Raw genomic sequence first — 72,089 nt, forward strand, 5'->3', positions numbered from 1 at the left:
AGCAGAGAAGTTCATCATCTCTGAAACCACGACCGCAGTGTAAACTCGAATGCAGATGACAGTCAGTACGTTCGAACAGTGAGGTGCTCCGTCGTGACAAATCTTTTATTTTGATGTAAAAGAGTGCCAAGACTTTTTTAAAGCATCTCTTCTAAGTTGGGAGTCAATAAGATGCGTCCTTAGAAGCCGGCTCCTAAAGCCTTTGCTGCATAACCTAATATGAGGGTTTGCTGGAGGCATATATTAATGGCTTTAAAATGAACTTTCAGCAAACGGTGCCTTGGGAGCACCCCTTTAGCCTGTACTTCAGAAACATTTTGAAATTAAATATAGTGAAACAGACAGCTAGAAAAACAGACCCCATTAATACTAATAAAAACCCCTAATAGACAACAGACTGCAAGGCCATTAAAATTCTAGTCATGGCTGGGAGAGCAGACTGCAAACTTTGGAGACAACAATGGAGAATAAGCAACTAACAGCAATTTTGAAGAGAATCTGACATGATTGTAAGAGCATCAGCTGGTTCTGCCTTGGCTGTTGTTAATAGACTCCGTTGCGACCCCCTGCACAGCAGAAATATAACATAATGAAAGAGAAGGCATATAAATCAGCAATCAACTTCTTCTTCTCGACACATTAGTAACAGCTAAATCAAATGAAGATCTGGGACGCTCCCCTGAGCTAGTTCTGCACCATTTAAATTGCACCCTAATCTGCTATATTTATAATGCAAGCAACTTCGATGGATTACGTTCTTTGAAATTCAGTGTAATTTTGTAAAACAAAGTAATTACGAAGCTAGTACTTTCAAAAGGGCTATTAAGGCCACAACTTACTACAGTGACAAAAGCATCTGATTCCACGGAAGTTTGAATAGCAGTATCACTACATCATAAATACATTTTTCCCTCATTCTGACTGTGGGTACCAACACACTGCTTTTTGATCTTAAATCTTTTTTAATACATTGTATCTATTGCTCTGTTCTGTACAAAATGCTTGTGGCATGGGCAAAAAAACTGCAATAAATTATGAAAATTCCAGTATTTTAGGTAGAAATAGCCGTCCTGATATTTTTGTGTATTTTTTACCTCATTATGCACTTCAGATACCTCCAGAGGTGTTCATTATATAGATCACCAAAGGACAGCTTAAAACAGCATTTCAGCAGGATCCTGCCAGCGGCGAATGAGACAAAGAAAATCTAGCTAGAACTTCTGATTCTTGAATATAATACTTTGTGAAAACTGACAGCGCACGGTGAAAAAAACATGTGATACTGCAATAATGCAGCCAGAAAATTCCACTACAAAACAATGAAGGATAGGAATTAGTGCTCTCTCACCACTGCCAAAGCCACAGTGGGTTGGTGAGGTGCTTGTTGATGGGTACCTGCTCCATTTTCATCCTCACCACTGCCTCAGGGCAATGACTTTTGTATGGAAGAGAGCTGGTGAAGAGTTGGGAATCGCAAGGCAAAAGAATGCCTTTTTCAGGGTCTGACCTGCTGGGATTCAGACTTTGCTTTGCTAACTGGGATGACAGTGCTTGACCTACAGCAGCCAAAAAGTCTTGAAGCTGAGACCGTCCCAGTGCTGGCACGCCCGTCTATCAAGACAGCCATGTAAGGGTTAACCTTATGTCTTCCACCTACTTTTATCCCGTTTCTCTTTACCCTAATCAGTTTGGCACTTAGACAATAAACTACTTCCAGCTCCAGCTGATGATTCTCTTTTTGGGGGCATCAAGAGAGTTATAAAGTACAAAGAACAAAAACAAGCAGAGTTCAAATGCATCACAATGTCAAAAAGTATGTTCTGCTTCATTCAGCAGCACGAGAGCTCACACCTGCCTGCACGGGAAAGCCGGTGCAATTATCTGTTTGAGTCATTCTCTGACTTCTTTGACTCAGGCTTTTCACAAAGGAAAAATAAAAGCATATACAGCTGATAACAAACTTCTACATCTGGAAGGAGAGGGGGTCTTTATTGCCCATCAAGATATTTTTGGTGAACCACTGTGAAAACGCACCTTCATGTACTGTGTCAGAGACAATATTATTTGGGATTTTTGAGCAGAAGCAGCTCATTGACTTGTTTAGGAAGATGGAGAAGGAACAATACAATCTGCAGGAACTTGCATGGCCAACACGGACAGGATTTAAACTTCTCACATACTGCCTGTGGATTTCAGCTCCTGGCTTTCTCTCCCACCAATCGTCGGCTGGTTTGCATGGTAGTTCCCTGCTCACAGAAGCAGCAGCCAGATTTCCTACTCTACACACATTTGTTCAGCAAAACAGTGCCTGATCCAACTTAGAGCAAGCCAAAAGTTGATTTAACCTGCAGCTGCTTCTAATAACTCCAAGCAGTCAAAGAGCAGAGGTCACACACAGGTGGTAGGTGCTGACAGATGCATTCAAAGGATCCATATGGCATCTTTGCTGGAGAGCCACCACAGTAGCAGCTACTTAAAAAAAAATGCTTGTTCATATTTTACTATCATAAAACAACTTGTTTCCAGCTTACTATAATGCTTTAAGAACTAGTTTCAGTCCTTGATTATGTCCATCTTTCTTAGATGCATTTTGAATGATTTCTCTCTTGCTTTTTGACCAGTTCATTTTTTTTTGTCTTCTATTTTTGTCTTTCTCATTTGCAATAGCCTGGATGAGATATTGCTCCTGGGAACAGAAGTAGCATCCCAGCTCAACACTGGAAATCAATATAATTAGAAGATGGTATAAATCTAGTTTTCCCTGAAAAGTGGAGGGTGTATTTTGAGTTCTAAATCTGCAAAACCTTCCCACATTTTGTAAAGCAGGTGAAGCCACATCTGAAAGTACTTTCCAAGATACCAGAGTTTGTATCCTTGGCTCATGGAAAAGACAAATGAACACATGTCAAAAACAGGAGAAATACAGACGTTGAAGGACAACTATATGTCAGTCTTGATTCTTCTAATAAATAAAAACAGAGCTAGCATTACCTTTTAGAATCCCCTAATCAAACAAATTAACTAGCACAGAACATAATCAAATAATATACCAAGATTTGTCACCAGCCTATTAGTAGATTCAAACAGATTAAAAATAGCACCGTGAGCTTTCCTCTCCTAGATTTTCCTTCTTTATTTCTACTGGGCTTGGATTTCCTGGCTCATTTTATGTGTTATAGACCTAATGTTCACATCGACATTAGCAGTGACAGCTGGTAATAATGCCATTGTCATTTGATGTTGACTCCCTGCAGTCTCGAGAGTGCTCATAAATGGTTGCCTGATCCAAGCCCAGCAATATCAATGCAAAGGATTCCTGTCGCCTTCCGTGGCTCAGTTGTTCACTTTCCCAGTTTAAAGTTGAATTAAGAGGTGACTATTGCAAATAACACAAACATCACCTGGGCTTGCTCAAATGTCAGCTTTTATTTTGGGCTGTGTAACTCAAGGTGGGAGCCTCGAGGAACCCTGACTCTGAAGGCAACCTTTTCTTATATAATCTGCTAGATGCTCTTATTTAAATAATGGCTCCTCAGGAAAACAACTTGCTGTCACAGGACGTTCCCTAGGGGAAAGAAGACACACAAAAGAGAAAATCAGTCTTCTGCAAATGCAGCTACTTAAAGGGTTCTTAATTCCAGATTTCTAACAGGTAACAAGTTTTTTTTCAGCCAAACTCCCCCCATTTGACATGAAGTCTTTATCAACAATCAAGCAGGACAAACCTAACTGGTTACAAGTTAATGAACAATCCTATAACTGTTTGGCAAAATAAAGTGTAATGCAAAAAAAAATCTGAAACTTGAGTAAAACTCATATCAAAAAATGCTCTTGTTACTGAACCAGACATAAAGATTTTCAGTGTTTGAATATGAATTTTCACACCTGCCTTCCCTTTGTCTCACTTCTGATTCAGGCAGGACTTCACACCACAGCCCATTGATCTTCATAAACCAGCAGAGCTTGGCGTTGATGCCAAAATTCTCCCCTTTATTTGCTCCTGCTCTGCCCCTCTCCATGCCAGCAGCACTAGAGTGACCATAACCTGGGAACTACATCAAGTTAAATACATCTAACAAAAAGCCCTACCCAAACAAAACATTCCCCAAACCCAAGTGCAGTTTTAACCAGGTCAGTTTTCTGCTGGCAGAGAACTAACTCTTGCCGGCCACAACAAAAGATCTAGAGACAGAGATCTAAATCAAGACACAGCCCAATTTTTCCCCTTTTTCGACCATCCAAATGAATACGGTTTGCAAATCATACGTTCTTTATATCCAGTAGCGTATCAGCATCTTCTTGCAATGTAAGGCTGAGCTTTAGGTACCTAAGCCGCTCTGTGGGAAAAACTTTCATCCAGTTCACTTGGTGCCAAATCACACACCTGAGGGTAAGTGGTGGCTTTCAGTGTCAAAATCACAGTTCTTCAGTAAACTCTGTTTCTGGCCTTAAAAACATTGACTGGATAGAACATAATATCTGAGTCTGTGTAAACCCATTTGGGAGGGTTTTAGGATTTTAGTTGTCAGCTCTAAGAATCAGGCTCGTGTTAACAGATATATTGTGTTTTTCTTGCTAGTAGGTCAGTTGGACAGGTGTACAGGTAAGCAGGAGACTGAAAAGAAAAGATATTCTTACACATTAGCGACCCATGCAGTGTCAGCCCGAGCACCCTGTTCTTCCACAAATGAAGACACTGCTTCAACAGAGACCACCGAGCAAATAAAGAAATAAAACAAAGGAAATCAGAGAGCGTCAAATCTTCTCAGATAATTAAACTCCAATTAAGCATTCTGTTCTCACTTTGAAACACAGATCACACAATTCAAGCAATTTTCCACAAGGATTTGACAGTCACATGTGTCAAAGGAAAAGCAACTTTCAATTGATTTTGTTTCACTCTGCAAGCAAGTAAATTGAATAACACATGGGATAAACAAATGCTAGAAATAACAGGTCCTCCTCAAATAAAGCTAAATGGAATTTTTATTTTATATATTACTGCTCTACGTGGACCCTGGCCTTACATCGATCCCTATTGGCTTACTGCAAAAGGTCAGCAAAGGTCTACCACAGAAGCACTTTTTCTTGCAAATATTCGCTACCTTTCTGGATTAAAGAGAAGGATAGACTGCCCTAGAGACCTACCATGGCTTTCAGGAAGGAAAATGACTCAAGCCCTCTTAGAAGTATGCATTCTGCTTTTTCTTTGGTTTGATACTGAAAATGCCTTGGGGAAAAATTCCAAATGTCTCAAGAAGTAAAGGCAGAAAGCAGTAAGAATCAGCCCAGGTCAAAGCATGTCTCTTGACAGTATTTCCAGTAAAGCATCTCTGCCTGGGTATTGGGCCAAATCCATCTTCTTTCCCAACCACATGAATGCTGTTTGTGTCTTGGAGGGACCAACCATGAGTGCAAGTCCAGACCATTCCCCACTGATGGATGTCCTTGGATAAAAGAGAGGGGGAGGTTTTTTTCCTCAAGAATTTCTGTATTCAAAGAGAAATCAGGTACCTCAGTTACCCTTACAGCCCCACTTCAAGGACCGGTGGTCCTCTCTTGGGAAGGATTGGCCTCTGCTGGGGTCCTCTCTTGGGACCGCCAGGTCCTCTTATCTTGTGGCGTGAGCTGCCAGATCTGCACGAGAGAGACGACAGCTGGAGGCGCTGGGCAGTAACGGACTGTGGGGAGATGGTCCAAGCCAAGCAAGTCACTGCGACTCATCTCCATAAGGGAGGGCTGTGCAACACCATTGCTTTGCAAGGTGCGGGGGCATCTGGAGAGACAACAGACTTTTTTCCAATTCACCTCTTCTTTTGGCTTAAGAAAGAGTACCATTTTGCTGGGGCTTTAAATGGACATCACTCCATCATATCCACTCTTTGCTTCTCCTCGCTGCCTACGTCCAGGGGCACTCAAGTATCCGAATATGTAAAAGTTCCTTTAAACCTACCCCTCCCCTGTACGTGGAAGTCTGGCCTGGTCTTTATTGTAGGACAACCAGATGAAGAGCAGGACAGGTTACTCAAGGGCACCAAGGAGACACCAGAGCGGAGCTCCCGAGCGACTCTCGCTGTAATAGGTCCCACCAACTCTTTATAGCTCCTCTGCCAGCTCTGAAAGATAAGCCTAATTTTCCTCCCTTTTCCCTTCCTACACTGCAGAACAACAATTCTGTGTTTCATTTATGCTAAATGTAGCTACACTTTCATTGTACTAAACGTGCAAAAAATAGAGATCGTACATCATCAATTCTATCTGGCTTTGAGCTGAGTCATTATAAGTTTATGGAGAAATAAGTATTTATGCAACTATTTCCTTCAGTTTTATGGACAATATATTCCAAAAGGATGCACTGCCTTCAGCACAAAGGGTTTTCTGTATTATTTGGTCTGTATACAGTTTATCTCATTATGTAAAATCAAGCACTCTTTGTTCCATCAAAAAGATACAATAAATTATATTAGCAAGTGAATCGCTATTATTCATTTCTCTTAGTCATTTTGTAATGCCTTTTATCCGCTGATCTCACACTACAGACAATATCTGATTAGCAGCTGTAATTCCGTACAAGCATGATTTCATACACCACATGTAAATAGCGTGCCCACCTCTGCAGTGGAGTACGCCAGGTATTTTTAAGTTTAAAGCAGGACACAAAAGTATAGGACAAGAGGCCAGGGAAAGTCAACCTGGAACATTAAGAGACAAAATTCAGGCAGTTGCTAGAGTTTAAGTGCGGCGAGGGTGCAATTCACTTTAAAAAACGAAACCCACAAGCATCTTAATGAGCACAGGTATTTAGAGTCTCTTTTTTATGCATCTTTTAAGATATAATTTGTCTGATAGGACTGGAGGGCCTCCACACACTCCTTTATGTGGTCCTTATTGTATCGTTTCTAAAAATGGTAGGACTCTTACTACACATTTATCCTGGGCACTATTGCCTGCAGACATGTCATTCCCATTTTTAAGACGGGGGAAATAAGCAGGAATCCCAGGTTGTATCGAAAACGGAGCCCAAGCCAAAAACTAAGCCCATCTAGGCATTGCTAGTTTCCTCACCTGAGGATATAAAGCTCTTCGCTTAGGTTGTGACCTGTAGCAGAAATGCAAGGGCAGGATAAATCATCTGCATCCCCCACGTTCTCTGCTCAGCTGAGATGAATCGGCTCAGGAGTGCGCTGCTCCTTTCGCTAAGAGGCAGCTTTCCAGGATCATTAAAGACAGCCGGCTGCAGTTGGGTGACTGTGACCTAAAGGAAGGATCTAGAATAATTTAATAAAAAAATAAGCAGCTGTACGGTTGTGCCGCACTGTGCCGGCTCAGGTACCTTTGGTGAGATGCGGCAGGACCCGAAAGCAGAGGGTCAGGCTTTGGTTTCTCAAATCGATGAAAGAGGCAACAGAAATCTGTGCAAATCCAGGTCGCCAGCTACATCTACCACTTCTCCTTTCCTTGCGCAAAACCCACTGAGGGATTCGTCTGTGCTGCTGCAGCAGCTCCTCCAGGCCAGCAGCAAACCCCCAGCAGTGGCTCCCACAGCTGCCCCTCAACCCTCTCCATCCGATGCCAAAGCGGCACCAGGAGCACACAGGAAAGCATTTTTCCCCAGATATTTATTGCTTTTGCAAAGAGAACCTACAGTTCTCCAAAACATTTACCATTCTGTTGTGCTCCTGTAAAGTTTAGCCACAGAGATACCTTTTAAAACAACTCAAATGTAAGGACGTAAGGAGGAATTTCTTCACCATGAGAGTGAAGAAATTCCAGGTTGCCCAGGGAAGCTGTGGAGGTGTTCAAGGCCAGGTTGGATGGGCCTTGGGCAGCCCGATCCAGAGGGATGTCCCTGCCCATGGCAGGGGTTGGAACTGGATGATCTTTAAGGTCCCTTCCACCCTGAACCATTCTCTGATTCTATTGATACGCGCACAAGGGAAGAGACGCAGCGCGCAGGCTTGGTACGGAGGCAACGGCGGAAGGCGACACAAGGACAGAAAAAGGAAAAAACAAAGAAGTGTGAGCTATTTTTACATTATTGGCTTTAAAGCTCCGTTTCGAGGGAGACAGAGCCAAGCAGGGGAGGAAAGGCAGGCAGCTCCTTTTGCAGGAGCAAGGCTGGCACCCGGCGGCCGCAGCGCAGACCGCACCGCATCGCGGCGAGCGCCCAACAGACGCACCCCAAGATGGACTGCGTTATTGGGTTATCCCTTTCTATACCTTCTCACAGCCGCATGGCTGGAAGATCAGGAATTCCTTTTATCAGAGAGGCTCTAACTTCTTTTTAGAGTGAGACGAACACCTCACACCTTTATGTCTAACATTTCCAGAGTATTTAAAAGACAGATAACTGGGAAAATACTCACCTACAAACCCAACCATCTTGAACGTCTCAGCACCTAATTCCCTTTTTTTAGGCTTATCAAGAAACAGAACAACCCGTAGGGTAACTACTAAAGAGAAAGCCGCTACAATAATATTTTTCCTGGCAAGTTTATCTGCTGGCATTTGTAAATCCACTGCGAAAGCGTAGTGCAATCAATACAGCTGAGGCCCAGGTTCTAATTAGAGCCTTCTGTTTGAAAACAGCTCTTCTTTAAACACTACGTGGCTAGTGGTAGTGATAGAATATTCCCTAAAAATAAGAGAAGGGTTCATTAGTGTTCATGGAAACAGAGGATCAATCTGCCTTTGTGAAAGTTAATGAATACACAGAAATATCACACCACGACCCCTGATCTCAATGCCTGAGGCAGCAGTATCATCATGCACTCACCAGAATTGCTCAGCAACAGGGCATAGATACAACTCTTATTGCATTAATTTTATCTACGTGATTATTTAAATTAATGACCTTCTGGCTGCAACTCACAAACCTCAAGAGATGTTCATCTGCTTAAATATTAATGATGCATTCCTGCTCTAACGTGTAAGGGAGGGAAAGCAGAACAAAATACTAACAATTTTAAAAAATAAATATTAATAACAATACAGGCATGAAAAATAAATATGTTTCATTCAAAAAATACCGAAACCGCCCACTTAAAGCAATACTCTCCCTCCCTCAAGGATTTCCGAAATCTTGGTCAGGCAAAAAAATGTAAGATCATCTGTATTAAACAAACAAAAGTTTTGAAGTATGGTGAAAATACCTTGTGGTCCTGATGGACTTTTGGCAAGTCCTTAACTCCATCTCCCTCTATAAAATAGAAATGGAGAGGACGTCAGCCACCCCACTTCTTTCAGCGGCACAATGATATATGTTACTTACTCTGCCCTCTATGCTATTTCAGATAATGGCATTTGCATTCTGTTACCTGTAATAAGAACACCTAAGAAAGTAATTTGAAGTCTTGATACCATGATTTTTTTTCACGTAATGTACTTGATTCCTAGATTAGCCTTTTAAGACCATTACCCGCCGAGTACTGCTGCAGTCTGGACTGTCTCCATCTACCCACCGTGCTATAACCAGTTTGCTGGTTCATTCCTGTGCAAAATATAGAAAAACTTTTCTTAGCACGTATTTGAAAAGTGAGGTAAGCAGCTCTATCCTTTCTCTTCTGATCCTTTCTTCTGTTACCCCTGAAACAAATTCTTCCATCTCCACAATTATGACTTGCAGGTTGACCACCGATCTTTTGTGGGATAAAAAGCACCAGAGGGTATGGCATTTTCTGTCCAGTCTTTGAGAAGCAGCTGTCTGAGAAATCACACAGCATTACTTAAAGCCGTATGAATGGGAGAGGTTACAGAGAGCCAAAGACCTGCACATTTGGATGACTTTGCAGAACGCTTTTGTGCCTTTGAAAAAGTTATCCAGGAAGATCTGTGAACATTTGAGAAAGAACAAGGTTGAAGCATATAAAAGGTCGAGCTGGAATCTGGTGGAAGAATTGAAACTAGTCCACAAAATTGTAATCACACTTTTTGCATACAAGACAAGACCAAAAAAAAAAAAAAACCAAACCTTGTGAAGTTGCATTAATGGGAAAGGCTCGTGTGTACGGCAGAGATTGGAGAAAAACAGTTCTCAAGGATTAGTCGCGCACTTATCCTTGAATCCCAGGATAACCCTGAGCCCCACAGCTCTACAAATGTATTTGTAGCACATTTTCTGAAGTACATCTCATCAAACAGAGCGTAGCTCAGGTAAGCAAAGGATTTCCACTGCAGTTCTGCATCTGTCTTCACCAGTGTATCAGGTACCACTGGGACCCAAATGGCACACATGATGGTGTCATCATATTGGAGCCTGCTGTACAGTGTAAACACCCCAGCTCTAAATCCAGTTAAGACTTCTGCCTTGCCGTAAAGCCAGTAACAGTGTGAGTAGCAAACCCTCTCACTTTCTTCAGCTAATGACCTTGCTCACTGAGAGAGTGAACAATGATCCAAAGATTAAGTGACTTAATCTGTTGGTACCATGGATGAAAACAAAGCAACTTCTTGATATTGTGTCATAGAAACAAACTAAATCAATGCAAAGTTACTTTTAGGCCTCTTCTATACCCTTTGCAGATAGTTCCACTAGAAAGAATATCGGAGCTAGTTGATTTAATGACCCTTCATTTAAAGGACAAGGTTAGAGTGGCTCCTTTTGTCTTCATTGTAATTGGATTGTTCTACCACAGACAGTCTTACTACATCAGTCATTACATGAGTGAAAGGTGAATAAAATCATTTACTGAATTGTCATATCCATGATAAAACAACAGATGCTGTCAGCTCTAAAGGGAATACATTAGCAGAAGTAAACCTGAAAGATAAAGACCTATTAGTCATAACATGCCATTCAATCACTTATTTATGTTAGCAGCTCAGCTTTGAAATAGTGAACATAATCCTTATTTACCATAAATTGAGCTTATCTTTGCATTATGGTGTATCTTAAACTATGATGGCATATTGATTTTTTTTCTTCAGAAACACATCTACCTTTGCCACACTCATCAATTTGCTTCCCTGAAAGTCTCTATCACCTCCAGTTATGTTATACAGCGCTTTTGGAAGCAGAAACCCAATATCTTATACTTTCACAGTGTTTTATTTCACAATCAACAAAGCATTTATTAAACCGATGTAAACATCCTAAGCCCAAACCAGTTAAAAGGATCTCACTGGCCTGACTGGTAACTGGCACTGTAACAAACAGAAAGGCTGAGCTGACTTGGAAACATCTGCTCCTGGAGAGAAAGTCTGTTCAACAAAGGAAGGTAAAGACATTATACAACGGAGAGTGCAATTCAAGAGCTGAACTATCCCAACGCGCCAGCACTGTAACAGGGCACGGCTATTTGTAGTAGCTGAGCACATCAGTTTGGGATCAGCCACCACGCCGGACTCCAGCTGAGGCTCTGCCAGCCTTAAGCAGAGCAGAAGGATTACTTCAGCTGTCTTGAAAGCTAAATGCTTTTACATTCCCTTATGACATTTAGCTGTCTTGCAGCCACATGGCCTCGTTGCCTCATGTTCCCGTTGTAATCTACTATAACCCTTGCATCCCTTTCTAAAGAGCTGCTGTCTTGCTCCTCTTCCCATTATATATTTGCATAGTCAATTAGCCTTGCTAGACAAGCTTAAGATATTTTCTGTTTTCACTCTTGGACCATTAGGTCTGTCACGCGAATTAACACAGCCTGTGTTAATTCATTCTCCAAGCTACATGAGCTCTCTCATGAGCTGCACAAACAAACACAGCTTGTTCTCTACAAACCTACTGCAGCCATTGCATCCTTTTAGTTTTCTTCCGGGAAATCTGCTGAAAAGGTAGCTGCTAACATTATAGAGGCCTAGAGATAAATGCAATTATCATTAGACATGTATCCCATATTTTTTTTTCAATTAAAAATATGCAGACACCATATTCCTGGTGCAATCAAAATAAGATTCAGTCTTTCAGGTTCTGAAGTGAGCAGGAATTACATGGTTAGAGATGACCAGTCTGACTTGGAACCTGACAAGGCATCCTTACTCAGAGCTTGTTACAAAATGATTTAACTCGCTAAGTGCAGTGCTTCTCTTGCATTCAGGATAATCACAGCTTTCTAACTACAGCTGTTATACATTTCTGACCACTTGGCACAACAGACGGTAGTCAACTATGCTATTTTTGAAAGGCCTGTGTGCTGTTAAATTAAGATGCTGGTGCCAATCCATGAAAGAAGTGGATAACATGGATGCTGTTAAAAAAAAAAACACAGAAAAATCTGCTTTTTGACACAAAATGATCTGTGGCATTGTGAGATTCCTGTTAAATCTACCTGCCTGTTGCACTAGGACACCTGAAGAGTGGTTGTGTTTCTTTAGATGTGGACAGGAGACAGGACACGCTGTTCCTCCCCATCCTCCCTTTCAGCGTCCAGCAGCAGCTCCACAACAGCTCTGCTCACAACGCTGACAATGACAACAAAAAGCACCATACCACAAATTAAGTGGGACTTCTTTTTTATTTTAAACATTTACAGAGATGGAAATAAATACAGGAAATAGAAGATAGAGAGGGTGCTTTTAGAAGAAATCAATCAAGTCTTCATCAGGCTTCAAACAGGAAAAATTGTATCCAATAGCTGCTTAAAACTGGCCACCGTTTCAAAAGTCATGAATCAGGCTGAACAATAACGTAAATAACTAAAGATGAACATTACAACAAACAAGGATGACACAGCTGACATCAGTGAACACACAGCTGTAAGAGACAAAATGGAACCACACTACCACAAGAAAGTCTCATGTATTTACAACATACCTAGCATACAAAAGAATTTGAAATATTTAGGGAGTGATTTCTTCTCTGTCCAGCTCTAAGATATAAAAGAAACACTGGAGGGTTGGTTGGTTTTGTTCTCCTCTCCAATATCTACAGAATAGTTTTAACTTTTGGCAAAGTTTAAAAAACACTTTGTATTGCAAGAATTTTTCCATCCAACCTGAACTATTCCATGTTTCCATCCTTGCTTATCATCACTGTCATCCATTGGGGCAGTTTGTCAGAAAATAGAGTTTGTAAAGTTCTTTACAGTCCTTTATCGATGGTCTTGCCTGTAGGTCGGGAAAGTGTCTGTGCGATGAAGCTTCACTGGGCTAGAAACATCTTTGCGGAGTGAGACGGATGCAAAAGAAAAAGTAGAACAACATTCAGTAAGATTCAGGCATCTTATTCAGCATTTTATAAAGCACTATGTGAACTACAGATTATAGCCTCCTAATTACACCTATTCCTGCTTAATCTGCTGCTCCCTCTCAGATTTTCTCTCCTGGTTCCTTCAGAACAGACTTATACAAAGCAAATGAACTTTTACAAAGTCCTCACTTTGTTTTTTTAAGTGGAAAAATGCACAACATTAGCATTAATTCTTTTCTGTACAGTATAAAAGGAGACAAAAGTAACCATAAATTCCAACTTGGGTGGAAGAAAGTTTTTGCATACAAGGTTTTAGGTGCCTCTACCATCCAGCGAGTAACATGCAGCTTCATACGTATGGGACTATACAACTTGGTGTAACAATTATTTCGTATTTCTTTCTCCAATAATAATAGAAGCATTTCAAGATTTTGGCAGACAAACGTAATTAGAGGTGCTTGGGGTACCACTGAAGCAGTAGCCCTAACTGATGAATGAAACAAGGACTTCAGTGTCTTTCCTAATGACAATCCCGGCTGCATGGGTTACTTATTTTACAAAGCCTTTTACTACATTCTCATGACAACAATCTCCTAGGATCCTTTTTTTTTTTCCCCAGTCTAACAAGCAAGCTATTTTTTCTAGATATAAAATAAGTGGTTTTTACCCATACAGCCTATTTATCTTGTGTCAACTCAATGCTGAATTATTGTTTTAATAACGGGCTCTATAGTAAGGCACAGTAAGCCAAATCCACTGATTCTGTCAAGAGTACTGCAAGCAGCGTTGTTCCTGTGTGCCACAGGCTGCCACCAGCAGGTCATCTTCCCATGCCCTAATTTACTGAACAAATTTGAACAGGCATTTAAGTACTGCTTTTATTATTCATCCCTCCTCTGAAACATTTGCTGGGTTTAGTTGGGGCTTTTCATGTGCTGCCTGCCCCCTCTAGTGTTAAAAAAAGGAAAAATGAAAAACATTAGCTCTTACCATTGCTGAAAAATTTGCTGAGGACCAGAATGGAATCATAGAATCATAGAATAGTTTGGGTTGGAAGGGACCTTAAAGATCATCCAACCCCCCCTTAAAGAGTTCCAACCCCCCTGCCATGGGCAGGGACACCTCCCACTAGATAGAGCTATATATGTCAGGGTTGCCAATGCCTGTAATTTTTAAGCACAGCTTGCAATGTTCTCTGTTCTAGAAGTGCTAAATTCTACAATCTCCTCCTTTGTTTAAAAAAAAGTACAATAAATATCTATCATTCATTATGATCACTGAGAAATCATCGTTGAGAAATGGAATTTCTCAAATCATCATTGAGAAATTCCTACTACCTGAAAGAAAAGAAACTAAAAGAAAGAAGATACTTTGAATTTTTTTTTCAAAGCAGGATATTTTAAAATATCTGATCGTGACTTCATAACTCATCCACACTAATTTCCGTACATACACTAACTCAGCCCATCCACATAGCTCAGAGTGGAAAAGCATGTTTTCAAATACAAACAAGGTGTTGCTTGTTCGGGATTTTTATTTATTTTATTTTTTTAAATACTAACAATACATTTGCCCACGAGATGCTGACTTTGGACGAGCTCCTCAGAGGCACCAAGCACCTACAGCTCCTACTCCAGAGGGACCTCTGAGGAAACAGACACAAAGCAACACCAGCGCGTGGCAGATGCTGCTGTTATCACTTTACCTCAGGGGATTCGATTCAGTGTTGAAACACACTCTGAAACACAGGGGCAGAGATGGCTCATGTCAGCATCCCTGCAAGAAGTGCAGTGGGCTTCCTTTCCATCTCGCCACCCCTGCGCTCAGTAACCACTAGATGTCCCTTGGCGACCACGGAGGGACAACTGGCTGTAGAGGCTTCCTCTGGGAGAGATTCATAGACTAGTTAGAATAGTTTGGGTTGGAAGGGACCTTAAAGATCATCTGGATTCCTCCCTCTCTGCCCCTTGGGGACGTTTTCAGCAAGAAGGGACTGAGCTGTGCTGCCCCTTGGGCTGAAGGCAGCGAGAGGGTTTGGAGAAGACACCTGCCCATCTTCAGGTCTCACTGCAATGCACGGCGGCAGCATTGCAGCTGTTCGAGCAACAGCTTTCTAGAATGACTTATTGTGGCCATTTTTGTTTCCCTGATGCAGCTGTTTTCAAGGATGCAGTTGTTTCAGTTGAATGTTAGTAAGTATACAAAATGAATAATGAAAACTGCATCGTTCTTAGCATGAGGCAGTCATCCAAAGCAGAAGGGAGCCAAATGATTACAAGTCTGGCAAAAAAACCAGTTTGGTAGCAGGAAGGATAGGGAACTTTGATAACTGGCCATCCTGTAACAGTAATTTCCCCTTCTTTACTTAGAAACGGTCAGAAAACTTGTCAAATGACGGATTCCTCTCCAATGGGAAGTAAGAAGAGCACCTCCTGATTACAACCCCTCTGCCAAGCTGTCCATCTTAAGGCTGGATGCTCCCTTCTCTCCATCAACCAGAGTGCAGTGACAACTGGCTTAGACTAAACATCAGCCATCAGTGAGATGAACAGACACCAAAATGATTTGACAATCTGACAATGCACAAATGATCCGATTTGTGCCCTGACTCCTTCCGCCGCAGCGCCTTACCTTGCAGACCGTAGAGCTGGCCAGTGCTGTGCTGTCGCGTGATGTGCTGCCAGTAGGCACTGCGGGGCAGGGGCACCATGGTGCTGAGAGACACGGCTCGCTCGCTCATTTTCATCTGAAGCTGCAAAGCAGTAAGCAGATGTGAAGGAGACAGTCGTATTTATTGCATATCATCCAAGAATAGCAGGACCACTGGCTGCAAGGACTTGTAATGATAGCACAGACCCTCTCTCCCCCTGTCCACCCTACATGAGCAGAGACAACTAACTCAGGGGTTAGCCTCCTTGGGCACACAACGCTTGGGTTAGGAGGTCACGCTGCTGTTGCACACCAAAGCTCACCTTGGTACTTCCCTGGTCGTGGGCTACCACTGCTTTCCCAGAGGGGAGTTTTAATTCAAGCAGCTGAAACAGAAACTGGGGATCAGTGGAAGACAGGAAAGTGCTGGCATGCTCCCCTTTTAGCACCAAAGCCATCCAAGGGTCTTCCCAGCTAAGCAAAGCAACTTCCCAAAGCCAAATACAGCCCTTGCACATCGAGAACCTGACTGGAGAGGTTTCACATGGGTGAGGGCAAGTTGATCTTGTTACTTCTGAAGCATTTTCTATTCGTCCAGCTGGATGGCACAGAAGTTCAGCACAGGAGATAACTGCATCCTTCAGCTAAATTCCTTGAAAGAACAGCATGTCCAGGCTGCAGTGCACTGCTGGAAGCCCCATCTCACGCTTCCCCTCCATACAGGGCCTTCAGCTACATCCTCTTACATAATCACAGCCCCTCATTAATTATACTCTACTTAACACAAAAATAAATGACAGTTGACTACTTTAAGGCATTTTTTCCCATTAATTTATTAGGATGTATGTGCAATACGATAAAATAATTTTATTTTATCCTAAGCTTCACAGCACAGCTAAAAGACTCTTTCCAAAGCTCAGGAAAACATCAGTTCAAACATAGCAAGACAGCATCTGACTTTTATAAAGACAGCTTTTTACAGGAAGGTAAACTTTTTCCTTTTAGTTTCGCAAAACCTGAGATGAAAGAGCTTTTTACAACAAGATCAGTACAGTTTGGAGCAACACGAAACAAACAAAGCAAGCACAAAAAGGGGTGAGGGCTGGCGGTATCCAAAGAGACCCATTTCCAAGTTATTTAGAGGTACTCCGCTCTCTACAGGAGACACTGCCTGTGATGTGAAGGCAAAACAAAACCAAACCTAGATCAGCTGCTGCTCATCTCTGTGTCAGGTGGGTGTGAATCACTGCACCCTGCAAGGCTCCACCTCGTGTATTGATTATAGCTCCTTCACTAGAGCCCCAAAACCCTTTGCGGAGCCACCATGCACATCACAGAACCACGGAAACAAATACTAGAGGGTCTTTTACTGGGAGTAAAAATCATCAGAGCATTGTGAGGATAGCATTTCCCAGCTGGAAATACTTTTTGGGGGATTCCATTTATTGGCAGGTTGGACAGAAAGCTCAGGCAGTTTGAGCAACAGTTTGGCTGTCAGGAGGAGTGCAAAAAAAGCCATAGGCTATTTAGGGAGAAAAAAGAAACGAGACACAGCTAGAGAAAGATTAGATAAAGACAAAAAAAAAGTGCCAGAAGGGATGCCCTGCCTGAACTCAATCAGCAGGGGAAAAAATTAAAAAACCCACAGCTGGAGATAAGAATTAGTATGTTATGTCCTGAATACATAGCGTTTAATCAAAACGCCTCAGACTGCAAGCAAAGGCAAGTTTAATGATGATTGATTTCATTCTCACAATTAACCTACTGTATCTCAGTAGCAACAGGAAGAGTAGGAATAACTCGATAATGACCTAGAGTGATGCTGCAGAAGCATCCTGCACTGCAAGCAGGTCAAAACCAGTCAGAACTTCCTTGCTGGAACAGGCAAGAGCAAAGGCTGCAAGCAGAGCACCAGGTGGGACGTGGAACTCAGCATATCATTAATACAACAAATTATTTGTTAACTGGAAGGCACCTAATTCATAGCCTCTCACCCTCTTCCACCCAGCGGAAGAGAATGCTGAAACTGGAAACACGATCAGGATCCCCAGAGCCGTTCAAACACAGCTCCCTGCACACGTGGCTGGGATCAAGTTATGGTAAGTCAGGATTAAACCAAAGAAGCCTCAAAGATGTGAGAAGTGGTGAAGGACAACACAAAGCCACCCCGCAGCTCTAACAGCTACAAAAGATCCACAGAGGAAAGGGATGGAGAAGCAGTACTTGCAGAAAGTAGCCGGGGAGCTGCTGGGCCACGTCTTTCACCCAGATGAGAGATATATAGAGCTCTACTAAGGCAGTTTGCTGAGCCAACACACAGCTCTGGGTCAAATAGGGTGCGGTTGGTTCCCAGAAGTCCTGGGGGCTCAAAGAGATTTAAAGTATTTTCTTTCTTGAATCTCATCTTAACAAACTGGCAAAGCTGCATTAAAATATTGACATTTTAAAATAATCACAAATCCTGATTAAAAAAAACCTAACCACCACCCTCTATACATCAACATTCTCTCCCGTTAGTTGTGAACGTTGATCCAAAAGGAAAGAAAAATAAGATTATTTTATTAGGTTTCATTGGTTTCCTTGGGCTGGACAAGGCAATTTTCAAAGATTCTGCAGCACCTGCACGAGGTAAACCTTCACCTTGGGATCTTGGTTTTGAAGGGATTTTCCTTGTAGTAAAGCAGATTCATGTCACCAAACCAAAATCAGTAAGAATGATAGTTACTCAGAAACACTTGATAAATTAATTACAATAAGATTAAAGAACTGTAAACTAATAAAACCAACTTCAGGAATCATAGGGCACTAACACGTTGCTGCCGTTTTGACTAGCTTACTCTTACTATCCATCTTACACTAATACTCAATATTGTCCTCTTATTTCAAAAGTTAGCAAGCATCACTAATGCTCAATATTGTCCTCTTATTTCAAATGTTAGCAAGCATCATTTCCACTCTTCATTATGAATCTCTGTGGAAATAGCCAGAGATAATAGCAGGCTCCAGCCTGGACACATCTCTTGCACATCAGATGGATCAAGTGCACTCTTGAGTTGCTGAGAGGGGAAGAAGAGTCAGGGAAGGCTGCTGGTCAACTGGTTGTTAATCTCTCTTTCTATAAAGCATCTGAGTTTTAGCTGCCAAAACTGGGAAGTTCACTGTTATTACTTTAGTGAGATGTCACGTTGTAAAGTCATTTTTTAAAGCTCCCTGAAGTGAGAGCAGGCATAAATGACAGCAGTCAAATCACAGCACTACTGCCCTCAAGTTCCATGACAACCAAATACACATGAAAATATAACTCAAAGAGATATTTTCTTTCCATTGTCTGGCAATGCAAAAGTGAAAGGAAAGAAACAGTTGGATGAGGTGAGTTACCAAATTACCGGAAAGGCTTCACGCATCGCTAAGCAAAGCCAGCTCTTTCTTCACTTTAAAAGAGAAAAGGGAGAGATCTTTGAACTCACTGAACAGGAAAATAAATGAAACTCACTTGTGAAGTGTTACAGCCTCTGGTCAGCATAGGCTCAGACCTCCCCAGAAAGCAACAGTACATTAACAGAACATGCCAGGGTGAGGTTCCCAACTGAAGAACCACCATCACATCAATGTTCCACACGCATTTCAAAAGCCAGAGGCAGTCATAGCCGCAAACTGAAGCAACATACTGTAATGTAAAGAAAGCAACTGCCACGGAGTGACAGACACATTACAGCCCACATTCTCAACAGTATTTGCAGTTTTCTTTCACTCTATCAGTACGGGACATTCACCTCTTTTTTCTTTATTTTTTTCTTTTCTTGGAGCCCTGAGGTAGCATAATTCCACCTCCACCTCTTGGAGAATCATATCACTGAGGTAGCGGCAGTCAGAATTACAGAAGTAAACAGAAGACATTCAATGTAGACTTAATTTCTCACCATCAGTATCTCCTACTTTCTGCTTTTGTTTACCCTTTCTGTAAATAATAGCTGAAGCTTCACTAATATGAAAATTCACACAGTGCAAATAACTCTTGGAAACAGAAACAATATAGACAGCCGAGAATGAAGTGCAAGCATCTAAAATGAACTCCTAGCTGTAAGTGTTCAAAGGTAGAAGAAAAATACAGATGAAATCAACCAATCTGAAGAAAGGTGTACTTCATAAATATTTTATAATCAGCAAAACAAGCCACCTGAGTTCTACACAGATTTAATCATCCTCTGCCTAAACTTCTAAATCTGCCTGTCCTTGAACCCCCGAGAAGCCACTGAGTGTTACTATTTCAGAACCAGACAACATTTCTATGACAGTCTTGGGAAACTCACATTCAGGGGCACATCGACTCATCTGAAACAATCATATTCTACTACTAAATTACAAGACTTTCAGTTTGCCAGGAATACATTCTCATCCTTAGTACTCTGGGGTCTATAAAATTAGATTTAGGGGTTGCGGCTGAACAGAGTTCATGAAAAAGCTTTTAGAGGTTCTGCAGCTGCTCCCTATTTACATCTATAGCAACTGTGCATCTGTTGATGTGAGTGTATTGGCACTTGCAAGACGGAAATTTTACAGCACAGCATCAGACATCAACTATTAAAGATGCTATTACATAAATGCAACTCCAAATATTGAAAGGCTCGTAAGCCTATTCACTACTCTTACTGAACTTGTCTCTGTTTTTTGAGAAGTTGTGCTCTCAACAGGTTACTCAATTGCTTCTGATGGTGGTGGGGTACAAAGGTTAGCTAGTTATGCTGACTTAGCCTAGGTTAATTTTAATCTGCTTAATTTAGTTACTGTCGAGTACTTGTATCATCTTCCCATCTGTCTCAACTTAGATAAATTGCATAGTTTTGAATAAAAATTCCCTTCGCTAACTAGAACTGTCAACTTTTTTGTTTTAAACAGAAGTCAAAACCAGCAAAAGGCAATGATATTTTACTGGGAAACAAAAAAAATACCAGAGCAGCCAGTTGCAGAATTCACCCGCTAGTTCTAATGTATGGAAAGAAAGAAAGCAAAGTGTCAGGTTCTTCCTAGAACTTCCTGGAAGTGCTGGGAAAAGCATGTGGTGTAAACGGACACAGGGCAGAGGCTGTCACAAGAAGAGGCTCCAAGATAGTACTTCATCCTCACAGATAACGTGCTCTCCCACAAGCTTTACAGAAGTGATCACACAGTATAGACATCAGCCAGAAGTTAACAGAGAAGCATCAACTGAAAAGGGGTATATGACACTGGTATATATATTCAATATATATATTAATACATATATTAAAAAAAAACACTAACTAGTCTCTTTCCTGTTGAAAGTAAAGACATTACATGACATACATCATCAAGAAACAGACTTGAATTTTCCTCACTTTCCCATTTCAGTTATCCCACCTACTCTATAAACAATGAAGCAATCACTTATCAAGTCCACAAAGTGGTTGGGACACTTGGAAAGAGTCTCCTATTGGTCCTCTTCTCCTCATTCACTTCTCCTCATTGGACTGTTATTAAGAGAAATAACTTTCCTACCGTGCCATTCTGCCTCAAATCCAAGAAAGTGGAAGAACAGAAGTAAAACAAGGACTTAAGACAATTTGTTCCATTCCCTCAACATCCACTTCATCTCTGCTTAAGTGTCTACAGTAGTAATGGCATTTTCTGTTTCATCCCATCTGATCATTCAGTTAATACTGGGATAAATCATCACTAAAACTTATTCCTGAAACCAAGCTGTTAGTAGAATTACTGAAAGGATTAGACATGGATGGGGATAACGACAGTGCTTATGTTTACAACAGGAGGAAGACATAAATCTTTTCCATAACCAATTACTACTGTCTGGAATGGAGTGGGTTTAATAGCCAAGCTCTTCCATAGCTGTCCATTCTGGGCATTTTATACATTCCAGAAAGCCTGTTATCTTCAGGGTACTAATTTTGCTGTCAAAGTCAGACTGTGAGCCTTGGGGTATAGAGACAGATTGTGATATGGGATAAACAGAACATTCCTTTTCAGTCCACATCACAAAAAAAAATTAAAGTTAATAAGATCCTGAAACACATTAGGTGCAAGTGCCATAAAACTGACTTCCTTAGATATAATTTTTCATTCTGGGGATGCCACACTATCTGTTCTAAATCTGTATGCTAGCTTTGCATCTTACACTCCTATATTTCCTACCAGTCGTGTGCACCATAAAACAAGTTTTAGATACAAACAGCACTTGTAGAAAACAGACATCCACTAAGAAATCAGACAAATATCTAATCCTCCCCCATAGTTCAATCTGAACTGTATGACTCTTTCCAAGTCATCCTTGGAGTGTAGACATCAATTAGCAAGTGGAAAACTGAGCATGAGCCACAACATTTTGCAAACAGATTGATGAAAAAAGCTTCCAAACAAACTCATGATGCTGATTAATCAAAGGAACCTAATGGGAATGTGCACTGACAGGAGCTTATCATCTCTGTATAAATTCACACTTATTGATAGTTTTGCAAACACAAAAAATCAAGGACTACGTTTCCCTCTTGTCTGGATTCTTACAAAGCAACTGTGGTTATAGACACTGCCCTGTATTTTTAATTCTGCTGGCTTAGTAAGAGCAATAACGACACTGAAGAAACATATTATTAATTGGTAGCCAGTGCGAAACAGCAAGCATAATGAGCAGCCGTACCATTGAATTTTTCACGCTCTGCAACAAGCGCTCGTGTTGCTCTGCTATGGCCAAAGCAGCAGAGTGAACCTTCTGATAGATTGCTTCCCCATCTCTAGTCTGAAAGATGAATAGTCCTTCTCCTGTGTCACACATCCTGCCAAAGCAAGAACAGATGGGATCCAAGCGTGAGATTTAAGCTTACAGGTCGTCATGAACCACGGTGCTCTAAAAACACTATCACACAAACAGTAAGAATACAAAGGTTGTTGAATTATGGAACAAATTTATCTAAAAGTCTTTTAAGTATGGGTCTTACCAGTTCTGGTCCAATCTTGCTATTTCAGTCCATACTTGAATTGCTCTCACCAAACAGGGACTCAGCTAAATGCCACTGATGTAGCATAGCTGCTTAACTTCCAGAAGTTCATATGCAAGGCCCAGAGTTTTAATAGTTTGACCCATCTTGAATCTATGCCAGGTAGGATTAATTTGTCTTCCCCCTTTCAGAATTTTAACAGTGTCTGTAAAGAGTTCTGAAGAGTTTTGTCTTCCACTTGAAACAATAAATACACACCCTCAGCATCCTAATCGCATTGTCTTATCATGGCTAACACATCATCAGCTAAGTAAAATCTATCCTTTTCCCCTGCTGAGAGAACCAAATACTGAAGTAATATGGAGGACCGACATTTAAATGCCTCTTTCCTTTCCAGATAAGTTAATTCTATGATCTGTTTCTCTTTTACTCTTTTAGATCTTTAATGGGCTTATCTAAAATAGTGGATCCATATACCTTAGAAAGGATTTGACAGTTTAGTTCAATAAACAAATGCTCCAACTTCAGCCACACAAAGACTTCAGCTCATTAAAACCGAGTTGCAGGGAGCAATACAAAAAGCATCTCTCAAACGAGGAACTTCATTCAAATTTCTTATAAATCCACTTGTCAAATAAATGGAAAACAGAAATATAATCAGTGGAAAAAGGAGTCCCTTCTTCATCACTTTAGTTTGCTTTTGGGAAACAACTTGGCACTCACTGTTTTCAACTCCAGTTTCAGTGAAGAACCACTTAAAACCCGTAAATCAACACAACACAACATAGCGAACATACACCTACCTCCCTGCTTCAAACGTGAACCAAGAAGGGTCCCGCCCATAGCGTCGGAGGGCACTTAATGGCCAAGAGATGAGTTTTACTCTGGGATTCTGGATGTCCCAAAGACAGATATTCTCAAATGTTATCTGCAAGGTACATTCCCCATGCACATCTAAATTAGGGGATGGCATCAAATACACATTGAATCTCTCTGGGAGAAAAACAAAAGGTTAGTCTAAAATTCCTGCCCATTAAATACACAAGTCATTAAAGGAATTTCCTATTTCCCATCTCTAATACAAGATCTTGATTCCACTTTTAACAATTAATTAAAAAACAAAGACCCAATTCCTTCCAATAACTCAATATACTCCCTGTTTAGGGCAGTCAGAATGCTACAATCAAAGGGCATCAACCATTTCTGTGTGCATTCAGACACTGAAGAGAACTGTACCATCATAATCCTGATATTTGCAAACAATTAATAAAATTGTGTTCATGAATAAATACATTGCAATTGCATTTGTGCATATAATTAGTTCATTTGCATAGGAAAGTGAAGTAACCATGGGCTGAGGTTTTGCATGCAATTACTACTATTTATTATTTGCTTTACAATGTTGCCAAAGAGCCTCAGTCACAGATTGAAATTATTGTACAGAAATTAGGCAAGAAAACACACAACAAAGTTGCTCCAAGAACAATGGATTCACCTGAGAAAGGAAAGTGCTATTCCAAAATAATTCTAGTTAACTTACTTGTCTGTGGTAACATTAAAAAAAAAAGACAAAAAAACCCCAAACAAACAGAAAAACCCTCACAGAACAGGCAGGAGGGCTCAGGAAAAACAATTTAGCACCAATTTATTTCTGATATTCATATGCACAGTCCTAACGAATTTAAAATAATGCAATTAAATATTTAAAAGGTCAACATTTATGTACCTACCACTCTGCTCCCTCTCTACTCCAGATGCCAACAAGTCAGGCTCTCCAAGGCTAATGTCATTTATTCGTGTTCCAAGACACTCCATCTGAAGCACCTTGCACCATTCATCTGCCTCAAGTTCTGTATAAATGCCCAGAAAATCTGTGTGTAGGTATAATACATCTATAATTTCACAATTAATGTTCTTATGTTTTCTAACGTACGCTGCATTTTACCCACCTGACTCACAAGCAAAGGTTTTGGAGGTGTCATCATTAAAATAAATCCCAACAGCATGCTTCTTTGTGCTTTTTGGCATTCGTAATATATTCTTCACATTATTGAGCTCTGTGACCTGAAAAAGCACAATTCAGAGTTTTAATTCGAAGCTTGAAAAGATACATATCCATTATTGACTGGAGACGGAGAGAAAAGAATTATATCAAGTTACAAAGGACAAAAAAGGACAGTGAGTATGAGCATGCTTATGACTGCTCTTAAAGAAATGCAGCCTTGACATGAATCACCTTAGACAATTAACTTGAAGATCCCCGGGGATAAAGCAACCAGGCCCTCCAGTTCTCTCTTGTCTATATTCGACTTTCAGTGCAACACCACCTGAACTGGATTTTAGCCAAGGGGCAGAGAGAATGAAAGCTTACTCCAGTTTGAGAAATATTTATGTGAAGGACGTGAGAAAGACCAATCTGATGTAGCAGAAGTAAAACCAGGTGAAGATAAAAATCATTCATTAGTACGGAGGAACAAGTCCAGTACAGGTTTCATTTCACTGCGGAGGACAAAACTGTAAGAATGGTGAAAAGCTGCTCTCTAAATTATTTTTTTTATGGAAAGCTGAGTAGTTGTTAGAATGGGCCATTTAAAACAACACAACACAGTTTTATTTGTTAGAAAGCTTTTTAGCTCTTTAAAGATTCACAGACTTGCAGAGACAGGCTTCTGTTGCTTCTTTGCAATAAAATTATTAGAAAAACAGCTTTCACACAAAAAGCCCCCCCCAAGCATCTGTTACCTTGTATACGGCTTTGTAAATACATACTACAGTTGCTTCACATTTCTAGCATCCACTTTTCACCCTCACAACCACACATTATATTCCTGAATTTGAATGAGACAGAATTCTTCATTATTTGAATTATTTTAAAGGCAAAACCTAGCACCCTGACAGGAAATCAGGAAATTATATTTAAATATTCAGTATTAGAAAATATTTCACTGATTGTTTTACATAGCAAGGGTTGAAGAGAGAGAGAAAAAGAAGGAATTTAACAGACATTTTCCCAAAGCTGTACGACCTAAAAACTTCCTTGCTTTGGTCTCATTAGCTCTGTGGAATAGTTTCATATCAAAATGTGTCAACACTAAACAAAAAAAATGCAGCAATTGTCTTATCTAAAAGATTCAAGAAGTACAAAGATGTGTCAGTGCTGCCGGGTCCAGCAACAGAAACTGCTGCTCTAGAGCTTCTTGGCTCCACCAGCACACCTACTGCATCTCTAGCACGTTATCCTAAGTCAGCTTCTTCTTAGAACCCATTTATTGCCCATTCTCTTCTAGCAGGGAAACAGACAACCAAAACCACGTTCCCAAGTAAGAGCCCCAAAAAGGTAATTGCACTGTGAGTGGAAGGAACAAAGAGCTGGTGGGCAATGCCTCCTCCAAATAAAAACAAGCAACACATCCAGTGTCTGGAAACTCACTCTATGTGCAACAGGAGAAGGAATAATGGAAGAAACATCCCATTGGGAACACACCAAACTTGACAGCTGCCAGATTTAGAACGCAGGTTTTTATAGCCTCCAGGTTCAAGATTTTGAGAAGTGTCAAACCTGTGACATCCTCATTGTGCTTAATTTTGCATAAGCATTTTTCACTCTTCCAGGAAACTTTGCTAACAAGACACCAACAAACTCATTGTTAAATATGACAAATCTGTCACAACCTATTTCCCATCGTGCGCAGCGCATGACAGGTCAACCACAAATTGCCAGTTGCCGAGTTCAACTCTCATATATTTTTTCCGTATGTCAAGAAAGAATCCTAATAGAAGATGGGGAAAGAACTATAGCTACAGTTTTTCATTCAGGCCAGCAACCATCCTGACATTTATACTGAATATACCTATATTTTCTGCAAGTGAACGTGCTAATGAAGTTTCGTACCTACGAATACAAAAGTTAGCAGAGGCAGAACACAGTCAGACATTTTGATAACGAATCATTTAGCTATCTAGGATTTGTCGTGATGGAAAGCTTGTTTCTTAAAATCACGCATGTCACACTACTGCTGCTGGATATCCTAGTAATTGTGTCTAGCGTGATGAGGATTCTGTGACAGAGCCGAGAGATCATGGAAGGTCTATACTGGTCAGGGAACAGCACACTGCCTCTCCATGCTGGCTCAGGAGCCAAAAGCCTTCAGCACTCAGGAGGTTCAGCAGCAACTGGCCGGGGTTCCATCTGCCCCATCAGCCCCCGCTGATGGGCAGCACACGGCATTTCAGCCCCTGCAGGAAGCTTCTACATCCTAGCGAGGGAGGCAAAGGACACTTGACCATGTGTGAGACTGGTAGCTACTGCAGAGGGCTGGGAAAGGAGGAAAACACAGCCAACCAACCCAAAGAGTATCACTAATGACCCTGTGCTCAGACTGAATCATGCATCTCCAGGCCAGATGGGAGCAGATGTTCTTAACGTTGCTCGGAACACAAGGATGAGATTAAAATATTTGCTTTGTCTGCCTACACTAAAGGAGAGACATTTCTGATCACTATTTCTTTTAACCATAACTCCAACTTTGTACATTTTACTTTCACCACCCCCAGCATCCCTGAGACCACAGTTCACTCCCCAAGTTCTCTTGTTTTATCCTCATTAGGCCTGTAAGCAGCAGCTACTGCCTAATTTCCCTGCAGGAACTCCTGCAGTCTCTGCATCCCTGACACAGAGTATCCATCACCCATCTCCTCTCATTTCTGTATGACTAAAGACATCCCGTACCCTCCAGGCTCCAATTTCCAGTTCACCCTACCCACCTAAAGGCTCCCAGTATTGCATGCTGTTGCTTATGTATCATATCCACACTGCAGCTCTAGGACTGCGTCACCTCGGAGCCCAGCCAGGGAGAATGAGATTTGCTCCTGACCGGTATCTCATCTACCTGCAGCCTCCCTCCAATCTAGGGCTTCACATCAGAACCAGCTGGTCAGCCCCACGAGACCTAACCAGCACACAGAATAAGAGAAACCACAGTCACGTCTTGAAACAAAGAGTTTTCTTTCTTTATATCTCCCAGTCAAGAAAAGTTTCACCAAAAGTTACACGGCATCCTGTGTTCCAGCCCAACAATCTCACTTCTCCTCCCTCTAAGCGAGGACAGCCGCTTTATTCTACTGTCGCTTCAGTGGACCATTAGGGAGTTGTGCAAAATTCAAGGTTTACAGAAGCACGGTGGCTGGGAGACTTGACCTCAGGACAGCATAACTCTCAACTCCTGCATTCCCCTCTAGAAACAACTAAATATGAAAAAAAAAGCTCAAATATAACAGCATCATTGTTTTGGAGCTGAGAACAGCAATATTTTTTTTCCCCTTCTTATCATAAATTCCTCTCAAAAGCCAGTAACTGCAGTAAAGTACTTCTTTGTAATCTCAGCTGCAGAGTAATATATTCCAATAGAGATTTTAGAAGAATCAGCTCATGCTTGAAATCCCAAAGTTCACCCTTCTGAACAGAAAAAAAAAACTTGTTTTCATTTGAATATGCCTTCTCCTACATTTGTTTTGTACTACTGTACTGCCTCTCTAAGCAGACTGTGTAATGAAGAAGACAATGCAAATTATCTAAGATATTATTTATTTATCTCTCTGCTGCCTTCACAGTATTCACAGTCATCTATTTTGCTTTTCTGGGGCACTAAGCAGCAGTCAATTCACCTCTCTAAGCAAAAACTCTCCCTAAGTCAACACAAGGGCAGCAGATGAAGATAGCAATTTTAATGCAAGTGCCGCTCAGACTGATGGGCTGATCCCTGGGTCTGCAGAGTGGCTGTACAAGGAAGGGAGGAAGGAAAAAGGGGAATACATACGCGCTGAACATACAATTGTATGAGGATTTTTTTTTTCACTGCGTTTATAAGGCTCTATCCTAAGCCCCTTCCTCATCACCGCCCCCAGGTCCGAGTGCTGGAATAACGGAGGATGGACAGGATAGGGATCTAATATAAGACCGCATCCTGCAGCGGTGCGTGACAAGTCAGGTGTTCCCAGGAATCACCTTGTGCCCTGTGTGAATGCAGACTGACTGCACCACAAAGCACAGCATCCACGTACCAGAAACACTGCGAGGGCCCCCGCTCCCACCGTGGTCAAATAAAATCGCAGGTGACTGCAACCCTTAGGGGATGTCTTGACGAAATACTGAAATCAATAGTATTGTGTCATTAATTTCATTGATCATCAAATCCTTTATAACTCATGTTTCAGCTCTGAACTGAGGGGAAAATAAAGAGGTTATTTATACTGGGAGAAATGCTAGCTACAACGTTTGGCAGCTCTCAGGTTATTTTGTGCTGCACTGACTGCTTGAGAGCTCTTGTATAATGGCATTTAGCAGAGCATGGTCTGAAAGTCTTCACATGCATCTGAGGATTTCCTGATGGCATTTGCTTCTGTGGAACTGCACAAGCTGACATCAAAGTATCTCCCTTTGAGGTGTGACAGACAGGTAGCTCTCAGTTCTGACCTCTGACCCAGGTCGAAATGTCTCCAGTAATATGCACACATTCCAGTCTCTTCCGAGATGGTTTCAGACTAAGATTTTCTTCAATATCAAACCTAGCAAACACAAGGAAAATAACAGATGGACAAAATCTGGCACTCCAGTACTTTTTCTGAAGTCAGTGGCAGAAATGATATCATGCAGAAGAGTCATTTGAATGTGGTCTCTCAGCTCACACATGCCTTCTGTCCTGGACACAACCTCGTGGTGCCCGATTTTTGTTTGGCAAAAGTACAGTCAAATCAGCAGCTGCCCTTCCTTCCCTTTTGGGACTGAACTGCTGAAGGTGCTCCTTCACCTTTCAGAGGTATTCCAGTATGGTAGTAGTGCCTTCAAGCAAGATCCAGCTTTAGCCAAGAAGCTATTCCTGCTGCCAAAGCTCAACAGGGCACCTGCACCCCTGAGGGAGAAGCTGTTCAAAGCTCACTTGATCCCTGACCTGCTGTGTCACCCAGCACGGTGCTTCAAAATGCCATCATTATCACAGGTGCCTAAATAGCCTTCCTGTTGCTCATCCTAGTGCAACAGATGGTCCAATTGTCTGGCACATATGCACTGAATTCACACTGAAGAAGTGGCAGGCTGCTAACACCCCCTCTAACACGTTTTTGGAAAGGAGTCAGTAGCAGACACCAAACACCTGCAAAGAGTTGAGGCTGAAGTTCTCTTTTGAGTTTTTTTTTTTTCATTTTTAAATAACTCTCCTCCTGCCAGGCTCTTGCAAAATAGCACTTTCATGGCTAGTTTAATTCATATATGTTTTATTTGTTTGAGATTTATAAGTAATGTATGCTTATAAACCTAATTCGAAAAATCTGGGTAAACTACATCAGACCTAAGACAGTATTATAGAGAAATCACACTAAGAGTGATATTTTGTTAAGTGTTAAAGACCTCCCTTTGCATACTTCTCCTCTCCCCCATACTTTCAAGTCTCCTTTATGTTAAGATGACAATCCATGTAATTGAAATACATTTCATTAAATTATAAACTAAAATACTTCCAGACCTGTGCGGCAAGAGAGTCTTGAACTAGGGGCGAGGATTAATCATTCATTTCCCAGCTGACGGTACACGCAGACAGAGCTTCACCCTGACCAGATACGCTCTGGCAAAAACCCTTCCATCTCTCCCATGACGTTCAAAAACATGCCAAACACACAGTTCGACGATGATCTTTAGCATTCAGACTAATGTTTGAATTGGTACATAATTCTCAAATATGGGTAGTCTTTCAGAGCACAACACAAGGGAGTATATTCATTGCCTACACAACTGCAACATTCAGTGCTTTTCAAGTATCTTGTGTTATAATCTTAACTAAGGACTTCAAGTTTCTGTCTTGGCTTCCTAAAAATTCCACCCCCCAACGAGCACAGGCAGAACACTTCCCCTGTATCTCCCTTTCTTCAGTGGGGAAAAATCATTAGGTGCTAGTTTTCAGCTGTTCATACACAGAATCACACACTGGCCGTCATCCCGCTGGGGTCCAACGATGGCTTTTTCCAAGAAATTAAAGCCAGGAACAACTGGTAGATTTAGAGATTCAGTTTTTACCTTAACTCGCAGAGCCTGATCCTTCACTCACAGGATCAGTGGAGCCACACACGAGATCCACCACCTCTGGTGACAAGCTTTATGTCACTTGTCCTTCTCTGCAAGTGGAAGGGCACGGAGCTACCGCACAGACTTGCGATGAGCCTCGTAGTACGGCATTAGAGTGAAGGTACCAAAACATCCTGACAAGTTACTTTAATTCTTTGAAAGCTTCAAACCAGATATTTCATTCATAGTAAGTAACATTATTCATTAAAATAAAAGTTTAACAGGCAGTTATTAGCGGAGCGGTCATACTTTAAACATTTAATTTGCTACCGATACAGTTTTGCATTAGCAAGCCTGGAAAACAATTACAAATTACACAATTCAATTTTCCAAATGGATTATTTCATAACTAGACAGAAAGACTGTTTAAATTACTTCTGCTGTTTCAAGGCAAGATTAAAACAATCGGATTAAAATTTAGATCTCCTCAAGGATTCAGTATATTCCCGTCAGCAGTATGCAATTAGTTGGTTTTATATTGGAATATTAAGAATTCTTCTGGCACATTGCAAAGTCAAAAGTCACTTGGGGAAATAAGAATTTCTTCCTTCCTTCAATATCATTTTGTTAAAGCATGTGGTAATTTGTTGATTGTTTGATTTACCAATCAATGTTACAATTTACCAATGTTGATTGGTTGATTGTTTACATTTACCAAGTGGAAACGAGACAGGTACCTGACAGGCAACTCTCTGCCTCGATTTTGAAGCCTGAATCCTAATTATTTTCTTTCCCTTGTGAGATCAAATGAATTAAGCGAGCAATTTGCTTTGTGTGTGCAAATTTCTAGTTCACTTCATAAGCTACCGATGACTGTTCTCAGCTGACTTGTATTTTAGGATGCTTTAACCTTTCCATGATTAAAAAAATAGATTAAGACTAGAAAGTATGTAAAGGTCAGTATTATTAAAAAAAAAAACCAAACCAAACTTATTTCTTTAGCTGTTTTGAACTTTGAATGGCAAAGAGGTCAAAATTCAGGCTCTGGTGCAGGGCTCGAGAAGATGACACACACATCACACATTCAAATGCAAACAAATTGGACCCCCCCAATACAACAAAACACCACTGAGACACCTCAAAAATGTTGCTGGCAACCCAGACTTCAAATGGACAAAGGAGAGACCTTGACTGGATAAAGATGTTGTACAGTCTCAGTCCACAGCAGTTCAGCTTCAGTGACTGGTACCCGTGGTGCCAAAAGAACAAATGCTCTGGACAGACTCTTTCCATTAATAAACCGTAGTAACATTTGAACTTTAATTCATCACAGAAAAATAAAAAGCAACTAAATGAAACAATTTAACACTTCAGTGAAGGAGGAAAGTGCTATTAAAAAAATTAGGTCCATTCATCACTTTTCTTTTTCTACCTCTTAGAGTTTTATGATGGATTAAACCTTTCCTGCGATTGACGGGGTGAGCGAGGGCTCCTCAGTTTTCCAGATTTGATGGTGCTTTCAACAGTATTTGACAATCACGTTGAAAGCCAGGTAGGAAGTTAACAATCGTATTTCTGAAGTATCGGTAATCTGTAAGCGAGGTTTGCCTCTCCCAGTGTCACCTCTCAGACCCAACTTCATTCACTCACAGATTCATTAGCACAAGCGTTTGACACAGTGACATCCGACATGCTAACAGGACGGGCTGGGCGTTCCATTTGTAGGATTAACTTTAGTGTCAGAGACAGCAAGGAGCAGTCTTCTGTCCAGGAGTGACAGAATTAGAATAGTCACAGAAAAACCCCTGCGCACCATCAAGCTGTTATTGCAACAGCTGCTCTTGCTGACCAAATGTGTAAAGACAGCAGCGATGACTAGCCTAGAATTCTGGATGATGTCTACAGTACCAAAATCCTGTTAACGTTATGCATCAAAAACAGGTGACAAGGAATTGGTTGGATTTTTTTCATTAATAATTAGCTATGCTTTTTACAAGAATCAGTATAATCATTTTTTTAAGAGCAGTGACATACCCTCCTTTTTTGACACCTCATATTTAACGCTGGTAGAAAATGCATCATTCACCATCTTAGAATTTCATACATTTACAAAGCTTATTTAAAAGAGAAACTCATTTTTATCTACCTGTGCTCTTCGTAAGTTAACACAGTAGAGCCAGAAAATGCTATTCAATGTTCGTTAGCTTCCTTTCAGTAACATCTGTTAAAACTAAAACAGGACCGGTCAACTTGTGTAGCTGATGACTGTAGTTGTAGAGGACAGCCTCGTTTACTATCACAGTGAAAAAATGAGGACAGCGCAGAGCCCCACTGCCAAATAGCAGCGCTGTGTAAATGACAACCCACTGTCCTGCGCAATCACATTTAAACTGCTCTCCTTGGCCAGCACCGCCTCATTACAGAGCGTCAAAGAGGAGTGATAAATGTGGAGAACAAATGCTGATGGCAGCGTTCCCAGGGCAGCTCCAACAAATGGCAGCGTGATTGCTGCCCAGCAGTCCAGCCTGCCCACACTCCAGTGCTTCCCTACAAGCCCATCCACAGCGTCCGGGCTGACGCCGTGCTGGGAAGGGAGATTTCTCCACTTTATACAGGAGGACTATTGGCTTTCTGGCAGAAACCTCAGCCCAGCATCCCGTAATTTGGGTCTACATACCTGGAACCTGACACAGACAGACGGGAAGGGGAAAGGCTTGGAATGATTGGAGCTGGCAGCCTAGCTTAGCAGGTCCGAGACACCAGGAAACCACAGAAGCTCAGACCGATCATGTCAGGCACACTCAGCTCAAGACTCGGACCCCGAGACACTCTATCCACCCTCAAAGGAAGAGGGCAGAGCCATACCAATATAAACGCAATGTTTCACACAAAGCCAGAAATTGTCTTACACACACTGTGCAACCCCCACACACACCAAATGTACTTTGGAAACTTGTTTGATATAAATGTGAATGAACTATTTCTGGGCGTGACTTACTACAAACAGCCACAGGTTTTATGATCAATCAATTACAAATTACACAGCACACAGACAAACAAGGCTGAATTCAGATTCAGCATTCCCTTAAGATTTCCTCCTAAACGTATGTCAAAGTGAGTAAGTGCAGATCAGCCTCAAGCAGAGCTGTGCTCGCAGACTGCTAGGAATAATTCCTAATCTTCTTGTATATTAAGCTTTTTTAACAATGCTTATAAATTAAAGAGTTTCTTATTCTCATCTCCACGCACAGGAGAATTACACATGTAAATTCTCAGATGAATATGAAATGTGCACATAACTCCAGAGAAGTGATGAGAGGGAAAAACTTCATTCTATTAATAGCAGTGAATTTTGCAAAGTTTTTCACATCACCACTGCAAGAAACACTTGCATGCTGCCCTTCATATCTGTAGCTGTCTACCACCTCCCACAAATGCAAAATCCTAGTGAGATGGGTACCTCTAAGCTTTTTAACTCACATTACCGTGGATGATTGCTAGTGGCATTATGAAGAGTAGTAGTCATGGCAAAGTGTTTCAGCTCTGATTTTGAAGGACTGAGGAGAGGAAAGGACATCTTTAAAAACAAAGTAATTTCCCATTAGCTTAGCAAGATGTTAGCAGAAAATAGAACACTTACTCTGCCTCTGCTTCACTGAATGAAGGAACATACAAGCGGGTTTAGGACCTCGACAGTAAAAAAGTTCCAATGTTCAGGCCAATTCGTACATGACAACGCCAGACATTATTCTTGATTGTATATAGAAACGAGTTTGAGAAATAGCCATTTAACCACGTCTTACCTTGTGATAGCATCTAAAGTAAGCAGCTCGTTCATCTGAGAATTTCTCCAGCCTCTTTGGCCCTTTGCTTGAAGCTTTTTTGAATACCAACCAGCATCTCTGGTAAATCTGGAAACACAAGAGAATAAACTTGGCATCTCCCATGACTTGAATATCACCAATATTTGCACAGAAGTTAAACTCATAAATCGGCTGTTGCTCTGAAGCTACAATTAATGGCCCTCAGTAGCTTCGAGAAAAAATAAAAATCAAGTTAATAGATAGTTATGTCTTATTTATTTCGAATTATGATACAATGAAAAACTCTTATGAAGACAGTACATGCTTGCATGAAAGGTGCTAGGAAGAAAGAGCTGTAATTATACTTGCAAATGCAGACTTTCTAGGAAACAGCTTATTTAAAATAAAGTGACACACTTTTCCATGTGGATTTGTAACCGGATCCAGTCCTGTGTGCTTAAGGCAGACACGAAGAAAGCTTGAGCAGACTGGTAGGAACGTAGGAACAGACCCTCTTTCACACAAGTAAGAGATGAAACTGTGAGTGTATAATCTATGTATAAGGGTAAATGAAGATACATAAGGGAGAAGGAACTGAATTACTGGGTAATGGAACGATAGACCATTTAACTGTAGAACCCAGGACCGTTCTGACAACTGGTATTTTGCTTTCAAGGTCCAGTTGAATTTAAATTCAAGTCATTTGAGGCAGACTGTCTGTGCAGAGTTGTTGAAAAAAACCCCACCTTTTCCATCTGCAGCATTAAGCTACTTAACCTCTCAAATTTCTGCCCCCATTTCTTGCAATCTTCCCACCTATTCTGTAACTGTGGTGCTCTTTCTACCATCCTCTTACATGCAAAACCATACCTCTCGGCTTAGATAACACACTTGCTGTATAGAAGGAAAGAATTATAAGCCTTGCCAACTGTTCACAGCCTACATTTAATCAGTAATTCCAAAGTAACACCTGGTAAGCTAGAAATAAAACAAAATCACCACTAAAATAAGTGCGATTTCAAAGAAAAAAAATCTGGTCAGCCATTATCAAATTGTTCACAGCTCCGGCAGAGCTCCAGTGCAGCCCAAATTCACTGAAGTCACCACAGAGGAGACCTATTTAATCACCTCACTGCCTCCAGCTAAGCCAGCACCCAACAGGTAACCAGCAGGCAAGACAACTCCAGTCTCTGAACCCTTGAGGAGTTTCTAAACTCATGAGTTTCTAAACTCATCAAGGCACAAAACAATTATTTTTTTACTCGGCACAAAACAATTATGTCCACAGAAAGTAGGCATGACTTTATTTCTGTCCCCAAAAATGATTGTGAGTTGACCAGATGTCAAGAAAAGAAGAAAGAAGCTGTGCTTCTTTCACCAGCTTCTAGCTGTTACTATAAAGATGTCCAGGGAATCGTATTATTCCCCCAAGCTTTATTGTTGTGCCTGGTCCGTGGGCACTCACGCTCCTGGCCCACTTGGCTGCAGAAGTATTGAGCATATGGCCATGTTGCTCTGATGCCAGGCACCAGCTGAATCCATCAAGATTTTCGTCCAATTTTCCAGCTTATTGGCCACTCAACCCGTTCCGTTTAATGCAAGGTTTTGAATTGAATTATTCAAAAATTACTAAACGCTGACCAAAATGACAGCTTGCCACCAAAAAAGCAATTCAGATACGCACCCACTGCTACTGGAAGAGATTTTTCTATATTTGCTTTCCGAGAACCTTGCTTGCTGGGCCCAGATAACCTCCCTACCCCGACAAGAAAATCTCTCCAAAACCCCACCTAAAAGAGAACGTCAAAAGTTTACATAATCAGCCCCTTCGCTTTCCAAAAGCCCACAGTTATAACTTTAGCAATCAGAAGCCCATAGCAGAGAACAGACTCCTTCAGTAACGCGTTTGCCATTATACAACAAACACGAGGACAACTGCAATGTGATGATGTCCTGCTCAGACCATTTGCACTCAGAAGCACCTGTCTGGGTCAGCGAGCATCTCAAAGCTGCAGCTGCAACAGTGAGCCCACAGCACCAAGAACCGGGGGCAGAACAAGACAGTAACATCCTAATACAAATAAGCAAATTAAAGTTTTGCTCTACCTCCAGCTGGGCACAGATCCAGGGCGGCTGTCGCCCTTCCAAATGCCACTAGGAGCCGAAGTACAATTAACAATCGACTCCAGTCAAGCATGGTAGATGGCTATACGTCGGTGCTACTGGAACTTATTACCGCAGTTCAACAGTGACTAATCCAAGACTAATTACTGGATTTAGATCAGAATTAGGGCACAGCTTGGGGGGAACACAAAACTGTTACATGAAAGGACGTCTAAGGATGCAAAAGCCAAATCAGACTACAATATAAATACTGGTCTTTCAGTTTTGGGTCTGCCCCCATATTACAATAATTCTTTAACAAAAGAGTCCCAGGGTTGGAATACGTTATGCCAGCGCCTTAGAACATCATCATCATGACCCAAGTAACTACATCTATAAAGAATAAATGGAGTTCACGATGTTAACTTCAGCAAACTGGAGGAAAGTCAAGTCATGAAGGTTCCTCCCCTGAACTTCCTACTCCTTCTGTATGAGCTAGTCAGCCCTCTCTTAGGGAATTTCTAGGCAGAGAAATTTTACTGCAGTAGTAGTTTAAAGCAGGTTAAGGTAGTTTGCTTTGAGAAGAGACAATTACCAATTTTTTTGCCTGAATATAGAGTTTGGAATCCTATTAATGTTAGCTATCTGGTGATTAACTCCTCTCTGCTGAGCTTATATACCACAAGCTCAAAAAAGAAAACACATTCCTCCACTTGAAGCCTGCTTAGCACCTTCAAAAATGAAATAATGGAGCCATCAAGAATGGTATTATTATTCCAGTCACATCTCTATGCTCCCAGGACACACACCTCGCAGGTGAACACTATCTTAACTGAGCATAAACTAAATTACACCCTAAACCTCTAGCAATAAAACAATAAGGAAGGGGGCTGGACTAAATGACCTTTAAAGGTCCCTTCCAACCCAAACCATTCTATAATTCTATGAATAACCGATTTGGCAGCATCTGCCTAGGAGCACTGAAAGCCCTTCAATGCCATCAATGCACACAAGAGATGATGTGCTTAAGACAGAGCTAATCAAAGACCCTGTCATGAGCTACATTATACAGCAAGTAATTAGGTCGTTGATGCCATCATGACCTAGCATGTGTCTGAGACTTGTCAGTCTTTCTTCAAGTTGAAGACACCAGGTGAACAGTTCACATTGTTACAGCCGTTTTGATAGCACCAACAAGAACCATCCCCAAATGCTCTTACGTGCCTGTTCTGTCACTGTCATGAATACTTAGTTCACTTATCCCCCAAAATCAACATTTTCACTACTACTCCATGAATAGGAATTAGTTGAAAGTAGTGCTGTAATTACTTCCACTCCAAACACTTGGGCTGACAGTGATTAGATAATCCAAACAGCTAATCAGGATCTGATGGGCTGAGAGAGAACAGTAAGAGCTGTCATTTGCATAACACCTAAAACTCACAAAGCTCTCTCTGTGAGATCTTCTGAGAAAGCCTAACTCAAAATTTTACTCGAGTATCAAAAATTAGCATCTCTTTCCTATGGTGTCCCCTGAAAATTTCAGCTTCTGATAGCCTACCGAGCAAGCAATAACGTAAAACTCAAGGGCAATAATGTGACAGTTTATGAATCCGATCATCTGAAAGCCAGAGAGGTGATCCAATATGCATGTCCAAGGTCACGTCAGAAGAGTTCTATTCTTAGCTCTAAAGATCAGCTGATATAAATCATTACCACAACTGAAGTCAAAGCAGGAGTGACTTCAAAGGAATGATGCAATCTGAGTATTTGGATTCCTGCCGCTCAGTATTATACCTTAAGAACTAGGCAGGATTGCTCAGACATCCCCATGCTCCTTCTGATGCTGGAAATACACTGTGAAGCAAAGGAGCTATCAACCTCAGCTGGAACTGCTCAGCATCTGGCTGAGTAAAGTGGAAAAAATCCATTCGAGTCTCCCGGGTTTCATGGTTCAGTTGTGGTTTGAGAATACTCTCATGCATAGGGGGAAGCTGAAACCAGAGGCTTGCTGTCCTACGTGATGACCCAAACCCCCGGTCCATTCTGGAGGTGGTGTGGGGAAGGAGACCTGTCAGCATTCACCACCTCTCAGCTGATCAGAAAAGCAAGATAACCAAGAGCTAGATTTCTGAATGCCCAAAAATGTCACTCATTATACACGAAGCACAAACTATTCCACACAAGAAAAAAAAAAAAAACACAACTGAATTTAGAAACTAAAATTTGCATTTCAGTCCAAAGCAAGTTTTGCCCTACCCCTCAATATTTCTGTTCAGGAACTGATTTTAAAAAGCATCTGGAAATAGCCAAGTATTTAGAAATTGGAGGGGAGAAGGCTGTTTTTCATATCTTGGGGCTGGAGGGTTAAAATCAGCTGTTTTTTACAATTAAGATGTGTGGCTTCCAATACACTATGGCAAAGAAAGCCTCTTTTACTTCAAGACCAAACAATCCCACCTCTTATTTGTTTGTTACTTAAGAGAGATCTAGAGAAGTCAGACAGTAGCACGAAGTATCATCTGGCAAATTCCTCCTTTGCAAACAAGAAAAGAGCCTTCAGGGAAATCTACCCTGTTTTATTTCTCGTGTTTTTCTGCTCTCTGCCCTAAAATAAAGAATTCCAATGAGCTGCATTTACGGGGACACTGAACCGGCTGTCAAATAAACACAGCTTTTGCTTTTTTAAAAGCAATAGTTGAGAGTACTATTGTGCAGCTTGGGGTGATGACCAGAAAGCCTGGTTTATTGCCAGGAACTTGCTGTTCGTGACACTGATGACCTCTAGTAACAGGTAATCCAGTAAAGGCACAACGCAATAGCACAACAAATTTCTCACAGTATCTTCTGAACTCTTTTTTTGTTGGAAAAAGATATGCTGCCACTTTATCCAAGACTGATAGATATCTCACCCACTGATGTACTTCAGTTGCATATGGAAAATTATTCAGGTGGTTTTGCTGAACTTTGCTAGGGAGTCTGCAGCCGACTGGAGTTCCAGGTGTATGATTCCTTACAACACAGAGTTGTTCACACAGAAAATTAGTCAGCTAGTGTTCTAGTTAAAATTTCTGTATATAAGAAACAAAAATGCATTAATATGCCACTGCTGATTCGAGGTGATAAAGAGCCCTGAAACAGAATTCCCAGCCAGAAGGAAATTTCTGAGGAGACTGGATCTAGAATTTTGCTTTGCATCTGGAAATACGAGATACTGCCAAAGGCAGATTGCAGCTCATTCATTAAATTATATTCACTCCTTAGACACGTCTGTAGCAGTGGATCTCCATTAGGTAACTGTTTCTTCATGAAAAACTGGAGGACTGCTCTCTAGTAAAAAAGACTAGATGTTGGGAAATGTGGTGATGCTTTGCGTGTCGTGTTCAATGGTATCGTGTGGCTCTAGAGAAGACGCCACAGTCTTTTCATGACTTCACAAAACGGAAGCACTTAATGTGAATGTTTCTTCTGTGAGGCTGTGACTTGCCTCTACTTTTCCAGCCCAGCTTTATCCCTTCCCCACTTCACCCTCATGTTGGCAGCTGTGTTCAGCTCTGAAAAAAAAAGTAATGCAAGTATAAAACAGCTACAAGTAGATGGATTACTAGAAAGAATCACATAGCTGTAAACATATCTAACTTGTACTGAAACGTGTTTAGCATGATTTAAAACAGTGCACAGAAATGTAAGCTGGTTCACCGGCTTTGTAAAACAAGCAGCAAAGTTGTCCATATGTGTTGTCTGTAAAGCTATCGCTGCGCTTGGCAACAAGACAATCTCATTCTCCCAGAATACCCACTTAATGTGTGTTATGAGTAAGCGATATTGCATTATTCATTGTGATCAGGTTATAATGACTACATAAATCAAAGTTGGTTTACATCAAGCTATCTTCTTCTCTGGGGGACTAAAGAAAATAATCTAGATTTCTACTTCCCCTGAGAGACACATTCGTGGAGAGAGAAACCTCACTCCTTGCTCTCATTCAGTATGCAACTTCAGAAACAATATTTTACAGTAAGAAGTCATCCAATGCTGCTAACAGAGAATGAAGCTGTGGTCTTGTCTCTGTGCCTGTTCAGAATGCACAATATTGCTCAAAGTTTTTTCACCAAGTTACAAAATCCAGCTGTGGCAATGGCCAGAACTTGCTATAAGGTCAGTATGCAAAAAAACAGATCTTTATGAATCTATACCCCTTCTCTTACTCTCACAAGTCACAACAGATGCCCACTGCTCTAAAATACGAGGCATTTTATCAGCCTTTCCTCTTCAAAAACTCTTTCTTTCTACTCCTTCCCTCCCAACAGGAGCTGCATCAACCAGAAGCAGGATTTTTGTTAATGGTTCAGGCTCAGAACTCAAATCCATTCCTCCAGCCGTAGTTTAAAGCACCAAACGGCTGGATTTGAGCCTGCAGATGCATTCCCACTAGGCACACTAATTAGAAAGTAACTTTGTTCTAAATGTTTGGGGTTTCTTTTTTTCACCCTTCATCATTACATAGGATTCCTTCCACAGACAAGATTTACATCCTGCCAAAACATCCTGAGAGTTGAAAGCCTGCGTGTGTTGTTACCAAGGACACAACATCCAAGCCGTGGTGGGGAGAGCACAGTGTAAGCATGGACACACAACAGCACACCCAAAGTTCTCATTTACTACAATTTACTCCTGGACCTTGGTTTTATTTCAGGTCTACACTATGTTCTGTGGCAATGGATGCTGGCAGGTAAACACAAGCAGCATTTTACAGGTTTTGCTTGTAACTGGCAGGTACCAGTCATCGGTTCAGACAAGGGGGGAAAAAAAACCCTCAACAAAAGTGCTGCTGACACAGGTCAGCTCTAGCAGATTGCAAAATGGGATGGGCTCATTCAAAGACAAGAAGGGAATCCCGACACGTCCCAGCTCAGTAGAGTATTATTTAAAATAAATAAATAAATAAAAAACAAAAATAAGGAACACCTGGGAATTTATGAGAGCCTTTTATGATGAATCACCTCAACTACCAATTATGTACTTTCGAAGCAATGTACCCCCTTGAACTGTTGATGCACTCAGCAGCTGGAAGTCTAGAGTTTAGAAGCATCTTAACTACAGATCCGGTACAGATGATGAAGCACATTGCCAGTGTCTCTGACATACAGTGAGGGCTTTGGAAGGACAGACAGACAGGGCAGAGAAGCCACCAGCCTTGCGGGGACACCTAAAACAGCATTCTGGATCTCAAGGGGCAGAGAAAGTGCTCTAAGGACACACGACACCCAGGAGGTTGACCCTTGGAACAGAACAGTAAGAGCTGCTAATGCAAAATGTCATTAAGAAAACAGGGCTGGGATTTAAGACTTACCTATCACACGTGATATCAAACACGTTCTGCAAAGGAGTCATTTCCCTTCCCTACTCAGTGGATGGTGCCTTGAATTTGCATTGGCCAGAGTTCCTTACGTGCAACTCACAAAAGACTTATTGATAAACTAATGTACAAAAAAATTACACTGTGTAACAAACTACACAGGAGATGTAAGGTATAAGCAGTCATGCTCTTTGATGTGATAGAGGGCAATATAGAACTTGACTCCATTTTTTGTTTCTCTAATGACTGTCGAGAATTTCAGGACCTAAAAGACATTAAAACCATGGCTTCAACTGCCAGTCTTGTCTCCCTGCAAAATGATGAGATGGATGCAGTATGATTAGAAGGAGAACATTACCTGAAACATCCTTCCACTTTCAGGCCCTTCTTTATGGACTTAACAGCCTTCAAAGCCTGGTTTGTTGGGTTTTTTTAAATCATGCACAGAAAAAGTCATAATTCTGGGCTGCATTAGGCCATTAGAGGAGAGTACCTCCAAGTGCCACGAAGCACTTACAGCAGAATCCCTCTCTTGCTAGTGATGGTTAAAAAAAAAAGTCAGACCAAAGCTAAGTATCTGATTTGTCTCCTTGAACATCTGCTAAGCTTATATATGGATAGAGTTCATTCTAGGCATGAAACTGCATAGGAGAAAATCAGCCTAGGACTCTAACTACTAAAGGAAATAGAAAATAGTCAAGTTTTCAATGCAGACTTTTTACTCTGTTGCTGGCTGAGCTCTACAGAGTGCAGCTGGATGTGCTGTCCTGCTGGGTCAGACCATTAGTGAGGTCCAGTGAATTTACACAATTTAGCACTGTATTAGAATTAGGTTACTGCTGAATAACTTAAAATTACTGCGAGGAATTATGGTTTGGAATGATTCTCTTTTGTCACTAAGTATATGACTTGGTTACTTTAATTATATGGGCTATAGGGGGAAAATCGTATCGATACAGCTCATTAACAGAGCTCACTAATTAGTGCACCAGGTGCAAAGAGGCTGCAGAGCACACATGTGCTAACCCTTGGTAAGAGCTACTCACAGCACTAAAAGAACACAAGCTCACCTGCCAAAGCCATGTTAAGGGGACCCTCTCCTGAACTCAGCTGTCAGAAGCCACAGATGAGACTTGTTCCATGTTTGGACATGAACTAGACTTGCTCACAAACTCCCAGCCACAGGCTTTAACATTTTTAAGGGGTGTATTTCAGAGCTGGATTTGTAATTCTAAGACTACATAAAATGAGACAAGAAAGGCAGAAAGTGCATGCGAATTAAGCCTTTCTCTCAGTAGAGTACCTTCTTCAACACTAAGCTGCCAGCTTCCAAAGCCAGGCATGGCTGAAAAGCTTTAGTTTCTCGGTCTTCAGTCTATGACTTGAACAACCCAGCTGTACCTGGAGCCACCTGTTAAATTCCGTTAATGATGCTTGGGATGTGCTGCTCAGAGACCAAGGAAGACAAATGCAAGCCCAGAACTAACAGATGGGTATAACTGCCCATTTCTGGCCTGCTGTCATTCTTTGCTATTTACCAATTAATTTCACTGCAAGCTTCAGAAAACAGGTTTCCTGTAACAAAAACATTGCCTCCCAGCCCTACACACCCTTCAGATACATGAGTCCCAAGACCAGTCCACTGTACTGTCCCAACACAAGCTAAACTTATCTTATCCCTTCCACATTTTTCTTTCAATCTTGATATCAAATCTGTGCAGTAAGCCATGGATCATTCCACCAGACTCTCTTGGAGCAGTTTTACAACCAAAGTGAATCTACCAGCAAGAGCAAATATTGCTACTAGGTGAGCTGGACTCCACCAAAATACAGTGCTTTGTTAAAAAGTGACAGAATTACAGCTCATTAAATCATAGTAACGAGCACTTCAGCAACACCTTACAGGACTGCAGCAAATAATTGAAGTCATTTGCCTAGACTGTTAGATGGACTGCTGTTCGAAGTCACCGCAGGGAGAAGTCCACGGCACTCAAAATGCACTTCTCTTTTCAAACACTTTGGCGTCCCGGCTTCAGAGCGATAAACTTCAGTGTATCCTGAATTACTGAAGGCACGTACACAAAGGGATCCAAGTCACAGCAGAGAGGCCATGGTCCTGCAGTCAATAGATAGACCCCATCCTGGGTATAAACCAATGACTCTGCACATCAGAGCTCCGTTGCTCTACCAGAGCTTTTAAAGCTACCGACCAGCTGAAGACTGTTGCCAGTTTGTCTAATATTTTGAAAACAAAATTAGGACAATTTTATAGCAAAGGTGCAACTGAGGCTGGGGGAGAGGGTTGTTTGTTTATTGGAGGGGTTTTCTTTGTTTTGTTTTGGGTTTGGGGGGTTGGACTAATAGCGACTTAAAGAAACACAGATTAAAACTAGGTTTCCAGAGTCAGGATTTTCCTGGCAGACTTCAGCATTCCACTGGTTCTCGCAGTCCTCTTGCATTTGCTTGGGCTAATGTACGCATTAGTTCGAATGGACAAACCCAACTTCTGTTCATTTCTCACGTCCCAGCTGCGTAGTACTGACTAAAGAACGAGTTCAAAAGTTCATTCACTTTTAGGTAGACTCCATGCTCAAGAAAGTATGACTGCTGCATAAAAAGTGGCTATGAAAGCTTACCACAATACTATCTTAATTTGCACTACTTCGTTTAACAAAGATCAGCCACTTGTATTTTACCCTGAGCATTGTGCCAAGAGGATGCCACCCAATAGCAAGCAGTTAATTCCCTACAATCAGCTAACATCCATCCTCACTGGTGTGGAGACATTAGGGAGAGCATTAAGAGGCATATTTCTCCTGCTGACCATAGGACACTGATAGCTCCCCAGATAAAAATTATTTGGCAAGTTAAGGGACAACTCAATCTCCTACATTAGCATTACTGGGGAGAAATACCACTGGTTTTACCACGTTGACATTTTGATTGAAACAAGTTACATGTATTTTCAGTAAAGGGGAAAACAACTCCACCACTACTCATTCCAACAGCTTGAACTTGCACTGGTATTTCTGACAGCATTTGATGCAATCAGACAAGAAGATAATGGGAACAGTCCATCAACTTCCATGATATACCTAGAACTACACAAACATCAAATTAAGATGTCAGTCTCAGGTGCAGACCTTACATCTGTTAAGTTTCTTTCAGGTAATTTCACAAATACTGCAAAAACTTCAGGGCAATGCCCACACATTCCAGTATGAGAATTACCTTCGCGTGGTGTAATGAATTTATGATGAAAAGGCATCAGAATCAAGAAAGACTAAATTTCATTTGTTTAAAATGGAGTTTTCTTCTTTTCTTTCACTGCCTTTACACTCCTCCTTGGCATACCCTTTCGTATACATAGCAGCTACTGCACTCATCTCCGGAAACCGTACCAGCCTTTGTCTAACAAAGGAAGTGCAAATAGTCAAAATGCACTACTGGGACCCACAACTGAAGGAAGATGAGGAGTTTGAGATAAAAGCAGAAGAGAAGCAGACGTGATAAGAACACCCTTTTTATCTTGTTAAAACAAAAACTCCATTTTTAGAACAAGATAGCAAATGGCTAAGAACCACTTGTCTACTAGTTAGCTTATAAACAAGCCAAACTTGAAATCTCTCTGTTTTTTTTAACGAACTAAGCCCATCTTCCAAAGAAGAATGTAGAAGGTAATTTAGCAGAAAACATATGCTGGAAAACACAAGAAATGCCGTTCCTGCTCTTAAAATGGGCCACCAGCAAAACAGGGATTTCATACTCCAAATCATGATCTGTATCATCTCCCGTCTTCTACTTCTTAAAGGAAATCTAGAATAGTTTTTAAGCTTTTGGGGGGAGAGCTTTGGAGGGGGAAGGGTTGGATCAAATTAGGCTTTTTTGTTTCTCTCCACACGATCCTAAAGATCATGTTTGCTGATTTTTAAGATACACAAACTTCCAGACTTCTTCCCAGCCCAGTTTAGACTCATCGTTTGGGCTATGAGTGATATTCAAAACAAACTCAGACGCTGCCTCAAAACGAAACTCAGACAGGAAAAGCAGTGTGATGAAAAGTGGGAGGTCATGGGAAAGCTACAGTCCCTTGCTTCTCCATCCTGTTTTCACAAGGCAAAAATTAAGATACTTCAAGAGAAGAAACAAAATGTAATTTAACCGTGAGACTTGCAAAACCTCCTTTTAATTCACCTTGCTCATCTAACACATGGACCACACGAGGTAAGCAGCTGCCGAATGACAAGCACTGATCACTTATCTCCAATTCAACTTCTTTGCTTGAATTCCAGAGGTAACCCAATCAAGACATCTAAGGACCTCCACTGAAATCACATGAACTTTATGCCAGAGGAATCTGAAGGGGACTTGCTCATGGGCTGACGGACCCAATGCCAGCAGCCACGAGGAACTGCATTAGGTCTTGAACACCATTTACTGGTATTCCTCTCCTTATCAGCTCGAGGACAAGAGCTCAAACTTTCTAAGCAATGTCCTGGATCCCATCCTTACTGCCACTGACGTGTTCCAAGAAGTAAAAAATCTTAATATCTGTGAATATGTTCCAACACCTTATTTAACAGTTTTCTAAAAATATGAATATCCAATGCGCTTAATATCTTGCAGGTTGAAGTTGGTACATAAGAAATCTGTTCAGTTTTTCTCTGTCTCAATGTTTCCATATGGAAAGGAGCTGTATAGGTGAACATAAGAGTTTTATTAATAAAGCTGCTTCAAATGTAGATGTAGGCAGACAACTTTTCCTTCTCCTCTCCCCCCAGGCTCCCCTCCAGGCCTTACATCATTCTCTTTTCCAGTTTTCACAGCTCATACTCTAAAATCCCCATATTAACTTCCTGGCACGCTTATTCAAGCGCCAATCTCTTTAACCATATGGTTCTAGTCCTGCAGATTGTCTCTCCCCCATTTTACCTCTCCTCCCACAGGGTTTCACAGAAACAGTGCTATACAAAACTTGTAAAAGTACATGTCATTTTAAATGTTCAACACTGATCTTCTCAATGAAGTTTCTACAGAAGTCAGTTCAATTAAAATCAAGAACCAAAAACCCTGAAAGCTTCATTTCTTTTCAGCTTTTGACAAACACAAATTTCAGCTGAAGTTTTCTTCAAAACAGCTGAAGTGGACAAGTCCAAAAACGTGTACAAAAGCTTTCCCAAACTTCTAAGCGTGAACAAGAATGTTTTCCCTTACAGTCTTAAAACAAGCGTATGCACTAAGCATTAATTTTATACTTCCTGAGGAAGTCTACAGCACAAACTTTTCGTATTTTCCCACTTACATCTAGCATATGGTCACTGTCCAACATGTAAGTTCGCATACAATACTCAAATGCAGAAGAGATTAACCTCCACCTAATATTAGGGAACTTTTCCACTTATTTTTATAATATTTTTTAAAAGATTTTAATGTTGCTGGTAAAGCATTCATCAAACTAAGAAGCAGTCAGTCTAGAAACCTAACAATGACTCTTTGATTGAGTTTTCAAATCAATCCAGAAGTATTTGAGTACTGCCTAGGTTCCTCCACTGAAGCAAGCATTTCCAAGAAGCAAGGAACTAGTTACAAAGCTGTAAATAAGTCAGCTCCATCCTCTGCCACAACCCGAGGACTAAGCTATTACAAACTCCTACAATGGGGTTGGCCAGGAGAGCCCTAGTTCTGTTCGGGAGGACACCACTTAGATCACATTTCTTCACATTGATGTGATGAAGAGTTTTGGGGCTGGTCAGAGCCACCGAGCAGAGAAAACTGGCACACACAGATCTCATTTCTGTCCTTAAGAAGGTTAATATTAAAGAGAAGTCTACAGTTGTAGTTCCAGCAGTCACTTCTTTCAGAAGAGACATAGTTACTGTTACCTACTAATTTTCACTTCCCTAATTCCACTCTGATCAAGACTTTACTGAGTAATTTGGTTAAGCTGGTTCAGATCAGTGTAAAAAAAGAGTTCAGAACAATGGCACCAAAACGTATTTTTTCTGCTTTATGTTAATGTGATCCTTGCACGAGTGAGATCACTGGTATCAATGCAGTTGCTTTCAAGAGTACACTCCCGGTTTTCCTCCTTCCCTGCACACCAGGGTCAGGTCCTACTCAGCAGCCACATTTCCAGAACCATTCAGCAACTGCACAAGGCCACCTTTGCAAAAAGAAATCATGTAATCGTGCCCAAGTTGAGAAGGAGAGGCACAAAAAACCAAAAATCTAATTATGCTGCCCCATCAGTGAGGGCAATGGCACCAAGGAAGAAAGTCCAAACCCCCCAGTCCACATTCCCCAGCACAGCCAGGAAAGCGCCCTGCAAATGGAGCAGTTGGGATGAAGAGGTCTGGGCTGAACCTGGTTAATCTTTAGTTTTTTGAACAACCTTGATGCATGAGGAGGAGTTCCTCCATCTTTCACAAAGCTGGTTGCCATGACTGAAACCCCGGAGGACACTGGCTGATCTCCATGTCCTTAGGAACTCCCACGGACTAACACAAGTAGTATCAGAATTGCACTTTTGGGCTTCAGCCCTGCTAAGCCTCACGTTGGGTGCTCAGATATTTTTTTTGGACTCAGCCCAAATTTCCATGGAGGACCCCCTCTAATAGACAGATGAGGCCGATCATTCCTCGCATAACGAGGAGGTGCCTCCAGCAGATGGGGTTACACACAAGCCCAAGAGCAGGCCGTGCAGACTGCAGATTTAATTAGAAGTGTTGTTAAACAGATACGACTGCAAGAACAGCTCTGTGCCTCCCCTCGTAAGCGCAAACTGGAAGATACCTCATGAGACAGGATTCTGCAAAAATCTGTTAGCAGCATTTCCACTGCCAGACAGAGGTACAAGAAACAGACTGCCAGGTAAAAAAAAAATCCACTTCATCCCTCTTTTCCTCTCTGTGAGATTTATTCTCCGACGAGCAGATGCAGATGTCTCTGCAAGGACCTGCATTTTTAGGAACAGACACTTAGCTGTTAGCAAAGCTCCATTAAAGTCAATGGATCCTCCCAAATTAGTGTTTTTAATAGCCTGTAATAACTTGATAGCAATACAAACTTGTGGAGCAAACTCCCAGACCTCTACGTGCAGGAAATACCTTCATAAAATCATGGCAATCATAGAATAAATGGGGTTGCCTGTCAGTAATGTCCAGTTTTGAGAATTCCACGCATTTATTTTTCGTGTTCACATGGTTTTTCAGGGCTGTAAACATCCACTGCATCTAGTTAGCAATAGTATATGTTCTAGAAAGGTAAACAGTTTGCAAGGCTTTTCTAACAAAAAAGCAAATTGCCAGGACTATTTGTTTTAAGCACTTCTGTCATGCAGAAGCAGTAATCCATGTATATTAATTCAGCAGCATGTGCTGTTCTACACTGTTCTAATTTTAATAGCCCTACCTTTTAGAAAAGAAAAAGCTTTATCCTCTTCCAGAATACAGGTCACCTTAATTTTCAAATCCAATTTTTTTTTCAGTATTTCCTGGTCTGCTTTTAGATACATAAGATCTTTAGCGTTTTCTTGACTCCTTTGTGAAAACACATTCTTAAACTTCGGAAGGCTACTTCTATGTTTGTGAAAGCCAAAGTTGCTTTACAGCTCGAATTCTTGCATCTTCAACATGAAATTAAGAGACAGACAGCCTGAAGGAGGATATTGCGAACAGCCAGGGAACAGAAAGAGTTTCAATCTTATAGAGAAGTTTACTGAAGCAGAAAGCATCACAATTGTTGCACTTTTTTTTGCTTGATAATGAAAAAGTAAGATGCAGTCAATTGTACATTCAATTTTTTAACCGTAATTCATTCCTTATTTCAACCTGGATTTATATTGCATTATCATCTCATATCAAAAGTCTTCCAGAATAAAGACACTGAATTTTATTAGCAAGATAGATAAAGATTGCTTCAGCATTGGGAAATTTGCGACAGAGGGAAGAGCATGTGAGCATCGACTACTGTAGATGGCTCCACGTCTATTTTTAAGCCTTAAAAATTTAAAAGATGCCATCTATCCTTACTGTTGGATTTTTCCTGGAAGGTTGTTCAGCAACACAGCCTCCTCACTCTGCCTGTGCAGAGCTTTGATCCACCCTGTACCACAGCAGGTCAACCATCACAGCACACAGAATGGAAGTTCCCATTTTAATATACCTGTTTTATTAATGACTTTAAAAGTTATGCCGTCTGAGAAAGAGGGATACAACAGAAATACTTGCATACAAGCCAGACACGTTCACAGTGTACAAAGCCTGGCAGAAAGAGAACCGTCATATTTGCATTGTCTAAAGTTATGCTCAGAAAGGTTTGCTACCCTTCCTGGAAAGCAGCAACACGTAAACCACCACAGTCAAACCCTCTGTTGGGAGGAACATACCTAGTGTGCAAGCAATCCAGAGAATGTTTTGGAAGCCAATGTTTTCTAGTCAATTAAGTACTCTGCAGAGCCAAACCAGACTCTGTAAGGCTTTACACAGCTGTGAATAACCCCTCAACAGAGACACCTCTGCTCACCACCAGCACATCTCAGCTAGTTCTTGAAGGCAGTTCTGTTTGATCAGCCCTATTTTGCTTTTAGCCGCAGACAGCTCAAGGCAGTTGCTGCTCATCGAAGGGATGGTTTCCCTCTGACACTAGCAGTACTTCACTTAATGCAACAAGACACTCCAAGTGTGTTAGTGGCATACCAGAAACTAAGGGCTGACAGCTAACCCCACGGCATCGTGCCCCAGCGGTCTCCCATACATCAAGAGGCAAGGACAGGTCAGATGCCTGCAAACTCCACAGGGTCTTCCAAGGGGAAAAGCATCGTCTTCAAAGTCCTGTACAGGAGGGCAGTGAGCACCGTGCCGATGCTACACCACCAGCACCCCCAACACCGTTGCCTGTAGAGCGGAGAACAGGCTTCAGGAGTATCGCCTGCCTTCACTTTGAGCCTCCAGTACCTACTCGTGCCCACGCCTAAACAACAGCAGGAGAGGACATCCTTAGAGCAGCTTCGGTGCTGCCTAATCCTTGCTCAGATTGAAACAGCTTCCAGCAAACCTGAGTTCAGGTGTGGATGCACGAAGGGTAAGCCAAGCCTTAACGACACAGAGTTCAATAAAAGCATTAGACTGCAACCAACACGTGTGGCTGGGAGCCTCCCATCATCCCAGACAGGGAGGTGGATTGGCTGCACCTTGAAGAAAATCAAGTGGCTCTTCCCTTTTAAAGCTCTTCAGGCTCACCATAGGCCCTCTATTTCCTGTTCTGATTTTTGTTATTTGAACACGCAGTTAAGCCAATCCAACACACAATGAAGGGTCCAAGTGTGTTCATAAGCAGTGCACATCTAATACTAACCTTAAAATCAAAACACAATAATGAGGCTTTGCACTAAGGAGAGGAAAAATCTCCAAAATATACTTCCCCTGAGAAAGGTTTCATCTGCATCTCAGAACAAGAGATTATTTAAAAATCATAAGCACAAAAAAAAAGTCTTTTTTGGTATAGAGGCAAAAAAATTACTCCCCTTTCACATATTGATATAAAGCACTTAATTAGATGAAAGGTGATTGCAAGCAAAGGCACTTGACACAACAGAGTACCTTCTTTCCCAAAACACAGGTCCAGCGGTCACCAGTGGTCACCGACAGAAGCACTGCTCACAGAGCAAAGCTTTTTGTTGTTTCAAGAAACTCTGGACGGTTGTGCATTTACGCTGTCAGCAGTTTCCTAGCACATAACCTCCTGTGTCACTGCTAACAGAGGGACACCACTGGCTGAGGGAATTTCTTTCCATCCTTACAGGGAGAAAAAATATTGGGAAGAGTGTGCTTTCTCCTGAATATATTTCCTCCGCAGAAGACACATGTGATACAAATGTTGCTATGGAAACTATTCTATTAAATAATATGAAATTAAATTTACATATTTAAAGTGCACAAAAACAGTCCAGGTACAAAACTAATTAGCTGAAATTCAATCTTGAAATGACAAAGCAGGGCCTACCAGAATTATCATTTTCCTTTTAAAAGAGGTTTGGTTTTGAGGAAGCTGCTTATCTGCACCCTTTCTTTCCATACGTAGCACCTGCACCCCACTTGTTCAGAAAAGTCATTTCTTGAGATAATTTGTAGATACAAGCTCTGCTCCTAGTTCCCTTGGTGATGGAATTACCATAGTATTACAGAGAAAAACCCAGGAGCCAAACTCAGACTGAAAAGACAATGCACTGATTACAGCTGTGCCACCATAACATTGGAAAGTATTTTAATAACTCCCACTTACATCTCGCCACACGTGGAGTACTGAAATTTTAAGGTCTAAAGCATTTTTTTCCTTTTTTTTTCCATTTTTTTGTCAGTGGGTGCTGACAGTTGCAGCGCTGCCACAGGCAACACAAGCAGGTCCTGCACCTAAAGAACTTGAGTTGATCATAATTACCTGCATTTACTTTGGTGTTGTAAATCAGAGCACTGGGCTTTTAAGCAGCTTATAGAAAACACAAGTTACAGGAAGAAATCTGCAGCCCTGTTTCCACCATCCATCCTTAAGTAGTGGGCCAAGACTGTAAATTGAAAAGTGCAAGGAAAGAAAAGCCTTACGGCGGATGAAAATACACATTTCCAAATAAACGGAGCAGCAAGATTTGAACAGGTCCCCTCTCCCTCACAGCACGGGCCTTCGCCACCAGATCTGAAGCAGTGACAGCCACATCACAGCAGCTGCTACCTTCCCTCCTAATGTTCTCCACATCACTGGAGAGCCATCGGGACAGGACACCAGAGCCAAGGGCAGCTCAGGGCAACAAAATCAGGGCTCTGCATTTTAACAAATCCATAGCCATGGGAATTGTCTGGGGCTTTACTTGGACCTCTTCACAAAAAACATTTTCCATCAACCCTTTCACACTTCCCAGCCATTGATAATGACACAATTCTCATTTGGAATGAGAAAGAATTAAATCAAATAAAGAAACTGTCTTCTCAAATAAAACATTTAACATGGATGCAGTGTCCTTCTCCATTTTTTTTTTCTTTGTTTTTTCATTTAACTCTCAAATGCACTTCTGCTGAGAGGGCACTGAACACTTCCTCTTCACCACCATCCTCAGACTGTTTTGTAAGGCCTTAATAAAGGAAAGTCAGAGGCATTAACAGAATTAACACCTATTTCAGAGTTAGGCGCACCTTATTTGTGTGCCCATTAGGTTTCACTCTTACAGTATGGAAAACTGACGAAGTTTAATCTTACTCTTCATTTAAGCTAGAGCAAACTGGATACTAATATATATTCAGTACTGGAGGGACAGTTACAATACACTAATTCAGTCGAATTTACTACAAATTCTCTCATAATCTCATTATCTCCATCTGTTAAAGAATCACACGGCTCTCAAAGAATGGACTACACCTGCAAGTCCTTTCCAATACAAGGGAAACAGCCTGCTGGAATACTTTAGAACGCTTTCCAGTTCCCAAACAAGTCAAGGAGATGCAAGTTACCAAAACTGCAGAGAAGCCATTGAACATGGATAGAGCAAGAGAATGGAACTGTAACTGTACAGAGCCAACAAAAGCTTCCAGGTGACCCTGCACCCCCCATGATAAAACCTGATGCAGGACTCGCGCTGTGAACAATTCAGAATTGCAAAGCCATTAGTTCTCAGTAAATACAATAAATGAGTTACTTTATGTCCCGAGACACAGATCTATCAATTAAAGCATTTTAGATGGACTAAGCCTCCTTCCAGCCTATGTCCTTCTTTTGATAGGGGGTGTGGAGCACTCCGGTCCCGTTACAGGAGCAGCTGCGCAGGGGAGCAGGAACAGACCATGCTGTAGGACAGCACCAACCACACAGGTCCTGTAGGCAACTGCCCCACCACTATTTCATCTCTAGCCCCTACAACAGAAACTAGGAACACGCCACTGTAGGAAAAGAACATCCTTAGAATAAGTTTGGAATTACATAAGGAGCTAAAGGGGCCTTTGGTGTTTTAGTTTTGTGCCACTCAACTGAACTTTACAAGCTCAAATGACACTGCGAGGTCTTCACCTGACCCAAACAAGACCTCAACACGCTGATGTGCAGCAGCCCCGTCCCAGGAACCCCACGAACCCCAGGAACCCCAGGAACCCCAGGGCTGCCGCAGCTCTCCGCCCTCACCCCTGCCAGGAGCTTCCTCGCACCCCAACCTTAGCCCCCGAGGGCTCCGACACCCCCAGTCCCCCCCTTCCTCCCCGTGCCAGCTCCAGCCCCAGCCCCAGCCCCAGCCCCAAGTTGGTTTGGCTGCTCGGGAGCTCAGCATGAAGGGCAGAGCAGAGCTGGAGCAGCGCAGCCCTCCCCAGCGCGCAGCATCCCCCCCGCCAGAGAAGGAAATGCACACACATAGCTGCATACGCACCTCTAGAATGCATATATATCTCTATAAAAACGCACCTTCGGGTGCCTTTACATTCCTTCCCCCTCCCCACATTCATTTTGTTTCACGCCTCCCACGCAGCGCTCAGTTTGCAAAAAGAGGACAAAGGAAGGCAGGGGGGGAATATAAAGGAAAGCCCAAGCGCAGGTGGCCCAGGAAGGGGAGCGGCACTCACCCCCAGCCTCCTGCTCCGGATGCGCACGTATCCCTGCTTCACGATGTCGTTGAAATTGGAAGCCATCCTTCCCCAGGAAAGTTGGAGGCGGCCGGCCCCGCTCAGCCAGCCCGCATGGCAGCAGCAGCCGCCTCCGCAGCCGCGCCCCGCTCCGCACCGCCCCGCACCGCCCCGCGCCGCGCCGCCCCGCCCCGGCCCGCCCCTGCCTCCCCCCGGTGCCCGGCTGGGACGCTCGCCCCCCGGCATCCCTCTGCCGCATCCCCGCCGGTCCCTGCTCCCAAAGATCAGTTCGGAGGAGCAGAAGGCTGAGCGGTCCCCACCGGCTCGGGAAGAAGCTGCGCTAAAGGCTGCTTCAAGGGTTTATGCCACCCCGCGTTTCCTCCCGCTGCGGGGAGGGGGTTCTGCTGGCAATAATCCGATCGGCCCCGCTGTGTCAAGGGAAAGTTCTCAGCTGTGGTTTTCCCCAGGAAAGTGGGTTTCCCAGAAAGTCTTTCAGATGCCTGAGAGCCTGCCAAGTGGCGCAGCTCCAGGATCTCCTGAAGACTCCGTAACCTGAGCTGTGCTGCTCCGTGTCCTGGAAATGTCACACAGGAGCATCGGCTGCATTTTGTGGGCAGTGGGCGGCTGAGCTGCTGGCCCGGCCCTGGGCCCGGGGATTGCCCTCTGCCTCCCCCGAGTCCTCCTTTTCCCAGAACATGTGCATATCCAAGTACACGCCAAGCCCAGGAGAGAGGCGCTCCGGTGCCTCCCTTTGCTCCATAGGGGTTGCCTGTAACTGGAACGCTATAAATACGGTGTCCTGGAAAGAAGGACTGTTCATCTCTTCATAACATCTTTTAATAGCATCACAAATATAGGCAGTCTGAGGAGGTCAGCCAGATAGATGACTTTGACTTTGGGAATTATCGTGCCATGGAAATTGCAGATGGGGTAGCGAGGAGGAGGGCAGAGCAGAGAATCACCGAGGAGCGTAACAGCCCCTCGCAGCTCTGCCAAGTGCACGGTGATGCGGAAGAGATGACTATTTTTATTGTTCTATGACTACAAAACTCACCGATGAGAAACTTGGCCCCTTTCTGGTTTAAATATGTAGTTCTTTCATTTTAGGAGCAGCCAGAAACGATGGTGGTTGCTCTGCTGTGGTAACAGCGTGGTGCTTTCAGTTCTTGCTTGAAGAGGTGATTATGCTTTGCAAGGCTTTAGGAAATATTAATTGATGGAGTGAATTACAGAGATAGAGTGTAAGTCTCTCTAGCTGAAGGGCTAATTCACTTAGGATGAAGGAGACAAGTCTGCAGTCTTTGCCTCAGAGTCTACTTTATTATTTTGCACTTCCCTCTCCTTTTCACTGAGCTCTTTTACAGAATGCATAAAATAGAACTGCTTCAGCTAGAAACAACTTCCACACCCGTGCACCAAAATACTCCAGAAATTAGATTATTCTAAGTCTGTTTCCTAGGATAATATGTCTGTAAAGCAACTCAGAAGTGGCATAACAGTGAGGGTAACTCACTGCAAAAATTCCTAGTAATGTATTTTTGTTAAATATATTGTACAGTTCCAACAATACTGTTAATACCAGTTCCATAGTACCAATGGTTCCAATTCGCTAGATTTCGTTGCTGGTCGAAAGCTAGAAAAGTTAAAACATGCAGCCTGCTTCATCTTGTATAGAACTGTGCATTCACAATCTCAGGCACCAGAAAAATATTAATGCTGGAAGCATCAGGTATATTCTAAACCTAGGGGAAAAAAAAAAGGAAAAAAAAAGAAAAAAATGAGAGAATGTTTTGGTTTCAGAGACATTTGCAGCAGGAAACGTTACAGAGCCACTTCAGATGTCTTTTGAACAAGTTTAGACGTTTCTTCTAATCCCTTCCAGTACCTGTGCTGCTGATTTCATTAGCCACTAGCGTATTCTTGCAGGTAAACACATTCCTATGAGCATTGCTAAGTAAAGGTAGATTTAAGCCTGGGCTTATTCTTTGATGAATTAGGATATTAGTGTCCACTTATGTTTTCGCTTTGAACAACATAAATCCCTTACACATGCTATGGTTCAAAGAGAAAATGCATTTTAATCCCTATGTGTGCAATATGTTCCAAGAATGTGCCAGAAAATCTCATTGTTCAGGTTTTAAATCCAATACTATCCCTAGAAAAAAAAAAAACTGTTTACCATGTTTTTAATACTGATGCAAATATGTGCTCCCATTGTTTTGACAGGAGGTCTTCTTTCATTTCCCTGGTGGTCTATTGACCGTTTGCGCTCCCCATAAGGAAATGCTACACATGTTTAGCTATATTCAAAACTGTATAAAACCTTTTTCTAATAAGCTTTCGTTGAAATGCAAATTCTTTTCCCTTTAATGACAATGTTAGTGCTATTTTTTCTTTTGAAGATAAGAGTCAAGGGTCACTTTGAAGTACTAGCCCGTTAATAATTTAAGTAGATTATTGCTATATTCTAATCTCATAATAACTATCATTGTATTTCCCTACAGTGAGCTTGCTCGCTTTTGAGGCTCTGGAAACAGAAATCACAGTTATGCATTTTAACTGAAAATGAAGGTATTACTTAGATTTTTCAAAATGCCATACTGACATTTTAAAAAGAAGTTACAGTCACCTTATTATATTTGCAGCATGTCATCCCCTGTGTCCATGATATTATTTCATCACGGTCTACAGGCAAAATTTGACAAACATCGCTGAGACTTACCAAGTTAAAGAATAAGAACACTGCAGAGGTCATTTTAAGGAAGCAATATTTTCCGTGGAAGTTATTTCCTTGAACAGATGGAGCTGGTACTAGTCAAACATTTCCTGACAAAAAAAAGTTTCTCGTTTGATCACCCTGAAATGATTTTGTGGAAATGTGTAACATGCATCAATATTATTTTATGAAAAGCTCCCATAAAATTTTATCTCTGTAAGGTCAAGATGCCAACATTTTTCCACTATTATTTTGATTTTTCAGAGCAGTTTAGATACGATGAAGTCACAATGAAGTGTTCTGACCTTATCAAGTACTTTGAGGTTATTGGAATGCAATATTTCAAACAGTATCTCCATGGAAAGCTTTTTGGCATTCCTATGTCTAATTTTGTTTTGGTATGAAATCAGTTTTTGACATTTCATTCTGTTATTTTCAATGGAAATTCTGAATTTGGACTACTTCTAGCTGCTAGGAAATGCAACAGATAGTGAGCAAACCTCAAAGTGTGACGTTCGTTAAAAAAATGGGGTTTTTTCCTATGCTACTGCAAACCTTGAAGTCCCTTATCCTCTTTTTGCAAAGTCAAACCTGTAATGCTGCCTTGGATCATTAGCCCAGCCATTTTGAGTCCTGGAAACAGCAAAAAAAGAAGTTTATTTTGAATTTACTTATTTTACAATGGAAAGATTTGATTTCTTTTGCCTTATAATTGCGGCTTCTTCTACTGCTGGTGCAAATGCAAAACCATATGCTGGATCCACAGTACAAAACTGCTCACAAATTCCCTTCCTTCACCACTTACTATGGTAGCACGGTGCCAATGGATTTTAAGTGAATGAATTCTGCAGAAATGAAGATTTCTCAGATATTTTTCTCTGCTGTTGCATCTTCTTCCGTGTCTTTGGTTCTAACACGCCAGCAAGGCTCCTGCGCAATGGCCAGCACTGCCGGACTTCAAGCAGAGGAATAGTGGCGGGGTCATAGGATTTAGGAAACCTTTATAAAGTCTGAGCTGGCCGTTTGCGGTGCTTACCTGGTGAAGTGCGGGCAAGCCCCTTGGTTAAGAAATCCTGATTTGCTCTTGGGATTTTTGAATACATTAGGTATAAAATGGCATTAGTGAAACGCACACATAACTTATTGGCAGAATTACTATGCAGATGTCAGTCAGTGCCAAAACATGGAAATTCGTGAGACTGAACAGTTAACTTAAGAAAAAAAAAACCCAACCCTGTACCATAACAGAATGTAGGCATACAGCTACTTGCGCAGTAAACAGGAAAGTGCCTGCCAGCATAAGCCACGGATAATCAATATTTAATGAAAATAAATAATCTATTAACCAGGCTAACATGCCATTTTGCACAGTGATATTGCAGTATCAGGCACTGAAATTACCTTGCCTCTGCACAATTCATTCAAATAATTTTGCTTCCTGTACACCAAGGTGGTGTGAGGCTGAGAAGATAGCGGGGGCTTGGGGGAAGCAGCAAATTAAATGCGTCCTTTTACTGGGAACTCTGGTTCTGATTGTAATATTTTGTCCCTAACAAAATTACTGTCAGCACAGTGAATGTTAAGGTAGAAATAAATATATGCTGACTGAATCTGCAAGCAAAGTGAATCCAGGGTAACATTAGCTATTGAAAAAAAGCAGCATTGATTTTGCTTGCTTTGTATTTCTGTAACAGTTACAAGCATTTAAGCAACTTTTTCATCCTTGCTCTCCTGAAGACATACATCAAGGGACTTTCCTGCATCTGCAGAACGCGGCTGGAGGGATTAAGCGGGACTGACTGGCAGGTCACGAGGTCACCATCCATCCTCACTTTTCCTATAGGTAATTTATCAGAGTCTGCAGTGTATCAAAGCGCAGCTCTGGGACCAGCAGCGCACTCTGATGTTTGGCTTTGGCAGAGCTGGAATGATATAGCCTGTGCAATTGCAGTTTCCCTGACTGCCTGTTTGATATTTCCCATCTGAGCCGACACAAGAACATTAATCCCAGACTAGGTCCCCAAATATGCGGCTATAATCTTTATCAAGCCACGAGTAGGTAATGCAGCAGCGCCAAAGACTCAAAGCTCAGCAACAGCTGAATCTGGATTATGCCATGTGCTCAGGAAAGACTCACTCACGGTTCTTTGTGCGTTTGGACTTAACTGTGTTGCTTGTGTAGGTGGATTTCACTGCACGACGTACATGGTTGTCGTTGGGGCTGGTTTGGCTAAGCCTGACAGCGTATCGAATCATTCCTGCAAGACATCCTTCAAAACAGGACCTACCACAACTCCTGTTAAAATCCCTATCTTCTGGGATAAATCGGCACTTTCCGAGACAGTGAAGGCAACCGAGCTAAAGGGTGTCTCAAGAGCTGAATTGCCCACATCAAGCTGTGAGTGAGATTTAGCAGACAAAGGTGTAGAACTCATACCGTAAATGGATGGTTTGGTTTTCATACGCTTACAAAGGAGCTTGACTAGGAAAGCATTAACAGTACCCAAGGGAATATTTAATCCAGGGCCTATATTTAATGGTATCTGAAATTTTAAGAAGAAAATTCTGTAGGAACCTAAAGCTTGCTTCTGGAAACATTGTCTAGAAAGAGGGTTTAGGACTAGTACTAGCACTCAGGCTGCACTATGCCTCATCAGTGCAGTAAGAGGATACTGGTTGCTATTGCAGTGTAATTAAATAAATAATTCACTCTTATCATACTGCAAGAAAAGCGTCAGCTGAGTTTCAGTTTAAACCCAATTCTTAATGGTTTCACTTGAAATTTCAAACAAAAGCTTCTTTACATTCTATCACGATTATAAAAGTGAGAAATTGTTTATAAATTAGACTTTAGTGTACATATTTATAGATATTCCAATGTTGATTTGTTGATTCCAAATTTATTTCCTGTTGTTTTGCCCTAAATACTCATTACTGAGCCAACGTCAAGCTAATTTGATGTCTGTGTTAACAATACATCTACAAGGCAAATTCTTATCTTGACTCGGTGCATATTTAAGCATTTATTGCTGCACGTCTACTGAAAATTTACGCCTGAAAGTTTTCTGATCTTTTCTTTGCTGTTAAATGAGTTAGAAAAAAAGTCTATATTCTAATTATAGTATTTGCAGATGGCGTTCGGAAAAGATATCAAATAGTGTCAGTTTACAATGTAGAGTTTGATGTTATGTGCTGCCTTATATAATCAGCAGATTTGGGTGCTAGAATTTAACGTTTCATTGTGCAGTTGCAAGGTTAAATTTGCATGAGTGTTTACCAGAGCTGGGCACATGAATAAAATGAATGAGTGTGGAAACAAACAACATTCTCCATTGCAGAATGACTGGCAGCTAAGAAAAGCCAAAGTTCTCACAACACCCTGTACCCTGGAGCTATTGAACAGGGAAGGTGTGAAGAGGGGATTTTGTTTTCCATGTCATTCTTCAAACTTATCAATGCCTTTGTATGGAGGTAATACAGGAGGACTTGTGCTTGTAATACACTAAAAGGCAAAAACAAGTCATTTCCCTTTAGAAGCAAGGCAAATCACTAGGAAAGAATGACTGAATCACAGTGCCTTCAGACCAAAGTATCAGAAAAGATAGCTAACTAAAAAGATGTACTTTCTGACTCTCCTTAACTAGAGCTAAACTGTGCCAGCAAGTCTGATATACAAATGGCAAAAGATTCTAGAAGGCTAAGTGATTTATCAGATTTCCCAGGGTCTTGATCAGATATAGCACAAGAATTCATCCCATGTGCTTATAACTCTCAAGAGCTGTAAATATTGCAGTTGTTCAATATCTTGAGAAGCAGATTCCGGCACAGGCATAGATTGTCTTAAACAGGAAAAGTATGCCGAAGGGTTAATATCAATTTTATGTCAGGTCACTCAAAAGCAAAGCAAAAAAAGTCAAGGCTTTTGGCTGTAAAACGTATCAGTAAAAATATTTGTTTGTTATTACTCAAAGTTTAACAAGTTTCTAACAGAGTTCCCATAAAACGAACATCTGGCTGTACTGGGGGGAATTTACAGACCTTGCCCATGCAGGTTCTTCCCTGAGGAACAGAGAAGAATGACTTAGCGCCCAATTATCCTTGATTTTCATGCAATTTACAAAGAAAATATTGTAAATTGCATCTCTCATGTAAATTATTTCAAATGAGTATTCATTAAGACAGGTGACTTTGCTCGCCAAGGCTCAGCTGGCTCCGGGGACTCATGAGTTGTCCTAAATGGTGGATATGCACACTGGTTAGCAGAAACGGAGAGGAGGAGAAAAAGCACAGGCATAAATATACAAAGAGCACTCATTCATAAACAAAACCAACAAAGGCAACTTGAGAAGCATGCACTGCCCAACGTTAACAAGTGTTGTCAGCGATGCTTTTGTTTTCTTACTGATAGGTAAATGTTAGATTAATTCAAATTTAACTTTGTCATTATTTGCAGCCAGACTCATCTATCTCACTTTATGTTAATAATCCTTCAAAAATTAGTTTACAATGCTTAAAAAATGTTAAATGGATATTAATAATATGTGCATTTTGGGTGGTAAAAAGCACTAATCTAAAAGGTTGTAAGTTACTACAAAATGTAGTGCTGAAGTGTTACTAAGACACTACGCGACCTGTAAAACACCGTTACCTGAAACTTCCATCCTTTTAAAACTTCATTATATCTTTAAATACGGGCTACTTAAGCTAACCCAGATCACTCTCCGAAGCACACAAACACACAGTTTCGTGACCCTTCCAGCTCTCACCTGCCAGGAAAGAAACCCTTGGTGGCCTGAGAAGGAACAACAGCCCGGACTGCATAAGCCCAGTTCTTCGCAAAATAAGTATCTGAAGATGAGTGTTTCCTCTGTGCACTTTGCACTGTTCTTTTAGTGTTGATCATTCTTTGATACATGTACAAATCCAAACCACAATTAACTTTCCTTTAAATAAATTATATTGATTTTTCCTTTGAAAGATTGTGAATTGCTATACGGCACGGGTAGTTCAGGGACATGCAGTTCTCTGCCTGCTCTATGCCTCAGCCAATGACCGGCCATTCTAATAATTATCTACTCAGCTTTTCATTGATCTTTCTCCATGCGTTTTAATAAATGACAGGAAATTGGATAGAAGGATTCAATGTACAATTTATGAACAAACTAAAGTTGCCATCCTACTTAAAATATTGAGATTGAAGTCGTGGGCATTGGGGTTGAGTCCTTGTGAAGTTACACAGTGAGGTTCAAAGAGCTTTCTCTCTCAAACTATGGCCAAAAGAAGGGGGGGGAGAAGTAATTTTTAAATAGAAAGTAATCTTGCTGTAACATTACCTGTCCCTTTGAATGGCCAGAGCTTGAAGCAGGAGTGGAACTCTGCTCTTGGCACTACTGCGGGACTTCTGGGCATCTCTTTCATGCTTCAGAAATCACTGTGTGCATTCAGCTTTTCAGAAGAGCTTAAGGAACCCTTCTCTTAACGAATTTTCATCGAGGCTTGGATCCCTACCTCCATCAGGTTCCTCTGAGAGCCCATTTATTCAATTCTGAAGGAGGCTTTCACAACATACAGGAGGAGCATTTAGAATTTTACCCTTCCACCACAGACCTGGGAGGTTTTAGGCAGAGGTATAAGGTGCAATCTACAGGGCAAGGAGCAAACCTACTCTAGAGATGTGTATGTCTCTGGGCATACAGTGGCAGAAGTGAAAGTGCTGCACTCCCCTCACTCTTTCCCTGCCCACTCCTGGGGAGTCTGACCTTCCCTGGTCTACCTGTGAAGAGGGATTTGTTTCTCTCCTGCAAATCTCTTCTGAGTAATTTTTGACCATGAGCACTAAAATGCTACAGTCCTGACTCATCAAGAACTTTAACTCTGAACCTACTTTAAAGCAGTTCCATAGTGACATTATAAATTAATATTCTTACTCATGCAATAACATTTGCTATCTGCTCATGCGATGGTTGTTCCAGGTTCTCATTTCTTGAATGACAGATGAGTAATTCTAAGGCCTCTGTTGCACTATCTATAACATTAGTTTTGATTTTTTTTTTCTGGAGAATCTGGTGTCTATTCATTGTAACTTTATTATGAGCTTGGGGTTGGAGTCTCAGGAAATCTAAACTGGCAAAGTTTCATGCCCTTCAGCTGCATGATGCCAGTTTGCACTAGCACACATGTCGGTCTTTATCTTTTGTCTTGGAAGCTTTCCTCGTGATCTCCAATCCCAAAAGATGCCGCAAACTTAAGGTGTCAAGTAATCGTCCACAAATAACCTTTAACTTCTGAATTTCACACAAGATGTAAGACTATGCAGAAGGTTGGTGCTCCGATAATGACATGGCAATTAATTTGGCCATCAAGGTATTTTCTGCCAGCTTCCTTGTAGAGAAATCCCTTATATCTGGACAGGTGTCATCAACGAATACCTTTTTCTGGCGGCTTGCTTTCGCTTTTCTGAACATCCTGGAGCTACACGTTGGGCCAACAGCACATCCATCACTTGTTGAAAACACAGGTGATCTATCTGGTGCAGCACATGGCCCTGTTGGTGGCTGGCACGAGCTCCTTGTACCCCGCGCTGCGTGGTCTGGTGTGGCTGTGCTGGCGTGAGTGGTTCCAGCAACTACTTCATTAATTGAAAAGCCTGCTCCATAAGATTGATAGCTTGGTAGGACTGATAAGCCTTTATTGATAGAAAGCTCTAATTCCCAGCTGTGGCTCGGTTCGGGATAGCAAAAGTAGTGCTTATATTTAGTCATGGAAATAAATAATGCACAAGTGTTACCATGGCATTTTTGCAGCATTCGGGTCTGAAACAGGCGTCGCTGTCGTCCCTCCACAGGCTGTTCAAGCCTTATACTTTGAGACATTTCATTTCCTTAACATTAAAATTTAACCAAATGTTATTTCCTTTTACAAAAATCATCGATTTCTATTAGACTTGCTTGGGGTAGATTTGCTAAAAGCATTTGTTTTCTTTTTTTTTCCAAACTGGAGAAGGAATGTTAGCCAATAAACAACATGTATAATTGTGAATCTAATTGCACATATTGTCTTTATAAATGTGCTTGACAACTGGTTACCTTTATAAGCAAAACACACACCGACAATTACTAGGTTTAAAGGTCCAGTTGTGAGATTTCTAGTTTTAAGAGTGTACGAAATTGGTTGTATTGTTGAATAAAATCCTTCAGTGTCTTTTCCCCGCGAGTTTTTTTTTTCTGTATGTGTCCATCATAAATTAAGGATCTTGACTATACTGTCTTGTTAACAATGCCTTAAAAATACTGATAGAATAAAATGATATTTCTGGTGGAATCTGTAAATCCAGTTTAGATATGTTCAGGTATTGCTGCCACCTCGCAAGACTGGATTGCAAATGTTGTGAAAATTTGACAGCTTTTAGAGCCTTGGCACTTTATTTAATATCATGAATGAATATTTTCTAAGTTTTTTAAATTACATTTCTAAGCATATTAATTTTGGCATAATAACATAGCAGCCTGGTTTGTACCACCTTTTAGTTACCAAGCAGAGCCAGAAGATGTATGACTGGAGTTTTTATTTAGGTTTTCACACAGCTCTGCACATCCCTTCATGGTTATCGCAGCCCAGACAAATTCAATAATCTCAGAAAATATTTTGGAACTGTTTCACTGTAATTTTTGAATGGTTTTTGCCTTTTGTTTGATTTCTAGAAGAAGGGTAAAAAAATTGTTATATATATTTATGTTGATTTCACTGATGTGACTGTTTTCAAGGACTTTCAGTTAAGCAGAATGAAAAACTGATCTAGTGTGTACTTAATAACATTAAATTTCAGCAGAAGCACCATGAGCAACAATAAAATACTCTTCTATATAAAACACTGTGGACTTTTAGTCTAAAATTTCTAAACTAATCCAAAAGGGAGATTATCCTTTCATTCAACAAATTTCAGTGGAGAACATAAGCAATCATGCAAGATTAGAAAGACTCCAAAATACATCCTTGTAAAATAAACTACTAAGACTTTGATGTTACCTTATCTGCCAGTGAAAAATTTCCCAAGTGTTGCAAAATATAAACAATTGTGCTTCAGAATGGAAAGGCACAGGACTGAACTCTCTATGCACTTTTTTAGTATTTAATAACTGAGCAAAATGAAACCCAGTTTATAGGAAAGCACAAGTCATACAATTGCATTCAAACTGCATCTGTGTAAAAAAAAAGAATCAATATTAAACAAAATACAGTTTGTCTCTGAGAAAGTTTATCAGAAATAAACTATTTTTAAAGAGCCAGGAGCACACAGAGGCGTTCCTGAGGTTGATGTGAGTCAAGTGTCCAGCCTCTCTCCTAGAGTACAGGCACCGGGAGGAACGCGCTGCCCAGAATCCAGTACAAACCATCAATGCAACAACCTTAGCTACTGGACAGTGAACTGGACAATGAACAGAAGGGAGACGTGATCCAAACGGCAAGAAGGAAATGGTACTTTGAGGGCATTTGTCCCTCATGGGAATAGCAGGGTCCAGACATCCACCCATTTTCTGCCGCCTCTGTCGTATAAACAGAGGGGCATGGCAGGGGGCAATGCTGTCCCCTCTCCAAAGACAACAGCATTTGCAGGAACTGTGGCTCCATTTTATTTCTTCATAAAGCCCACTGTCTTTCTTTTAAACAAAGTCACTCCCATATCATTATATTTATAATTAGGCTATGGATTCTCAATTCTTGTCCTGTCCTGACCATGTTAGAGCCAGTTTAATTTCCCTCAGAAATGGTGTTGCCCTTCATGGTCTGAAAAAACTTACAGCCTTTTCTAGTTTCAGCGCAGCATTTGAAACCAAGAGCCAGAAAGAGAGGCAACATATGGGATCTGCTACCACAAAGCCACAGTGCAAACAAGTTCCTTGGTGATTCAAAGTTAGCATGTGGGGAAAAGAATGTGGACTTCCTTCCTTCAGCACACTGTGGGGGCCTGGTGGTAATGTTTCATGAGGGAGATGTCTCTTCTGTGCTTCAGAGCATAGAATGGAGCTTCAGAGCATGTTTGATTACAAGAAGCATCTTGCAAGAATCATTGGCAGATAAAGAATACAAGATAGTTTAAAGCACCATTTGTACTGAGAAATGCATGTGTACATATATATATCTGCACAGTAATTATCATATCCTTTGCATCAAAAATTCTATAAAACCCCATAATGCTTCTGCCATGCAGGTAAATTGCTGGGGGTTTGGGTTGGGGTGGTTTTTTTCCCAGTTTACAGGTACTGAAATGCAAGCAAAATGTTAAGGCACTTATTTTGTACAATTTCACTACGTTGTCATTATTGCAGTTCTGCAAGCGACGTTGGCTAGAGGACCAGGAGCATGACACTGTGCCCAGACAACAGCTGGTGGAGGCTCTCACCTTTTCCTAACAGCTTACAGAAGGAAAAAGTAGAGCAGCTTTGCAATAGGAAAATGATCCAACACACACTGAGACTTTAATGGGATTTGCATCAAACCTGCAATTCGTAGAATAAATGAGAAAACAATAAGACAAAGAGCTTCATTTGTCTCCTTGCTGATAAGGCTGGAAGTCAGTAAAAGCCCCATTCCCCATGGCGGAATTAACAAGATTCCAGCAATCAACATCCTTGGTATTCAAGAGCGCATTATAAATGACAAATCAGGAGGAAAAGATGTTAGTAATCGCAAAGGTGGCTATATTTTATTTAGCTAAATGGATATTTGTATTTCCCCTATGGGGAAGTAAAAGCTGAATGTGTCAGACTATTTTTCCTATGTAAATGTAAGTAAGCACTCATATGCATCAGGTGGATAAATACAGCCTCTCTGACAGACTTCTCTCTTGCAATCCTTCTTTCAAATGAGGCCATTACTAAATAAAAATGTTCTTTTTGTTTTGCTCCAGACTTTCGCTTGTGACAGCAAAGACGTTTCTATGACTGTGTTCTGTACGGGAGCATTTTTGTACCTGCTCTGAGGCCAAAGGTGATACAAAACCTGGACAATGCCTCGGTGTAGCATCTCCTCTTCTGCACCATTTTTATTCAACGTTTTGTACAGAAAACAGGGACATCACTGAGGTGGGATGACGCACAATAGGATGATTTAACCCGAAAAGCTGAATTTGCTACAGAGGTTTAAAAATAGTGCAATTAGGGCATACTGTCACAAAGTGATTAATATCACAAGGTACCTATCATTTCTTTTAGTCATACTACAGTAGCCCATTAATTTGAAATCTGCACAGTCACAAGTGTCACTTGCTCCCACATTTATCCATGGGGACCAAGAAGTTGTTTTTATAGGGGAATCAATGCTGAGTATAGTTGTGAATACCTTCAGACTAATCAAAAGCATGGGTGACATGAAGGGGAGGAAGGTTTCATTAAAGTTAACAAATTATTGGTGTGGCATTATGGTACGGTGTTAAATGGATGTCACAGTGCAGACAGCTCCTGTTTTAAAAAACGCTCATTACATTTTGCCCTGGAGTAATGATTTATGTGATTAGGATGTTTTCTTCATCTCACCTCTCTCTCTGTGTTCGAGTTTTCTACTGTCAACCATCTTTATTATATTGGAGCACCCTCAATGCAAAATTTACAGCAATAGCCAAATCTCTAGGAAGTTAATGTTCACCGGGTTTTTTTAAGTGCTTCAAATTAAGGAATACAGACAGCAAAATTATTTCACTGCTTAGTCTCAAAAATGTTGGAAGTATTAATTTTAAATCTATCTATGCCACACCTCTGGTACGCGCACAGAGCACTGATAACGCTGCACTAATGGTCCATTTCTGTAATGCTGCATCTGATCTACATCAGATACAATTAATCTACAATTAATGTTATTAAGTTACTTAAGGAGCATTCATGTGTATTTTTTCAGTACACTTCCAGAAATCCTTCTCAAGACTAATCTATTTCTTTGCATCTCACTGTTTGATTTTTAGTCCAGTGTATATTATGAGGAAGAGTGTTACAGTGCATTGAATCACAACGGTTTGAAATCACAATATGCTGCTACTTTCTTTTGATGAATATGTATGTGTACCAGAAACCCAGAACTTGCCTGTTCGGTCATTATGTGGTTGTACTACACCAGCATCCTGTACTAGTTCTAAACAAGAACTAGTACAGCAGCATCTGCCATCCTATTCTTGGGAGTTTCAGAGAATAGAGAGACTGTATAATTAACAAGTCAGCCCCCTGCAACTACCCTGAGGCAATGTGGAAGCTAAAAATGACTGGAGAAATGCAAGGAGTGGCAGAAGGACTTGTTATGTTCATTCAAATAATGAATTTGCTTTAAAGAATTGAGTGGAACTGTTGTCTTAGTAACCCACTCTGAGAACGAAAACATTTCAGTAAGTTGGCATGCAGTCACCGTAACATCTGCACTCTACGGCAGGCTGGTGAGGACTGCATAAAGATCCAGATTCTCTGGAAATATCTGGCATGAATTATCTTGGAATTTATCTAGCACTGAACTAGACAGAACAGGAGTTTGCTTCCTCACCCCGCCCTCCATCCCCTACTTCCCAAATTGGGGCAGAAATACCACCACCGGCAGGGGCCAATTCGGAGTACACTACACTGGGCTCTAGTCTGTCTTTTAAGTAAACACAAGGTGCCTTAGCTTCCCTTACTATTATCAGAGAGTCACCTGGAACAGAGAGACCGCTTTGCTCAAGAAAAAAAGGAACCAGACTGATTCCTGCCCCCCAGATGACGCTGCCTCTCCCCAAACACCGCTGCTGCCAGAGAATGAGACCCTCCTTGTGCAAAAACTCTACATTCCGTTACTAAAACTCCCTAGTGACAAAACTCAGGCATCGCATGCAGGAGAGCATTTGTTATTACCATATCTGAAAGGATTTTCAATGATATGTCTTAATAGCTGCAAAATATAGGTATCAAAGTATTAAATAAAATAAGAAAATATGTTCAAGAGATGAATAGTGCAAGAGCTCTCTGTCATGGAAATGTGTTTTGCAATTACAATTTGTTAAAAATAAATACTTTCCCCGAGGCTAAACCATCTGCAGTGTTTTAGATTATCTTTGTGGGTGTTGTTGAGGGTGGGGGAGGAGGAAATCCCTACGGTCTGAAAATGAATCTTCAATAACAAAACTATTCTTTTAAAACCCCCACTGTTATTGTAAAAGAGCAATTAATGTACCAAATAGAAAAATTGAACTAGGGTGCTCGAACAGATCTCTTATGAAAAATCTTTTGTGAACATGTCCATATTTCATTAGGTCGCTCTGCAAACAGCAGAGAGCTCTGAAAGTGCACAACAAATTGTCTTTGTAGTACCACTTTGTTCTTCCGGTGATCCAAAGTACCAGTGTAAATTAGCAAAGTACCAGCCAATAATTAATTTCAGCTCACGTGTGATCCCTTGCTGGAATTTTAAATGTGTTCCTGAATGGAGAGGATAGTGCTTGTGAGATGGAAGTTCAAATGGCTTTAGTGGTTTAAATGCGAAAGAAAGCTAATTACTCATAAAAAAAATGGTACATGATGAACATGGCACCCCAATTTATATTCAAATATGACTACTTCTGGTCTAAAATAGAAAGCAAAGCAATTAGTCAGCAAAGGTGTTAACTGCTTGGGTTATTTAGTATATAATAAGTAAGTGCATCCACCCGTCACTTTATTTTGCAATGCTGTTATTGATTTACTTTTAATGCATTCATAACAATAGCTTTTGTTTACCATTATGGTGATTAACCACAAGGAAACTGGATCAAATTCTGTTCTTGATTGCTTTACAAGACCAGAAAAATCCTTGTAAGAACAGCATTTGGCCTACAACAATTTTTTCATTTAAACCACAGACAATTTAGCAAAGAAATAATGTAATGGGAATGAGTTTATATTTGAATTTTTGTTCCATTCTGTGCTGCTTGGAACAGCCGGAGGTGACCTCAAAGGCAAACCGAGCCCAGTCTAACCAAGTGAATTGTCCTAAATGCAAAAACACCTCAAACAACGCATAGAACAGGTGACAAGGTTTTGAACAGAAAATCCTATTGGCCAAACTGCTAATCAGCTTCAGCAGAAGAAAGCCTGGCAAGGGGCACTGCGAGCGAGCAAAGCCGATGGCACTTGGCAGAGCAAACTAAAGCAGAAATTCAGCTCCAAACTTCTGAAGGAATCGCAGGTGACGAAAGTCACTGGGAAATTACTTGAAAAGGGGAAGGACAAACAGTCTTTGGGGATCGTTGACATAAAGGTTTCCCTTGATCTTCCTTTTCTGTCAAGAAACTTTTTCTACCTAATAGAAATTTTTGAGGTTTCAATAACTCCAAGCAGGCTGCCAAGCACTTTATGCTGCACATAGGATGTGTGGCCTTAACGTGTGTGCAGCCGCTCTTCTTTCCTTCAAAGGTCTCTTGCAACCCAAACCATTCTATGATTCCCCTCCCAAAGCCTTTCTGTAGTCCTGTCACTGTGAGAGAGTTGTTACCACTCCTCAGTGAGCGGTCCTTAGTGGTGGATGAAATTATCTCACTAGGCTTTTAGTGCAGATGAATGCATGCAAGGGCCTTTGAGATTTCCGAAGAAAAGCTCCAGAGAAAAACACTGTGTTATTGTTTATTTTCTAGCATGTCAGCAAGTTGGGTGCGGTATGAGGGTCCCTAGAGAAAAGGTAAATTTAAAAGATGTCTCTTCTATTAATGTCCTTCACGAGCTATGATCCAGAAGAGATATCCTGCTGGTTTTCACCACCCCGACTGTCTGCCAAAGAATCCCAGGGATGATCTACAGCCATCAAGCCATACCCTTCCTAGGTAAGGGCTGATCCAAATGGATGCAAACGATCAGTGAAAGGCTGGTAATCTCACTGATTTGAACAGAGACTCCTCCCATGGGACTGAATCATTAGTGAAACAGAGGAGCGAGTATAAGAAATGCAACATTATTCATACACGTACTCAGACTGCCTCTATAAATGTCCCTTCCTGAGAACAAGTTAGAAAAATGGTGCAGCAAATATTGCTTCTTCTGAGAGGCTAAATGGCTAATAGGTAAAGTATGAGTCCAGTTTCACTGCCATTCCATTGAAGAAAGAGAAAAATTAAGTGTTTGCTAAGGGAAAGGCAAAGAGGGGTAATGGGATTATTAAAGCATATGAAGGAGTAAATTTAAATTTCTTTATAGGAGTTACAAAGAGCAGGAAATTAAGTATAAGAAAACTAAAAGCAAAGATCCTTTCTATATATATATTTCAATTATGATATATATATATAAAGTATATACCAATGTATAGTGGCATTTTTGGTAGTTGTTTTCACGTGTAATCTCCGTAGTACTGCCCTTTGCTGAAATTATATATCATTTAATTGTTTGCCAGCTGTACAGCAAATTTCATAGACTGAGAGCAGGAACGCACACAGACAAATAATAACTCTTTCAGCTGGCTGGACTAATTTTATTCTATGCAATTTGTTAATGAATAATTTACACGCTGATGAAAATTAGTTCAATTAGTGTTTTCACTTGTATGGAATCATTATTATTAACACTGTTTGCCCTCATAGGAGAGGAAGCACACCTGTTCTCTGCTCTAACAGTAGGAGACACTATATATTATTAATGCTAGATATAAATGCTTTTTGTCTTATATATAGATTTTTTTCTCCCCTCTTCTATCCATCTTTCATGAATAAATTTGCATGCAAATTATTCTTTCAATGGAGCATGGTTTTTCT

General features: G+C 41.2%; 1 protein-coding gene across 6 annotated transcripts; it reads right to left on the minus strand.

Annotated features, from left to right (window-relative positions):
• Positions 1-12,440: 12,440 nt before the first annotated feature.
• On the minus strand, positions 12,441-54,798 carry DOK5 (docking protein 5). Of its 6 annotated transcripts, none has more exons than XM_054081863.1 (9): positions 54,649-54,798; positions 34,594-34,701; positions 24,687-24,801; positions 24,468-24,587; positions 23,541-23,730; positions 22,440-22,575; positions 16,096-16,158; positions 15,755-15,875; positions 12,441-13,093 (listed from the first exon to the last, which is right to left on the minus strand). In XM_054081863.1, the coding sequence occupies exons 1-9, from the start codon at positions 54,712-54,714 to the stop codon at positions 13,026-13,028; spliced, it is 987 nt and encodes a 328-aa protein (XP_053937838.1). In that variant the 5' UTR covers positions 54,715-54,798; the 3' UTR covers positions 12,441-13,025. The 6 variants fall into 6 exon arrangements, with proteins under 6 accessions (XP_053937838.1, XP_053937837.1, XP_053937842.1 ...); XM_054081862.1 differs by having other exon boundaries at positions 24,468-24,608; XM_054081867.1 differs by lacking the exon at positions 54,649-54,798 and adding an exon at positions 54,456-54,474 and having other exon boundaries at positions 24,468-24,608.
• Between the last annotated feature and the right edge of the window lie 17,291 nt (positions 54,799-72,089).

The sequence above is a fragment of the Cuculus canorus genome, chromosome 16 (genome assembly GCF_017976375.1).
Source record: "Cuculus canorus isolate bCucCan1 chromosome 16, bCucCan1.pri, whole genome shotgun sequence".
In the NCBI taxonomy this organism is placed as follows: Eukaryota; Metazoa; Chordata; class Aves; order Cuculiformes; family Cuculidae; genus Cuculus; species Cuculus canorus.

What these genes read in the sequence shown, in the direction of transcription:
- DOK5 (XM_054081862.1), bottom strand. Translation starts at nt 54,714, where the DNA reads ATGGCTTCCAATTTCAACGACATCGTGAAGCAGGGATACGTGCGCATC. An exon ending in AACCTTTGCTTGTGAGTCAG is followed by an intron (nt 24,609 to 24,686) that starts GTGGGTAAAATG and finishes ACCTACACACAG; the next exon opens with ATTTTCTGGGCATTTATACA. An exon ending in AGTAGAGAGGGAGCAGAGTG is followed by an intron (nt 23,731 to 24,467) that starts GTAGGTACATAA and finishes TTTTTCTCCCAG; the next exon opens with AGAGATTCAATGTGTATTTG.